Source organism: Hyla sarda, chromosome 9 (assembly GCF_029499605.1).
Source record: "Hyla sarda isolate aHylSar1 chromosome 9, aHylSar1.hap1, whole genome shotgun sequence".
In the NCBI taxonomy this organism is placed as follows: domain Eukaryota; kingdom Metazoa; phylum Chordata; class Amphibia; order Anura; family Hylidae; genus Hyla; species Hyla sarda.
In genome coordinates, this window is record NC_079197.1 from 44,622,238 (window position 1) to 44,694,326 (window position 72,089).

Below are 72,089 nucleotides of genomic sequence, written 5' to 3' on the forward strand. Positions count from 1 at the left end.
TTATGACTTATTAAGTTCTAATTATGTTCTACAACAGGCAGCGCCTATTTCTGGCATGGCACTTTGGCCGCTAGGTGTGAACCAGGTCGTAGCGTTTAGCTCGGACCTTCACCAGATGGCAGACCTGGAAAAGCGGACCCCTACTAAAAGTAGTTGAGTACCCCTACGCTAACTACACTACACCTGTGTTAAACTGCGCTAACACTACACTACACCTGTGTAAAAATGTGCTAACACTACACTACAAGTACAATGGTGTAAAACTACAACTCCCATCCTGTCTGGATAGCCTTTGGCTGCATGGGCATGCTGGGAGTTTTCTTTAAAACCCACTAAGTCCTTTAAGTTTAAAACCTAAGCTACGCTAACTATGTAACAATCTAAGCTAACTAAGATACACTGAAGTTAAACTACGCTAACTACGTTGCCTAGACTTTTTTCTCTCTACCTCCCCACCTGCTCCACTAAGCTAACTACGCTCTCACTGCCTACACTACCCCTTACGCCAACTGCCTACACTACCCATAACGCTGAGGAGCGGTAATAAGCTGCGCATGCGCTCCCCGTTATGCTTAGAATTCGGTAGTAAACTGCGCATGCGCTGGCAGTTTACCGTGGACTCGCTGCTTACGCTTCCCCTTACGCTAACTTCGGAGCCGTAGTAAACTGGGCATGCGCGCGCATGCGCTTCCGGTTTTCTACGGCATCCCCGGAAACTTTACATCACTGGAGTTATACGCTGCTGAGCGCCATGGAGGAGGTGCTGGCCCCGGTGTATATCTACGGCACCGAATACGTAGAACTTTGCGACAATGTGCACACCAAAGTGCCGCGCCGGGTGAGATCCCCCTGCATGGTGGTCAGGAGCGGGGAGGGATGGAGCCGCCATACACTGTAATAGAAGGAGAGGCAGAAGGGACGTGAACACATAGCAGGACCCGGATGTTATCATAGTGATGGACTGTGAGCACTGTAACCAACAGATCACTGTTCTCCAATCTCTGGCTCTCCTTCAAATCTAAAACTACATCTCCCATCATCCTCTCTGACACCCGAAGGCCATGCCATGATAGGAATTAAAACTTTGCATCCAAAACAGAGGCAAAGCTTTGGAATAGATGTCATCCCCAGTGGTGGAGTGGTGTTCCCGTCTTAGGCTGGGTTCACATCACGTTTTCAGCCATACATCATTTTTGCTCTGTATGCGGTTTTCCCCACCGTGGTCGACCACGGTTTTAGGTCCGGTGAGAAAACCGTATACGGGGCAAAAATGAGATGACCGGAGTTAGTGTTTCGCTCCAGTCAGCTTATTGAAATAAATCACATACGGCGGGGATACGGGAGCGCCCTGTTTTAGCTCCTCCCCCCAGCTGTATGTAGTCCTGTATGGCTGAAAACGTGATGTGAACCCAGCCCTAACTAAGGCTAAGTTCACATTGCTGTTGTGCCCCGTTTTTTTTTCTTTGTGCCAAAGTGCCCCAAAAAACAGGTCGGAGCACAAAGGACTCCAACAGGTCCCGATGGATCCTATTGACTTTATTGGGGTCTGTTGGGGGTCCAGTAATTTACCGAAGTTTAGCAGAGTGAAAAAAATTGTGCCTGGACTATTCTTCTCTCCACTAAACTCCTGTCATTCCACCAGACGTGCCATAACATAGTTAAACTTGCAGGGCACCTCACATTAACACCTTTGCGGCTCATAATGGATCTGATCCGTCATGGAGCCACTAAGGGTGTATGAAGCGGGGGATTCTACCACAATCCCATGCTGTACCTGGCGCCCCCGGTTGATTTCAATAACCAGGAGCCTCTAATATCCGGTCAGCCATGATCACCGCTCACTGCTATTAAACCTTTAGACACCGCTGTCAATGTTGACACTGAAAAAACAAGCCCTTATTTCGGTCTTTATATGGAAAAATGGGAGTTATGGCAAAAATGAAAATGAGTCCTGAAGTGGTTACATATTTTTGAACATACATTTATGTAGGAAATGTGCATCCTTCTGATATTCCTGCTCCTTTCCTTCCCTTGATGGCAGCTTCTTGTCTAGGTCTCCGACTAACGCTCTATTCTAGAAGCAATGTTTGGGCTGATGTGTGTCACCACAGATCAGATCAGGGATGTGGAATTCCTATCACCCGACGCCCGAGACATGTATTTCCTGGCGTTGGGCAGGTGAATTTTTCCGGCCCTTAGCCTGGCTTTGGGCAAGCAGGGCCGGACCTGACAAGCGCGGCAGAGTATGGAGTGGGTTCCCAAATCCTACATGCTCCATACTCTGCAGCCTCCAGCTGTTCTCAGTAGCTGGGGGCCGCCGCCAATAGCCAGCATGCGGCGGTCGTTACCCTTTAGATTGCCACTGTCAAAGCTGATGAGGGCATCTAAAGGGACATGTGAATGCTCCCAGGTGGGGTGGATCGCCCAGCCCCCCCCCCCCTCTCCCACAGCGTGACCTAACTGGAGGGCTTACCTCTGCTCCCTGGTATCCGTGGCTCTGTCATTGTTAGAGCCTTGCTGGACTAGGCTCTATCAATGGATCGCAGAGCACACAGATCAATGGAGTTCAATAGAACTCTGTTGATCTGTATGAGGAATCTGATGATTCCTACTAAAAGTCTAATAAAGTGTAAAAAAAAAAAAAGTTTTTATAAAAGTTTAAAAGACTCATTTATCCCTTCCATGTTAAAGGTTAACATCACTCCCTTTTCCTATATAAACACTTGTAAACATAATAAATATAAACATATTTGGTATCGCTGCGTGCATAATTGTTTGAACTATTAAAATATAACATTATGTATCCCGTAGGGTAAATGACGTAAATGTAAAAAAAACATACCAAACCACAGAATTGAAATTTTTATAATATCCCAGAAAAAAAGTTAAAAAGCGATCAAAAAGTCAGATCAATGCCAAAATGGTACCGATACTAAAAACAGATTATGGTGCAAAAAATTTGCCCTCATACAGCCTGGTATGTGAAAAAAAAAAAAGTTAAAGGGGTCAAAAAAATGGCAATAAAATAAATTCTAAAAAGTTCAGAATTTTTTTTAAATTAGTAAAACATGAAGGAAACTATACAAATCTGGTATTGCTGTAATCAGGCGGCCTCAAGTATCAAAATAACAGGTTAACTCAACCACAAGGTAAATGGCATAGAAAAGAAAACCACCAAATGTTTACTAGTTCAGTTTCACTTCACCAAATATATATATATTTTTGGTTCAGAGAATATGTTATTGAAAAATTAAAAGGTATCATTTTAGTAGGTAGTTATGGCTATTATAGGGCGAGGAGGAAAAAACTAGAGTGTAAAAGCGAAAATTGGCCCGGACAAGTGAATCGTCATGAGGGACAAGTACCGTATTTTTCGTCATATAAGACGCACCCAATTTTAAAGGAGGATAATCTAGAAAAAAAAGATTCTGAACCAAATACAATGTAAAGTATAGGACAGGGGTCTTCAACCTGCGGACCTTCAGATGTTGCAAATCTACAACTCCCAGCATGCCCGGACAGCCGTTGGCTTTCCGGGCATGCCAGGAGTTGTAGTTTTGCAATATCTGGAGGTCCGCAGGTTGAAGACCACTGGTATAGGAGGTAGTACTCGCGCTTCCTCACCGCTACGGACCCGTCACAGCTGCCATGGATGTCGCCCTCCATCGCTGTCGCCGCATCCCCGGGGTGTCCCCGTCGCTCCGGAACGTCTCTGCTGCCCGGTATCCTCGCTCTCCGTCGCCGCCATCACTTTGCTACACACGCCGCTCCTATTGGATGACGGGACGGCGTGCGCGAAGACGTGATGACGACAAAGGAGAGCGCCAGACATGCAGGGGATCCCGGCACGGAGCAGTCATTCGCTGATCGGACACTGAGGAGGCAGGTAAGGGCCCTCCCGGTGTCCTGTAAGCTGTTTGGGACGCCGCGATTTCACCACGGCGGTCCCGAACAGCCCGACTGAGCAGCCGGGTTAGTTTCACTTTCGCTTCAGACGCAGTGGTCAGCTTTGATCTCCACGTCTGAAGGGTTAATACAGGGCATCACCGCGATTGGTGATGTCCTGTATTAGCCACGGGTCCTGGCCGTTGATGGCCGCAGGGACCGCCGCGATATGACAGGGTTTTAATGTGTATCTGCCGTATAAGACGCACCAACCCCCCCCCCCCCCCCCCCCAGTTTTGGAGAAGAAAAAGTGCGTCTTATACTGCAAAAAATATGGTAGACTTTGATCCATTTTAGTCCCGTGGACAAGTAGTTTTTTATTAAATTTCCACACCCCTGTATCAGCCCAACCACTTCTAGAATACCGTTGTGTTGGTCGGAGAAGCTTAATAAATCACCCCCTTTGTATTTTTGGTTTTTGTATCATGCACTTTGAATGGATCCTGTGCTGACTCAAAAGCTTCAGAGAGATTTTGAGGTATGCCCCATTGTAGTTGGAAGAGTCTATCAGGCAGCACCGGCGCCCGTCATGTGACTCATCCATTAACATGTTATTGTCATAGTTCTGCTTATGTGACGGAACAGAACAATGGAAATAATAACAGAGCCTGAACTCGTATGGTGGAGGGTAATGTCTGACCAATTTGAGAAAGTACACAGGTTTTTAATACACGTGGATGTGCATGGCTGTGATGTCCATTATTAATTCTACTTTTACTTCTAGGCCAGCATGGTGCACTCCTTGATAGAAGCCTATGGACTACTCAGGGAAATGAGGTGAGATCCAAGTCATGGCAGTGAGAATGCTTTATGAACAGTAAAGACATTAATAATTTATCTGATTAACCAATGATGTGCTGTGAGAAAACGAAATAATATAATGGATATTATTTAGAAGCAGTCTCCTCATCTAGAACATTCAGTACAGTACAGTGCTTGGCTATAGAGATAAATATGGCAGCACATATATCCAGCTGGTGCTCCCTTTAACCCCTTCAGGACGGAGCCCATTTTGGCCTTAAGGACCGGAGCGTTTTTTGCACATCTGACCACTGTCACTTTAAACATTAATAACTCTGGAATGCTTTTAGTTATCATTCTGATTCCGAGATTGTTTATTCGTGACATATTCTACTTTAACATAGTGGTAAATTTTTGTCGATACTTGCATCCTTTCTTGGTGAAAAATCCGTAAATTTGATGAAAAATTTGAAAATTTAGCATTTTTCTAACTTTGAAGCTCTCTGCTTGTAAGGAAAATGGATATTACGAATACATTTTTTTTTGGTTCACATATACAATATGTCTACTTTATGTTTGCATCATAAAATTGACGTGTTTTTACTTTTGGAAGACACCAGAGGGCTTCAACGGTCAGCAGCAATTTTCCGATTTTTCACAAAATTTTCAAACTCAGTATTTTTCAGGGACCAGTTCAGGTTTGAAGTGGATTTGAAGGGTCTTCATATTAGAAATACCCCATAAATGACCCCATTATAAAAACTACACCCCCCAAAGTATTCAAAATGACATTCAGTCAGCGTTTTAACCCTTTAGGTGTTTCACACGAATAGCAGCAAGGTGAAGGAGAAAATTCACAATCTTCATTTTTTACACTCACATGTTCTTGTAGACCCAATTTTTTTATTTTTACAAGGGGTAAAAGGACAAAATTTTTACTTGTATTTGTAGCCCAATTTCTCTCGAGTAAGCACATACCTCATATGTCTATGTAAAGTGTTCGGCGGGCGCAGTAGAGGGCTCAGAAGGGAAGGAGCGACAAGGGGATTTTGGAGAGTACGTTTTTCTGAAATGGTTTTTGGGGGGCATGTTACCTTTAGGAAGCCCTTATGGTGCCAGAACAGCAAAAAAAAACCACATGGCATACCATTTTGGAAACTAGACCCCTCGGGGAATGTAACATGGGATAAAGTGAACCTTAATACCCCACAGGTGTTTCACGACTTTTGCAAATGTAAAAAAAAAAAAAATTTTTTACCTAAAATGCTTGTTTTCCCAAAAATTTTTTATTTTTAAAAAGGGTAATAGCAGAAAATACCCCTAAAAATTTGAAGCCCAATTTCTCCCGATTCAGAAAACACCCCATATGGGGGTGAAAAGTGCTCTGCTGGCGCACTACAGGTCTCGGAAGAGAAGGAGTCACATTTGGCTTTTTGAACGCAAATTTTTCTCTGGGGGCATGCCGCATTTAGGAAGCCCCTATGGTGCCAGGATAGCAAAAAAAAACCCACATGGCATACCATTTTGGAAACTAGACCCCTCGGGGAACGTAACAAGGGGTTAAGTGAACCTTTATACCCCACAGGTGTTTCACGACTTTTGCATATGTAAAAAAAAAATTTTTTTTTTACCTAAAATGCTTGTTTTCCCAAAAATTTTACATTTTTAAAAAGGGTAAAAGCAGAAAATACCCCCCAAAATTTGTAACACAATTTCTCCCGAGTACGGCGATACCCCATATGTGACCCTAAACTGTTGCCTTGAAATATGACAGGGCTCCAAAGTGAGAGCGCCATGCGCATTTGAGGCCTAAATTAGGGATTGCATAGGGGTGGACATAGGGGTATTCTACGCCAGTGATTCCCAAACAGGGTGTCTCCAGCTGTTGCAAAACTCCCAGCATGCCTGGACAGTCAACGGCTGTCCGACAATACTGGGAGTTGTTTTGCAACAGCTGGAGGCTCCGTTCTGGAAACAGTGGCGTACCAGACGTTTTTCATTTTTATTGGGGAGGGGAGGGGGGCTGTGTAGGGGTATGTGTATATGTAGTGTTTTTTTACTTTTTATTTTATTTTTTGTGGTAGTGTAGTGTAGTGTTTTTAGGGTACAGTCGCACGGGCGGGGGGTTCACAGTAGTTTCTCGCTGGCAATTTGAGCTGCAGCAGAAAGTTTGCGGCAGCTCAAATTTGCAGCCAGATACTTACTGTAATCCTCCGCCCATGTGAGTGTACCCTGTACGTTCACATTGGGGGGGATATCCAGCTGTTGCATAACTACAACTCCCAGCATGCCCGTTGGCTGTCGGTGACTGCTGAGAGTTGTAGTTTTGCAACAGCTGAAGGCACACTGGTTGTGAAACAGAGTTTTTTTTTACCTAACTCAGTGTTTCACAACCAGTGTGCCTCCAGCTGTTGCAAAACTACAACTCCCAGCATGTACGGTGCATGGTGTACGGTGACTGCTGAGAGTTGTAGTTTGCAACAGCTGGAGGCACACCGGTCGTGAAACACTGAGTTAGGTAAAAAAAACTGTTTCACAACCAGTGTGCCTTCAGCTGTTGCAAAACTACAACTCTCAGCAGTCACCGACAGCCAACGGGCATGCTGGGAGTTGTAGTTATGCAACCAGCAGATGCACCACTACAACTCCCAGCATGCACTTTAGCTGTTTGTGCAAGCTGGGAGTTGTAGTTAGACAACAGCTGAAGGTACACTTTTCCATAGAAAGAATGTGCCTCCAGCTGTTGCAAAACCATAAGTCCCAGCATGCCCATAAGGGAATGCTGGGAGTTGTGGTGGTCTGCCTCCTGCTGTTGCATAACTACAGCTCCCAGCATGCCCTTTTTGCATGCTGGGAGCTGTTGCTAAGCAACAGCAGGAGGCTGTCACTCACCTCCAACGATCCAGACGCTGCAGGTCAGTCCCGCCGCCGCAGCTGCTCCTGGGGCCCCGATCCCAACAGGGGCGCCGGGGATCGGGGTCCCCAGCACCCGGGGTGCACGTCCCGCACCCGCCCTCCAGAAGAGGGGCGGAGCGGGTGCGGGAGTGACACCCGTAGCAGGCGCCCTGATTGGTCGGCCGGTAATCCGGCCGACGAATCAGGGCGATCGTGAGGTGGCACCAGTGCCACCTCACCCCTGCAGGCTCTGGCTGTTCGGGGCCGTCAGAGACGGCCCCGAACAGCCAGTAATTCCGGGTCACCCGATTGACCCTGGGCGATATGCCGGGATGCCTGCTGAACGATTTCAGCAGGCATCCGGCTCCGGTCCCCAACCGGCTAGCGGTGGGGGCCGGAATTCCCACGGGCGTATGGATACGCCCTCGGTCCTTAAGGACTCGGGATTCAGGGCGTATCCATACGCCCTATGTCCTGAAGAGGTTAAATGGGGCAGATGGTGCCAGCAGTTGGACCCCTACCGATCCGAGTTCTTATTAAAAAAAAAAACACCTTTATATTATTTATTTTGGTGGAGCCAAATATATACGGGAGATTTATCAGAACATTTGCAGAGGGAAAAGTTGACCACCTGCCCAAAGCAACCAATCAGATCGCTTCTTTTATTTATTTTTTTTTTTTTTTAAAGGCCTCTGATGGATGAAAGCGATCTGATTGGTTGCTATGGGCAACTTGTGAACGTTTCTTCTGCACAGGTTTTGATAAATCTCCCCCATAGCACACTGCTTAAAAAAAATAAAGGGAACACCTAAACAACACAATGTAACTCCAAGTCAATGACACTTCAGTGAAATCACACTGTCCACTCAGGAAGCAACACTGATTGACAATCAATTTCACATGCTGTTGTGCAAATGGAACAGACAACAGGTGGAAATTATAGGCAATTAGCAAGACACCCCCTATAATGGAGTGGTTCTGCAGGTGGTGACCACAGACCACTTCTCAGTTCCTACGCTTCCTGGCTAATATTTTGGTCAATATAGTTCTGGGCAATATACCAGTTTATACCGAATACTGTTTTTTTTTTTTTTATTCTGTACGAAATACATTTTTCCTATGCCACAATACCGGTTGGGTCCCCCCCCCCCCCGACCCCCTCGAATGAATGAATTATCAGCCGCAGCGGCTGTCCCCACATCGGGGAACTGATCATATGTGACCCGCGGGCTCTGCTCCCCCCACGTCCTCCTGTGAGCCACTGGCGCATTAAATGAATGAGCACTGGAAATGATTAATAAATGACATCTGTACTAGTTAATTTTACATATTCCTGTGCCCAGGCTGCAAAAATAAAATAAACTTTGACTCACCTTCCTACTTTCCTCCATTGCTCTGGTATTGGCCTCATTGTTCTCCATTGTGATCCTCATGCTGCTTCCAGGGGACGGGAAAGTCACAAAGCCGTCAGCGTATCACCGGCCACAGCGATGTCCTGCCTCGGCCGGTGATAGGCTGAGCGCACTGTCATTTAAGGAGCCGGCCGGCTTCTTACATGAGTGCGCTCAGCCTATCACCGGTTGAGGCTGGACATCGCTGTGGCCGGTGATACGCTGACGGCTCTGTGAGTTTTTTTTTTGCAGCTCGGGCACAGGAATATGTAAAATTAATCAGTAAAGATGTCCTTTATTAATCATTTCCAGCGCCGCGGCACGCAACTCATTCATTTAAAGCACCGGCGGCTCACAGGAGGATGGGGGGAGCAGCGCCCGCAGGTCACATGATTAGTTCCCTGATGTGGGTGAAAGCGCAGTGCTGCGGCTGATAATTCATTGGGGGGGGGGTTAGAGAAGCAGAGCAGCGCCCGCAAGTCACATATGATTAGTTCCCCAGCGTGAGGGGGGGGGGGGTAATACTGTTAAATACCGTGGAACCGCCATAACTTACAAAAATACTGTGATATGCATTTTTGGTCATACCGCCCAGCACTACATTCAACTATGTAAAGATGAAAGTATTTCATACGATTAGTTCATTCATTCAGATCTAGGATGTGTTATCTTAGTGTTCCCTTTATTTTTTTGAGCAGTGTATATCAATGTGGTTGTGGGACTAAGCTGGAGCTTTTAGACATTTTCCCCTGGGGGCTCAATAGGCAGACCAAGGTGATTCCTGGGCTTCACCATCTGTAAGTGGATGTCTATGTTAAAGTTTAAAAATGATCTGATTTACCTTGTATTATACCTAATCAGCACCTCAGTTATAACTCTGGGGCACCTCACAGTTTGAGAAGCAGTGAAATAAAGTGTTCTTTTTGCTATACAAAACCATTTGTGTTATCACTCTATATCCTTTGGTGATTTTTTTATTTATTTTCTATCTTTTCTTAAGGGTTGTTAAGCCTAAAGTTGCTACCATGGAAGAGATGGCAGCATTCCATACTGATGCCTACTTACAGCACCTCCGTAAGGTGAGCGAAGAAGGGGACAATGATGATCCGGAAACTGTTGAGTATGGACTCGGTGAGTAGTAGAGAATATGTTTAATAGTGAGATGTTTTACGGGAACAACAAATCCTATTGTTATGTGTACATAAATAAATGAACACAGGAATCTGAGCACCGCGGTAGAAGAAAAAGGGGGTGCAATAACAGCTAAGGGAAACGGATATATACAATAGAGAAGAACAAAGCTAGCAGTCAGGAAATATTGCACACCAACTCAAATATATTATATACAAAATGCCTCACGCAAGTAGAACACATTTAAAAACACGTAAAATTACATATAAAGTTGATGGTCACAAAATAATAATTGGAGGTTCTGAAGCAAATTATGTTACTGTAGTAGAGACCAACTGGGCTGGATAGCTAAATAATGATGAAAGACCCCCATGCAAATATACAGGGGTACCGTATTTTTCACCATATAGGACGCTCCGGCATATAAGACGCACCCAATTTTAAAGGAGGAAAATCTAGAATACAATGTAAAGTATAGGACAGTGATCTTCAACCAGCAGACCTCCAGATGTTGCAAAACTACAACTACTAGCATGCCCGGACAGCCGTTGGCTGTCCGGGCATGCCAGGAATTGTAGTTTTGCAACATCTGGAGGTCCGCTGGTTGAAGACCACTGGTATAGGAGGTAATACTCACGTGTCCCCGCCGCTCCGGACCCGTCACCGCTGCCCTGGATGTCGCCCTCCATCACTGTTGCCGTGTTCCCGTGGTGTCTCCGTCGCTCCGGAACGTCTCTGCTACCCGGTATACTCGCTTTCCGTCGCCGCCATCACGTCGCTACGCACGCCGCTCGTATTGGATGACGGGACGGCCTGCGCGACGACGTGATGACGACGAAGGAGAGCGCCGGCCATGCAGGGGATCCCGGCACGGAGCAGACACCGAGGAGGCAGGTAAGGTCCCTCCCGGTGCAGCCGGGTTACTGTCACTTTCGCTTCAGACGCGGCGGTCAGCTTTGATCGCCGCATCTGAAGGGTTAATACAGGGCACCACCGCGATCGGTGATGTCCTGTATTAGCCGCAGGTCCCGGCCGTTGATAGCCGCAGGGACCGCCGCGATAGGACAGGGTTTTAATGTGTATTCGCCGTATAAGACGCACCAACTTTCCCCCCCCCCAGTTTTGGGGAAGAAAAAGTGCGTCTTATACGGCGAAAAATATGGTAAATGTAGAAATACACCCAAATTATAAAAATGACTGTCCAAAAATAATATAAATATAGAAAGATATATATGTATAATAATGGAATACCACAGATGTATAGAACTCTAATGACAAACAAAGCAATTAGAGATGAGCGAACTTACAGTAAATTCGATTCGTCACGAACTTCTCGGCTCGGCGGTTGCTGACTTTTACTGCATAAATTAGTTCAGCTTTCAGCCCAGTTGGTCTTTTTAAAAAAATTTTTTAGTTACATCTTTTGCTTCAGACACCGCCAGTTATTATTTTGTGACCCCCGCAGGGGTGAGTGTAGTAGGCTAAAGATTGTGAGCCACTCTGTTTATTTGTGTTTTTGAATGGATTAATAAAGGCATTTTGTAGATATCTTTTTCATATTTGGGTTGGTGTGCAATATTTCATGACTTCTAGCTTTTTCTTCTCTATTGTATGTACATAAATAATTGCCCTTATTTATTTCCCAGAAGTTTGTACACCCTCCCCTAATAAAAACGTAAATTGTCCCATTTTCCCTATTTCAGCCCCAAAAAGTGAAAAAAAAAAATGAATATACATATTTGGTATCGCCGCGTACGTAAATATCCGAACTATTAAAATATAATGTTAATGATACCGTACGATGAACGGCGTTAACGTAAACAAAGAAAAAAAGAGGTCCAAAATTGCTTTTTTTTTAAAATCATTTTATTCCCCAAAAAATTGATAAAAAATGTATTAAAAGTTTTATATAAGCAAATATGATATCAATAAAAACTACAGATCATGGCGCAAAAAATGAGCCCTCATACCGCCGCTTATACGGAAAAATGAAAAAGTTACAGGTTCTTAAAAATAGGGGGATTTTAAACGTACTAATTTGGTTAAAAAGCGTTTTTTGTTTTGTTTTTTTAAGCGCCGGGACTGCAGCACCCACCCCATTGCCCCCCCCCCCCCCCCCCCAGATTAATTTCCCCCATCACATTCGGGACATCCCTGTGTTCCGAAAGATCTTTTCTGGACAAGGATGTCCCGGTTACCTTTCTGCGGCCCCACGTTAACTTTAAAAACGCAGGGGCCGCCGGGAGGTAGCGCACGCAGGGATGTCACTGACGTCCCGTGCATCCGCTCATAGAAACAGCAGAGCGGAGCAGCGAGGACGCGCGCATGGTAAGTTACCAGTGGCACATCATCTTCGGTGCTCTGACCTACGGTCCCGGGACCTACTGCTAGGCCATAGCAGTTGATCATGACCCCGGAGGAGCGGTGGACGGAGCACTGAAGTGGGGGCAGTACACAGACATACAGCCTCCAGCCATACACTGTATATGGCTGAAGGGTGTATGTCTGTGGGGGCCACTGCCTACCTATGTGGGGGAACTAAAACCTAATGTGGGGGGAACTATGCTGACAACCTAATGTGGGGGAACTATGCTGACAACCTAATGTGGGGGAACTATGCTGACAACCTAATGTGGGGGAACTATACTGCCAACCTAATGTAGGGGAACTATACTGCCAACCTAATGTGGGGGAACTATACTGCCAACCTAATGTGCGGGGAACTATGCTGACAACCTAATGTGCGGGGAACTATGCTGCCAACCTAATGTGGGGGAACTATACTGCCAACCTAATGTGGGGGAACTATACTGCCAACCTGTTGTGGGGGAACATGCTGCCTACTAATGTGGGGGAACTATACTGCCAACCTAATGTGCGGGGAACTATACTGCCAACCTAATGTGGGGCAACTATGCTGACAACCTAGTGTGGGGGAACTGTACTGCCAATCTAATGTGGGGAACTATGCTGACAACCTAATTTGGGGGGAACTATGCTGACAACCTAACGATAACATGTAGAAAATAATATACATATATATATGTTGTTATATTGGAATACCCCTTTAATAATGTCTCTGGGGGTTATTGCCTGACATCTCTCAACCCAGATGACTCTCAGGCAACCGGTTAGATCAGTGGTGTCCAAACTGCGGCTTTCCAGATGTTGCAAAACTACAACTCTCAGCCGTTGGCTGTCTGGACTATCTGGAAGTTGAAGTTTTGCAACATCTGGAGGGCCGCAGTTTGGACACCACTGGGTTAGAACATCAGTAGACGAATAAGAAACAAGGGAAATACTTCTGCTGTTACAATGTATATTCACCTGACCGAGTATTATCCAACCTTAAGTATTCCCGCTTGTTTTTAATCTTTATGATGTATATGAACATTGGCACTCTTATCTGATGTTAAAGGAAATAAGATTGTATGCGAGTGTATGAACTTGAAAAAAACAGCCATATTAATTTTTGATTTTGTTAATGAATTCCTTTCAGGCTATGACTGTCCTATCACAGAAGGAATCTATGACTATGCTGCTGCTGTAGGAGGCGCAACGCTCACTGCAGCTGAACACCTTATGGAAGGCAAAGCCCGCATTGCCATTAACTGGCCAGGTGGTTGGCATCATGCTAAGAAGTAGGCATTGTGGGAGCCCTGGGTAAATTCAACTGGAATAAGTCTATAATAAATATAGAGCATAGTTGTTTTTTTTTAACGTATTATAAAAATGTTCTTTTGTGACGCTAAATCTAAGTTTTTACTGATTGTTTATTGTACTTTGTCACATTTTTCCTTTCCTGGAGATTGGGGGGGGGGGAGGGGACTTCTATGCTGCTAACTTTCAGATCTGCCATTTATCAACTGTATCATTTCAACTTTTCTATTTGTGCTTCCTTTTATTAGAGATGAAGCCTCTGGATTTTGTTACTTGAATGATGCTGTTTTAGGCATTTTGAAACTGCGACAAAAATATGACAGAGTGCTGTATGTTGATCTGGATTTACATCATGGCGATGGTAAGAAGTATTACAGTTCTCTAAGTGGCGACTAACTCTCTTCACATTCATACAGCATTTACCCTTTTGCTGCTGGGTCAATTTTTTTATTTCTCTGGATATAGAGAAATAAAACTTAAATTATGGAGCAAAAAATCATATTGAAACTTATAAAGGTGCAGCCAGTAGGCACCTAGAAATGTGTAACTTTATGTAAGAAAAAAAAAGTGTGAAAAAGTCTGATCCAAGCGAAGCCAAAGGGGGTACAACTTAGAAGTTTTGGAAGGTTAGGATACCATTTATGTCTATATATGCACATATCTTCACAAAATCATCAGAATGGAATTGTAGTGTTAGGGGCAGAGGGGAAATCCCTTAGTTAAAAAAAAAATAGACAACGGACCTGAACAGACCTAAATTGAAGGATGAGCATGACCTACACAGCAAAGGCAGCTGCAGGACAGGCACTGCACAAGAGGTGCTATAGAAAGAGAAGAGAGAAGCAGAAGAGGAGGTTTAAGGGTACATTCACACTACGGAATTCCACGGTGTGAACTTAACATTAGTGTGAATGGGTCTCCGCGAGACCCGTTCACACTGCGCAAAGAAAGAACATGTTCATTCTTTGCACGGATTCCGCGAGCACTGCATAGCCGTCAATGGTAATGGCTCAGTGCCCCGCGGCCCTAGCGCCAAAGTATTTTCGGTGGCGGCCGCCAGACGGAATCTCCGCTCGCTGAATTCAGCGAGCAGAGATTCCGCAGTGTGAACACACCCTTAAGATGATCAGGAGATCAGGTCGGAGATGTATGGAGAGGACAGGTTGTAGGTGTATTATCCAACTCACTCTTTAAATGACTTGACTATATCATTAAAGGAGTACTGTAGTGAGAAATAACTTATCCGAAGGATAGGGGATAAGTTATAGATCCCCCGCGATCTCCTGAACGGGGTCCCGCCAGTCTGCTGGAAGGAGGCGTGCCTACTCTTGCACGGAGCGGCGGCCAACACGCTCCTTCTATGTATCCCATAGAGATACATGGAGGGGGCGTGTCGGCCACAGCTTTCTGCGGGGGAGGGAATGGCTGCTTCCGGCAGACTGCCATGTCCCCGTTCAGTAGATCGTGGGGGGTCCGACTGCTGGGACCCCCACAATCTATAACTTATGTCCTATCCTTTGGAGAGTTATTTTTCACTGCACTACTCCTTTAGCCACCTATAGCCTAAACACCATTAGTACTGCTGACTTGTAAGGGGTGTCTTAGTTTTAAAAACATATTTTCATATATCCTATTGGGAAATTGTGAGTTAATGGAGAGGGAGGGGTCCTAGGTTCAGGAGACTCCTCTTGGCCACAGTGAAAAATATTTACAAAGAGCATCTCTTGCTCTGGTGGCCCTACCACTCATACACATCCCGCTGATTGACTAGACCAGTGTTTCCCAGCCAGGGTGCCTCCAGATGTTGCAAAACTACAACTCCCAGCATGCCTGGACAGCCGAAGGCTGTCCAGGCATTCTGGGAGTTGTAGTTTTGCAACACCTAGAGGCACCCTGGTTGGGAAACACTGGTCTAGACACTGTACTGCTTAATTCTCTCTGTGGGAGCACAGGGAGTAAACTTAGCAGGGGGGGAGCATTTTGTGATCTTATTATTGAGAGACCCTTCTAACAAGGGATTTTCCAAACCGGAGAACCCACAATGATTCCAATAGGCAGAAGTGGGATAGCTCAGGGTTTTCACTTTCCTTTTCTCAAACATTAATTAAAATACACCAAGCTACATATAACTGTATTTGATATTACAGAACCTATCCAGTTACCTGGCATATGTAGGACCAATGTAATAGTCTGATCAGCATGTTTTGTGTTTTTATTATTTTTTTTCCGTTTCAGGGGTTGAAGATGCTTTTAGTTTTACATCTAAGGTTATGACGGTTTCATTACATAAATTTTCTCCTGGCTTCTTTCCAGGTATGTATTTCATAATCAAAATGTAAAGTTATCATGTTCTGTACATATTGGGGGAGATTTATCAAAACCTGTCAAGAGGAAATGTTGCTGAGTTGCCCAAAGCAACCAATCAGATCACTTCTTTCATTTTTCAGAGGCCTTTTAAAAAAATGAAAGAAGCAATCGGATTGGTTGCTATGGGCAACTCAGCAACTTTTCCTCTAGACAGGTTTTGATAAATCTCCCCCTATTGTCTTTCTGCATAGAAGTCTATGCAGAGAAATGGTCGCATCTGTTTGCCTGCTAGGGATAAAAACGCAATGTCACCCGCTTCTCCGGCTTATATTGCACGATGGCAGCAGGTTTAGTAGTGAGACCTGGTGCGATCAACAACTTTTGACATGTCTAAGCAAAATGGGTATTGATATAATCGTATTGACCTACAGAATAAACAGAACAGGCAGAACAGTCAATTAGTGTTAAAACTGTAAAGTTAATATAGATATCAAAATATCACAAAGGAGTATAGAACAGCATACAGAGGTTTTGGGATATATAAGTATATCATGTTCTGTTCAATACTGTGTCTTGAAGGCAAGGAGTATGTCTGGGTATTATAATTTAAAATGAGGCTCAAATAGGGTAAAAAACAACATGGTGCCGATACTTGTGTAATGAATGGGCATATAGTTGGAGGCTAGCCAATCAGAGATGTTTCTTTGGGACAAGGGTGACATCAGAAAGGCTGGGGGATCGTAGGCAGTGAGCCGAGGTCATTTGACTGCAGGGGACCATTGAGGTGTTTGCTTTGATGTAGTGTGTCATGTGACCGAGAGATGGATCAATAGATGGAGGGGGCCAGGTACTGAAAAATAGAATGCTAGGCGGTAAGTATATACTGGTGTAAAACAGAGAAATGGAATAAAATTTATAAACAGGATACAGTTGAATGTACAGTAAATGTGTGCAAGAGTGGACAGATGACCGTATCCATGGGGGGTAAGGTCTGAACGGAGGCTGGACAGTGCGGAGTTACATTCATAAGGGTTGATTGAGGACAGAGAATACAAGGATGGTTATAACAATAATATTATAGTGAGTATAGTTATATCTTCAAATTAAAAGTAACTAGAGCTGTGACATGGACCAAAGTAGGCAGGGGTGAAGTGATATGTCACATGGACGGGGAACGGACCTATAGAAGTCTAGGAAAAGAATGGTTAGTAGATGCTGGTAGTGATCAGGAAAATGCAATTAGGGAAATTAATGATAGCAGGATTTTTAGTTAAAGCGTACCTGTCAGATCCAACAAAAAAACATTTTTTTAAATATATCACTCAGTACCGTATCCTGACCTTGTACATCTAATTTTTGTGTCTAGAACCTTTATTTTTTCATTACTCTTTTAATTTAGCTCACTAGTCTGAATTCCTCTCAAAGGGAGGGGGTGTGGCCTCACTGTGCAGGTCTCCGCCCCCTCCCTCAGTATACTGTCTACTCACATCTCCCCTAGCATTATCAAAACTACAACTCCCAGCTTGTCCTCACTGATAGTAGCGGGACACAAGCTGACAGTGGGAGGATTTTTCCTCCAGCTATGAGCCCTGCACTAACAGCTGTCAATCAAGGAAGTGTGTCCATGACATAGCTGATGACTAGAGATGAGTGAACTTACAGTAAATTCGATTCGTCACAAACTTCTCGGCTCGGCAGTTGATGACTTTTCCTGCATAATTTAGTTGAGCTTTCAGGTGCTCCCGTGGGCTGGAAAAGGTGGATACAGTCCTAGGAGACGCTTTCCTAGGACTGTATCCACCTTTCCAGCCCACCGGAGCACCTGAAAGCTGAACTAATTTATGCAGGATAAGTCATCAACTGCCGAGCCGAGAAGTTTGTGACGAATCGAATTTACTGTAAGTTCGCTTATCTCTAGTGATGACGCATGGACACAGCAGGACTAGTATGTGTCCAAGCAGGCAGGGGGGGGGGGGCAGTTGTTTGACTGGCTTTTTCAGTATGAAATACTGAACATTTTCTAATGAAAGCAATTGCTAAACCTATTGGTTATACATGCTTTACAACATATCAAAAGTTTTTGTATCTGACAGTGCTCATTTAATATTCGAGCAATTTGAGCACAAAGCAGGATACTCTGTGCAGACAGGGAGAACGTAAATATATTTGAGTGGAGGTGAAGGTTGAATTATATGAACAATCTTAGGAATAGGGGGGTAGAGATCTGAGGAAGGGAGATTGAGTTGCCAAAACACATCATTGCCCACTGTATGTAACTATTTATTATTTTATGTGTCAATAACCTTATTGATACTAAACAATATCTAGGAGTCCGGAGGATATATCCATACAAGCAGCGCCATTTTCAGTGCACTTTTCTTTCCTCCTTCCATGTTAACATACAGTTGGCCATACATTTTCATATTAAAAAGTTCTCTATAGTCTCAAGCTTTTGTTTGCCTGCATTTACATCAGTCCTTTTCAGTGTCCTCCATTAGCATGAAAGATTATCCAGCAGGGTCAAGAAAAAAAATCTAAAGTCGCCGTTAAATAATTTCTGATCACATAAAAGTTTCAGACTCAAGACCCTTCTGTGGAAAAATACAATGAAGTCGTCCAGATTTCTGTTTTATCTTCCCAAGCAGGATTTCATTCTTATTGATATTCAGTCCAGAGATCCTGAAATTCTGTGAGGTTCCAGCGGATAGCAGTCAGGGATTCATATGTCTGGGAACAGAGCAGGCTTTCAGTCCTCTTTCACAAAAAATCACTTTGTTTCTGCTTCAACACTGGGCGCTATTATATTATTGACTTTCTCTTTGCCTGGCAGTGAGTGCCTGGTGTGGTTTTGCCATGTATTGTCCTGTGTCTTGGTGCGTTTTCACCTATATTTTGTAGCCAGGGCTAGATATACTGTTCTTATTAAACTGAACACTGGCCCGAAATATGGATGCAACTTAAAGGATGACTCTCATTAAAATTTATTTTTGCTATTGCACTCCTTATGGTAAATAAAAAATATTTCTAATATACTTTGTTTAAAAAAAATGAAGTTTTCTATGTTTTATTTGTGCTTAAAAAAAGCTCAAGAACACATTTCCCCCCATCTTATACACAGATTTAGGACCGAGGTCCAAACACAGGAAGTGCAGCCTGGAGTGCTGAGGGGGGTGTGTCCAACCAACAGCCTATGGCAGTTAAGTGTGAGAGGAGCTATGATTGGATGAGGCTGGACACCCCCCCCCCCTCAGCACTCCAGGCTGCACTTCCTGTGTTTGGGCTTCGGTCCTAAGTCTGTGTATGAGATAGGGGAAAATGTGCTCTTGAGCTTTTTTAAGCACGAATAAAACATAGAAAACTTCTTTTTTTTTTAACCAAAGTATATTAGAAATATTTTTTAGTTACCATAAGGCGTGCAATAGCAAAACATTTTTTGATGAGAGTTACCATTTAGGATGCATACGATTCCACGATATACTTCTCACAGAATATTGAATGCAAGACTATAAAATCCATGTATTCTTTTATAGGGACAGGGGATGTCAGCGACATTGGCCTAGGGAAGGGACGCTACTATAGTGTAAATGTCCCCTTACAGGATGGAATCACGGATGAGAAATATTATCAAGTCTGTGAAGGGTAAGAAATGGCAGCAATAATCTCAGAGGAGGTATCTATATTACAGACAAGAGGAGGCAGGCATAGCCTGAGTGGTTTTTGGCTGTCTTTGAGGGGTTATCCAGGAATAGAAAACCAGCACCACACCTGTCTTTAGGTTATGTGCTGTATTACAACTTTGCTCTATTAATTTCAATGGAACTGAGCTGCGATATCAAACACAACCTAAGAACAAATGTGGGGCTGTTTTTAGAATTCTATTCCTGGAATATTCCTAGAATATCTATTCCTGGATAACCCCTTGATGATGCCTGCCTCATCTTTATGTATTAACAGTTTTTCCTACAAAGGACACACATGACCTCTTTGCAGGACCCCTGTTCTCATGATTGGTGGATGTTCCAGTGGTCGGAGACTCCTGTAGAGAGGTGAGGAGTTCCTTTGTGGGAAAACTATATATATATATATTTATATGTATGTATGTATGTTAATTGTTAAACAGTGATTGCACAATATATTGTGCATATCCAATCAGACCAATTACTTACATTGTTATGCTTTCAGAAGTTGCAAGAAAAGACAGAGGTTACTGGATTGTTTTCTGTACCTCAAAAATCATTGTTTCATGTGAATTAACTTGCACTTTTGGTGTAAGGGGATTTTCACATCACCATTAGCCTCTCTGTTGCTCAGATACATTGGCATCCTTTCAAAATGCGATGCTGACAATTCCTTGCACAGAAAAGCATGGGCAAACATTAAAGGGGTACTGCGCCCCTAGACATCTTATCCCCTATCCAGATCGCCGGGGTCCCGCTGCTGGGGAGCCCCGGGATCGCCGCTGCGGCACCCCGCTATCATTACTGCACAGAGCGTGTTCGCTCTGTGCGTAATGACGTGCGATACAGGGGACGGAGCAGCGTAATGTCATGGCTCCGCGCCTCGTGACATCATGGCCTGCCCCCTTAGTGCAAGTCTATGGCGGGGGTGTGACGACCGCCACACCCCCTCCCATAGACTTGTATTGAGGGGGCGTGCTGTGACGTCACGAGGGGCGGAGCAGTGACGTAACGATGTATTGCCCGTCATTACGTGCAGAGCGAACGGGGATAAGATGTCTAGGGGCGGAGTACCCCTTTAACCTGTGACTAAATTCAGGTTTTCTCAGTCGCTCTTCATTGGGGGACACCTATACTGATGGGTATATGCTCTTGTCACTAGGAGGGGCTGACACTAGGAAAAAAAAGTCGGCTCCTCCCTGGCAGGATATACCCGCCCACCTGCAGTGAGGTAATCAGTTTTAGCTAGTGCCAGCAGGAGGCATTATTTTCTAGTATTTTTTTAGTTAGATTCTTTCCCCCATATGCGGCTAAGGGGCAGGGGTCATAGAAGTATGCACCGTTAACCCCTACCCGCCAACGGCCAGCGCCTGGGGTTGCACCTAGGGTCCGGGTCCCCCTATCTCCCTGCTCGTCCTGTCTGTCGCAGCATGACGTGCTGCAGGTGACTAAAAAGCTGGCTGAAGACGTCTTTAGGTGAGTATGTAGCGCATGAGGTGAGTATACATACCCCCCGTCTAACGACCCCCCCCCCCCCGTCGAACAAGCAGTAATATTATGCCCCTATTTCTGTGGCTGTTTTTGGGGGTCTGTGCAGAGAGGGGTTAACCCTTGCTATTGTATTCATGCATCTACGGTGCCTGTGGTGGGGGGTTACCAAGGAGCTGCACTGACGGCAAGAGCTCCTTACTTTCACTTTCCTAGTCGCGGACGCGCCCTGCCGGCTGGAGCCGTCACTTCCTCACCTCTGCACCGGGTCTGCTGTGCGGACCCAGCTGGGGTGCGCTCCAGGTTAATCAGCCGGCGCAAGTTAGGGGGACGCGCACATACACACGCGAGCCGGGATGTCAGGCAGCTCCTCCTCTTCGGCTCGTGTGCTGCTGGGGGCGGGTTCAGTGAGGTATCCACCTGACACAGCGGCGGTTAACTCTGCCCCCCTGCTTTGGGGCTTTGCGGTGTGGGCGTCCTGTCCTTCTCCCTTGGGGGCCTCGTGGACAGTCCCAGCGCAGGGTGCCTTGCTTCCCTCGCCTCTTCCCTGTTGAGGAAGGAAGAGAAAGTAAAAAAAAAAATCACCTTTGTTTTTTTTGCTGAGGGTATTCAACAGTGCTTTTTACTGTCTAGGCTTGTGTGCTTACTGTCCACTATTGCAGCCTGGCTCTCTTTCTGTTTTTTTCGTTATCTACTGCTGCTCACGCAACCTTGGCTTTCTCCTCTGTTGGAAGAGTTTGTACAATCTCCCTGGAAGGGTGTGTTCTTCCTTCCCTTTTTGTCTGTGTCAGTTGTACTGCACTGACACCAATGTCTTCTGAAGTAATCCTTCCTGTGCCCAGACCCTGAGAGTCCCAGCTGGGTTCTTTTGTTTCCCCTCCCGCTTCCATTCTCGCAGGATGATTCTTTGAAGTGCTCTGGTCCGCTCGGACCTCTGGTGTCTGACTGGTCGGTCTTCTTGGCTTGGACTCTGTCCTAGGATGCTGTCATGTGCCTTCTTTTCAGGCGGCCCTTCCGGTTCCTTGGGCCTTGGTGATGGTTCAGGTCTGGGGCATGTGTAGTGATCCGGCCAAGACTCCTCCGCGATCCCATTAGTCGAGGCGGTCTTTCTGTTCTGCCCTCCTTCACTTTTTACATGGCAGTTTGTCACGCGGAGAGTTTTCACGGACGTCTGTTTTCCTTACTCTTCAGGGGTTCGTCTTCCACGTGAATCTACGTCTCCTGTTTGATTGTCGGTCTCTCCGGTTTCTGAGATGCCCCCTTTTCAGGGTGTTTGCCGCTCCTTTCTTCCTTCGGGGGTCCATATCCTCCCGAGTTGGAGGGCGTTTAGGTCATCCGCATTATGCCAGTACGGCTATTGTCGCCTTCGGGGTACTCGTATTGGGCCCCTGGGACGGGGGGGGGGGGGTTGGGTCTGCGGCTGTTCAGGTCTTTGTTCTCATGCACCAGACCTCTCCAGAGCAGAAGTCCATCTTTCTTTTTTTCCTGTGGTTTCCTGTCTCTCTATATGACCTGGTCTTGGGTCTCTACAAAGGACGGCCCCTTCCTTTGGCTTCCTAGTCCATCTCCTTGGACGGGAGATCTCTAGTGTGTTTCCGACCTGGGGACTCGTCCGCAGGCCTTGTGGACAAGGGAGTTCAGTCTCGGGACTGATTCCTTTTCTCTGGCAGTTGTTTTTCCCTCTCTAGGGGACTGCTTTGATATGTCCTATCAGTATAGGTGTCCCCAATGAAGAGCGACCGAGAAAAGGAGATTTTTTTGTACTCACCGTAAAATCTTTCTCGTAGCCATCATTGGGGGACACCGCACTCACCCATTTCTTCATCCTTTTTCCGGACTATGCCGTTGATAGGACTCAGGAGGACCCCGGACAGGCAGGGGGAGAGAAGCGGGTGGCGGCGGCGGCCTATGGCACCGCAAAAGCTGCTGCAGTTCATTGATTTAAAGCGCCCGCTTTAAATCAATGATCTGCAGCGGTGTCGCGGGGGGGATAAATAGCCGATAACTTATACTGATACTCCGGTATAAGTTATCGGCTATCGGCCCTAACCTCCACAGCTTATCGGTATCAGCCCTAAAAAAATCGATATCGGTTGATCCCTATCTCAGACCATAAGTGTGGTTTGCTACTCTTTAGGGTATGACCTGAACGTAGTCACTAGCTGACTATGTTTGGGCTATTAAAGTCAATGGGGCCTTTGCCATTCTGTACACGAATATGACTGCAAATGAGGCAAATCATCATGTGAACATGCCCTGAAAGTGTCATTTCATTGGGGGACACACACAGGACCATGGGTATATGCTGCTTGCCACTAGGAGGCTGACACTAGGCAAAAAACAAAAGAAGACTGGCTCCTCCCAGCAGGATATACCTGCCTCTTGACTCTGAGCAACTCAGTTTTAGCTTAGTGTCAGAGGAGGCAGACACAGGTCTGGTTTCTCTCCAGATCTGGTCTTATTTCTTTTTTATTTTTTCTTCATAGTTTCAGGTTCTAGTTAGACTTTCTCTCCCTTTTTTGTTTTATCTAGCATAGGGCGACAGGAGCATGCCGCTGCCTGATCCCTCACATGCAAGCTAGGGGCACAGTGCATTGCACCAGCGCCTGGTGGTGTACCTATGGTCCGGGTCCCCCAATCGTCCCTGTTCGCCATGTCGGCTTTGGCTGGTCGAAGGCTTCAGAGGTAAGTATGGAGGTCCTTTATTGGTAAGTAGGGATACAGCATACAGCAGTGGTCTCAAACCTGCGGACCTCCAGCTGTTGCAAAACTACAACTCCCAGCATGCCCGGACAGCGTTGGCTGTCCGGGCATGCTGGGAGTTGTGGTTTTGCAACAACTGGAGGTCCGCTGGTTGGAGACCACTGGCGTACAGTGAGTTCCAGCGCCCGGCGGTCCCCAACAAAGAGGAGGAGGGCAGTGCTTGACATCTGTGAGTAGTACCCCGCTGGGCTGATCATTAATGGGGGGGGGGGGGGGGCAGAACAGCGCTGGCGGGTAACATAGGGTTAGTTCCCCGATGTGGGGACAGCGCTGCGCTAGGCTGAAAATAGGGCCCAACCGGTCTTGCGGTATGGGGGAAAATCCATATCGTGCAGCCCCAAAAATTCGGTATTCGGTATGAACCGGTATACCACCCAGCCCTAGTTCCAGCCCTTTTGGCGGTGCACATCCCGGGGTCGACAATGGGAGGCAGACTTCCTAAGTCGCGCCACTACAGATCAAGGCGAATTGTCTCTCCACCCGGCGGTCTTCGATCAGATCTGTCGTCGGTGGGGGACGCTGGACGTGGATCTGTTCGCATTGCGCCAGAACAGGAAAGTCCTTCACTTCCTGTCCAGGTCTCGGGATCCCCTGGTGGTGGACACCCTGATGGTCCCCTGGACCCCCTTTGCTCTCCCCTTCCCGCCTCTTCCACTCCTTCTCTGGGTCATCCGGAAGCTCAAGGCGGAGGGAGTCTCGGCGATTCTGGTGGCTTCGAACTGGCCCCGTCGCGTGTGGTACGCAGACGTGGTCAGTCTCGTGGCAGACATTCCCTTCCATCTTTCGGACTGTCCCGACCTTCTCTCCCAAGGGCCCTTCTGCCACCCCAATTCACTTCCGCTGCGTTTGACGGTTGAAACCACAGTTTATCCAGACTATGCTCCGTGCCCGTAAACCCTTGTCCTCCAAGATTTACCACCGCACCTGGCGGGCATATTTCTGCTGGTGTGAGGCTCGTGCCCTTTCTCCCACCTCCTTTTCTCTGACGTATCTCCTGTCCTTTTTGCAATTAGGGCTGGAGACGCGCGTGCCCTCAGTTCCATCAGAGGGCAGGTTTCGCACCTGTCTGTCCTTTTCCAGCTCCCTCTGGCGTCCGACCTTCATGTTCGCACCTTTCTGCAGGGTGTGGCTCACGAGGCCCCTCCTTTTCGGTCCCCCACGCGCCTTGGGACCTTAACCTTGTTTTGGATCTCTTCAGGGTGCTCCGTTTGAGCCCCTGGCTCAGGTTTCCAATTCGTTTCCTCTCTTGGAAGGTGGCCTTTCTGGTCGCTGTCACGTCCATTTGCCGTGTCTTGGAATTTTGGCTGCCGTTCCCCCTTTCTGGTGGTTCACCAGGACAAGGTGGTTCTTCGGCCGGTGCCTTCTTTCCAGCCTAAGGTCGTGTCTCCCTTCCATTTGAACTAAGAGATTGTGTTGCCTTCCTTCTGTCCATCCCCTTCTCACCCGCGAGAGCACCGGCTTCATAAGCTGGATTTGGTCCGGGCAGTGCGGACCTATTTGTCGGTCACTTCCTCTTTTCGGCGGAGTGACTCCCTGTTTGTGCTTCCCGAGGGGCGGCGCAGGGGGCTCCTGGCCTCAAAGTTCACAATTTCCCCTGTAGGTTTGCAAGGCGGTGATTTGGTCGTCACTGCATACTTTTACCAAGTTTTACCGGGTGCATACTTTTGTGTCCTCCGACGCAGGCCTGGGCCGCAAGGTTTTGCAGGCGGTGGTTCAGGAGCCTGCCTAATCCTTCTTCTGTAGGGGTTGGTTTGCCCTCCCCAGGGACTGCTTTAGGACGTCCCATGGTCCTGTGTCCCCCAATGAAGCGCTCGAGAAAAAGTGGATTTTTGGACTTACCGTAAAATCTCTTTATCGGAGCTTCTATTGGTGGACACAGCACCCACCCATTGTTATGTTGCGGCCAGCCAGTTCCGCCCTTCCGGGGCGGGGGTGTTCTCCTTTTGTGGTTGGTTTTCCCCTTTTTCTCCGGGTGTTGTGTTCAGACTGTTTTTTCTGGGTTGGCTCTCCTTCTGCTTTGGGACTAAAACGGAGTTGCTCAGAGTCAGGAGGCGGGTATATCCTGCCAGGAGGAGCCAGTCTTCTTTTGTTTTTTGCCTAGTGTCAGCCTCCTAGTGGCAAGCAGCATATACCCATGGTCCTGTGTCCCCCAATAGAAGCTCCGAGAAAGAGATTTTACCGTAAGTCCAAAAATCTACTTTTTGGACAATTTCCTACTGGGGTAGAAAAGATACAACAATTTGTTTAATCGCCTTAGAACTAAAAGAAAAAAAAGTGAGGCCTTTATAAGAGACCTTGACCTAGTGTTGGTCCCATTTGCTGACTGTTTATATTGACTGTCACTTTATAGCAGTGTTTCCCAACCAGGGTGCCTCCAGGTGTTGCAAAACTCCAACTCCCAGCATGCCCGGACAGCCAAAGGCTGTCCGGGCATGCTGGGAGTTGGAGTTTTGCAACACCTGGAGGCACCCTTGTTGGGAAACACTGCTTTAAAGTGTCCGAGTTTCTTATATGTCATGTCCTCTCTCTTATAGAGTACTGAAGGAAGTGTTCACAACATTTAACCCAGAAGCAGTTGTCCTGCAGTTGGGGGCCGATACAATTGCTGGAGACCCTATGTGTTCATTTAACATGACACCTGAGGGCATTGGAAAGTGCATGAAATATGTTTTACAATGGCAACTGCCCACTCTGATCCTAGGAGGAGGTAAGTACATTATATTCTTTATTATGTACATTATTACCAGCATCTCCCTACCATGTTTTTCTATAGTCAAGAATTTTATCATACTTTTTTATTTTTTATTTTGTGTGAGCCATCTGAAACTAAATAAATTCTTCCATGGTGGGATCTCTTATACTTTAGCAGATCATTTTACTGGAGGTCTGGGAGATAAAACACCTTGGCAGTGTTGTTCCCAAGCAGGTCCCATACTCTCTTATTACAGAATACGGCTCCCTTAAAATACAGTCAGGACATGTAAAAAAGTGGCATACTAAGATATAGGACCGTCTCAAATGGGGCCTTTAGACATGTCCAAACATTCTTTTAGGATAATACATTATTATTTATAATTTTTTATTTTAATATTCTAGTAGAAACTGACTACGTTTGGTCCATTTCCCAAATGTATCTTGTTTTTGTGTGGGACCCAAAAAAGCACAGTCTGCTTCGCTTTTGAGCTCCACACAAAAAACATTGGGGGAGATTTATCAAAATCTGTGGAGAGGCGAAGTTGCCCATAGCAACCAATCAGATTGCTTCTTTCATTCTTAACAAGGCCTGTGAAAAAAATGAAAGAAGTGATCTGATTGGTTGCCATGGGCAAATCAGCAACTTTTCCTCTCCACAGGTTTTGATAAATAATCTCTCCCATTATACATTGGGAAAATGTCCTAAGTGTAGTCACAAGCAAACTACATTTGGTCCATTTAACTTAATGGGAGCACCACAAGTACGCTCTCTCTCTCTCTCTCTCTCTATATATATATATATATATATATATATATATATATATATACATACACATACATACATATACACAGTGACCCCCCGACCTACGATGGCCCGACATACGATCATTTCAACATACGATGGCCTCTCATCATATGAAGGCAGCATCAACATATGATGCTTTTGTATGTCGGGGCCATCGCATAAACGGCTATCCGGCAGCGCAGACTGTTTCAGCTGCCCCCCGGATATCCGTTTACGGTGCCCCGTGTGGTCCGCTGATGATCACTTACCTGTCCTCGGGGCTCCAGCGCGTCCTCTTCGGGATCCTCTGCATCGTCGGCGCTCTCCTTCGTTGTCATCAGGTCGCTGCGCACGCCGTCCCGTCGTCCAATAGGAGCGGCGTGCGTAGCGACGTGATGGCGGCGACGGAGAGCGAGGATGCCGGGGAAGCAGAGGCCTTGCCAGAGCGTCGGGGACACCTCGGGGACGCAGTGACAGCAATGGAAGGCGACATCCAGGGCAGTGGTGACGAGCAGTGACTGTCCGGAGCGGCGAGGACACGTGAGTATAACCTCCAATACCAGTGGTCTTCAACCTACGGACCTCCAGATGTTGCAAAACTACAACTCCCAGCATGCCCGGACAGCCGTTGGCTGTCCGGGCATGTTGGGTGTTGTAGTTTTGCAACATCTGGAGGTCCGCAGGTTGTAAACCACTGTCCTATACTTTGCATTGCACGGATCCCTCAACATACGATGGTTTCAACAAACGATGGTCCATTTGGAACGGATTACCATCGTATGTATATATATATATAAATAAACTTTTTGGTGATATTTTACCCTGAATGTCATGTGAATGGGGACATATTTGGCTGTTAGCTCCCTTTTTTCCATTATTTCGTTTATAAATGACCGTTGCTTCCATCTTTTATGCACCAACTACACCAGTTTTGTTGTATATTATAGGGGGATACCATCTTCCTAACACCGCTCGCTGCTGGACATACTTGACTGCTGTAATCCTAGGCAGGACCTTATCTTCAGAAATCCCAGACCATGAGGTACACAATATTCCTAGGCCACTTTTTAAGCTTTTTGGGAGGGGAGAGACCTGAATGATACACACTTAATCTTGAATCACTCTGGCTCTTCTAAGCTTGTGAATGCTTGTTTTGTTAGAAGACACTATAAAACAAAGACTCCTCTGTACACGACTTACATACAGACTCCTTGTTCTCCTGGCTTCGTCGTCTACCTCTTCATCATATCTGCTGGCTGCCCTCCTTGCATTTTACATTTTTTTTTTTTTTTTTTTTTACAAAGTCTCTCTTAAGCTAATATAACTGGATTCTTTCATAATTGCAAACTAGTATTAGTTTCACCTGCTCTCTCTTAGAAGAGGCTCGTACGAATATCTAGTTTACAACAAATTGATAGTATAATGAACAGAAAAGAACTGGGTGGATATAACCAGAGAAGAAGTAGAGATACCGGGTTTATTTTTCATGGTGTGTGTGTGATGTACATGTTCTTTTACCTTGTTTTCCTTTCAGTGTATTTGACGTGGTTCTGACTAAATAATCAAAATATCGCAGGCCTTCCATGAATTGTGTTTACAAAGGTGTCTACAGTACATACAAATGGCTCTATGTGCAAAGTCGCTAAAAAGGTCTCAGCACAGCTGTACAACTTTGTTAAGGACAAATTTCCAAGATGCCATAGAATTCACTCATACTCAGTACAATAGATACTTCTGATATAATCTGGGGAGGATAGCCAATGAGAAGAGAAGCAGGAAGAGGGACATAAGGCGGGTGAAATCAGTATTGAACATGTCCCCATTTTTCTCACTAAATACTAATTCCAGGTCTTTTTGAAGCTCTCCACATGGTCCTTGGCTCTTCTCATTATTTTCCTTCTCTCTCCTTGACTGGTCACATGGTCCTTGACACTTCTCCTTATTCTTTTCACTCCTCTGTCAGAAATCCTGTGAGGAGCACCTGGTCTGGGCAAATTAATGGCGAAATGATTGACTTTCCATATCCACATTCAAGCTTAGCACCTGTAACCAACACCATTGTTATGTTTTGCAACAATTAGGTTGTGAAGGTCTTCAGACAGCTCTTTGCTTTTACCCATCATGAGATGTGTCTTGTGTGACACCTTGGCAATGAGACCTTTTTGTAGACCATCAGTTTGGACTGAACCAGCTGATATTACTTTTAACAGACAAGGGGCTGGATGGCTTTTTAATTACGGATACCGTACATTTCGGATGTTATCTTGGCTTCCCATGCCTTTTTCTGCACCTCCCTTTTTCATATGTTCAATACTTTTTCCTTGTGTCATTTCACATTGTTGCTCATAACTTAAGTTCAGAACTTATTTGTTTTGGTTTCTTTGGCACCTTTGGAAATATATTTAGTGTGAAAAATCGTGAAGTGTTTAATACTTATTTCACACTGTAAGTACTGTTAGGGGTTTCATTTATTTATGAAGTTACATGTCTTACAAGATCAACCTTATTTTACGAAAAATCACTAAGAAAGATTAGAGGAATGGCATTACAGAGCTAGAACTGCTCTATACAGGTGCGATGGGAGTGGATATAATCAGCATCCCACACTATTGTATCTTACTTGGCGGAGCTCGGGTCTGGTGCAGATATAACACAAGTCTGTAAAGCAAGAAAAAATGTATCTGCACTGAGCGTCTGTAGCGATTGGTGGTCTAAGGACCCATACCTCCCACCTATCAAAACTTCTGAATTGTTGCTTTGACGTTTCAGAAGTTTTTTTAAACTGGTTATCGACCAAGGACGTGTATACACGTCCTTGTGCCGTTAACGGGGTATGGCGCGGGCCCCCGACTCGACCCCGCGTCATACCATCCGGGTCACTGCTGAGGTAGCTGGAGGGCTTACCTCTCCTTCCGTGCTGGCTGCTGCACTGAGAATGATAAAGCCTTGCAGGACCAGGCTTTATCAATCGAGCGCAGAGCACACAGATCAATGTGGTTCAAATTATTCCTCCTAAAAGTCCCCTAAGGGGACTAAAAGTGTTTAAAAAAAAAAAAAAAAGTTTAAATCACCCCCCCCCCCTTTTCCCAAATTTCATATAAAAATATATAAACATAATAAAAATATGTGGTATCGCCGCGTGCGTAAATGTCCGAACTACAAAAATACAGTATACGGTTAACTAAACCGCATGGTCAATATCGTCAAATTGCATATTTTTGGTCACTTTGTATACCCTAAAAAAATTAATAAAAAGTGATCAAAAAGTCAGATCAAAACAATCATGGTACCGATAAAAACTTCAGATCACTAGCGCAAAAATGATATATACGGAAAAATAAAAACATTATAGGGGTCAGAAGAGGACAATTTTAAACATACAAATTTTGGTGCATGTAGTTATAATTTTTTTTTAATTAGTAAAATAAAGAAAACCCATATAAACTGGGTAGCACTGTAACCGTTTGGACCTACAGAATAAATATTTGTCATTTTTTTCCAATTTTGCCCCACAAATATTTTTTTTCTGGGTTTGCCGTAAATTTTGTGGTGAAATGATTGATGTCATTACAAATTGCATTACAATTGGTGGTGCAAACAATAAGCCATAATATGGGTCTGTTGGAGAAAAATTGAAAACGTTATGATTTTTAGAAGGTGATGAGGAAAAAATTTAAGTGCAAAAACGGAAAAACCCGTGGTCCTTTAGGGATTAAATGGATTGGTACCATTCAAAAAAAGAAGTTTTTGGTAAAAGTAGTCTTTTTGGTTGCTGTTAGTTACTTAAAGGAGAACTCTGGCAAAAGTAAACTTATCCCCTATCCACAGGATAGGGGATAAGTAGCTGATAGTGGGAGATCTGACTGCTGAGTCCCCCCCCCCCCCCTTATCCCCTATACTATACTTACTATACTTATCCCCTATCCTATACTTACTATACTTATCCCCTATCCTATACTTACTAAACCTATCCCCTATCAGGGGTGTGGAAATTAAAAAAAAAAACTACTTGTCCAAGGGACTAAAGCGGAACACAATCTATTTGTCCCTCAAGAAAATCTACTTGCCCTGGTAGATGAAATAATTTCAACCAAAATAGTCTGATCCCCCCCACTAGACCACAAGGGATGGATATAAGATCCCTTTAGACACTGCTGACAGCGGTGATCTAATGGGTTAATAGGTGATCACAGTATGCCAGGATATTAGCCGCGGGAGAGCTGTAGATCCTCTTACACCCCAGACAAGCCCAGAAAAGTCTAGATGTAACTTTTTCATCACCTTTAAAAAAATGTCTCATATGAAGTGACCAAAAATGAGCAATTCTGGACTATTATTTACATTTACACCGTTCACCGTACGGTTTAATTAACATTATATTTTAATAGTCTGGACATTTCCACATGCAGCGATACCACTTTTGTTTATTTTTGTACATTATTTTTATTTAAAGAAAATTGGAAACTTTTATTAGGAAAGGGGCTTATTCACATGTATACGCACTTTTTAATCATTATTTTTCAGTCTCAATAGGGACTTATGTGTTTCTGGGGGGGGGGGGGGGGTTCTGCTTCTCCAGTTTATATGGTGCATTTTGTGTCAGAAAATGCTGGAAGTTGCATTTAGTTACTAGATAACTACAACTCCCAGCATGCCCTGATACAGCCTATGGTTGTGTGGGTGTTGCAGCATGTTGCACTGTATAGTACAGTTAAGGTTATTGTGGGACATGCTGGGAGTTGTAGTTTTGGTTTGTGTCAGCTGCAGAGCCATAGGATGTGTCAAGGAATACTGGGAATTGCAGTTAGTAACTACAACACCCAGCATGCCCTGATGCAGCCTATGGCTCTGCAGCTGACCCGAACCAAAACTACAACTCCCAGCATGTTGCACTTTATAGTTCTACAGTTTAGGTTATGGTCCAACATGCTGGGAGTTGTAGTTTTGGTTCGGGTGTGTTTGTGTGCATCCGTGGGGCTCTTGGTTGGCGGGTGAGTATGAAGGGGAGGATTCTGGGGGTGCAATTTAGTGCGGGTGCCACTAAAAATAAATAAAATTAGATGGCACAACTGCCCTAATGCCCGACGTGACAGTCCGCTCCTATACAAAACATTTATACATACACATATCATACATGCACCAGCCACTGCCCCCATATCATACATACACACACCCCCGCCACTGCCCCCCCCACATCATACATTACATACACACATACACTCACACCATACATATACACCATACATATGCACACATCATACATACACCCACTGCTGCCCCCCACATCATACATCACATACACACATCACACTTAGACATTATACACACATCATACATTACATACACATCACACTTAGACATTATACACACATCATACATTACATACACATCACACATAGACATCATACACACATCACACAGACATCATACACACATCATACATTACATACACATCACACATAGACATCATACACACATACACTCACACCATACATATACACCATACATATGCACACATCATACATACACCCACCGCTGTCCACCCCACATCATACATCACATACACACACATCACACTTAGACATTATACACACATCATACATTACATACACATCACACATAGACATCATACACACATCATACATTACATACACATCACACATAGACATCATACACACATACACTCACACCATACATATACACCATACATATCCACACATCATACATACACCTGCCGCTGCCCACCCCACATCATACATCACATACACACACATCACACTTAGACATTATACACACATCATACATTACATACACATCTCACACAGACATTATACACACATCATACATTACATACACATCACACATAGACATCATACACACATACACTCACACCATACATATCCACCAGTGTTTCCCAACCAGGGTGCCTCCAGCTGTTGCAAAACTACAACTCCCAGCATGCCCAGGGCATGCTGAGAGTTGTAGTTTTGCAACAGCTGGAGGCACCCTGGTTGGGAAACACTGATATACACCATACATATGCACACATCATACATACACCTGCCGCTGCCCTCCCCCATCATACATTACATACACATCACATATACACTCACACCATTCATATACAACCACCCTTCCTGCCGCCGCCTGTATTCTCGGTCTCCTCACCTGATCCGTCCATGAGTGGACATCAGAGCTGTAGTCCCGGCCGGTGCGAGGTGAGATTTCCGTCCTCTCCTCTCTCCCCTCCCCCGCTCTGTGTTTTCCCCGTGCAAACAAGCAACCGCCCCGTGGTGGATTAGGTCCTGTGGAGACAGATCAGGGGGAGGTGTAGAGCTGTGTGTGGGGGATGGAGCTGTGCACGGAGCTGTCTACATCCTTTCTCTCACCCTGCTGTGTCTTCTGAGCTGCGTCCTTCATCCTCCGGGAGGGGAGATAAGGGGACTCTGCGGTCAGCTGGAGGCCGCCGCCCCCTCCATACACTCTGAGCCCGGTGTGAGGTGTAGACTTCCATCGGCTCCTGCGCCTCACACCGACATTAAAGAAAAATAAGGGGGACGTCTGTCTGTCCCTGCTAGCCCGATACAGGGCTAAATCTATAAACAATTCACCTGCCCGACACCCAAAACTACTTGTCCCGGGCGTCGGGCTATAGGATTTCCACATCCCTGCCTATACTATACTTACTATACTTATCCCCTATACTTATCCCCTATCCTATACTTACTATACTTATTCCCTATCCTATACTTACTATACTTATCCCCTATCCTATACTTACTATACTTATCCCCTACCCCATACTTACTATACTTATCCCCTTATCCTTTACTTAATATACTTATCCCCTATACTATACTTACTATACTTATCCCCTATACTATACTTACTATACTTATCCCCTATCCTATACTTACTATACTTATCCCCTATCCTATACTTACTATACTTATCCCCTATCCTATACTTACTATACTTATGCCATATCGAAGTTCTCTTTTAATAAATTGTACCAATATTCTCTGAAAAAGCTAAATAAGAGTCTGCAGTATACCCCAGTAGATTTTTCATTTAGTTCTTCACAGAGTATGGCCCAGATTATGTGCTGGAGATCACACCTAGCTGTCGGCCTGACCGAAATGATACTCAACAAGTACAAGAGATTTTGGCATCAATCAAAGGTAAGGGTGATGAAAACTGATCTATAATCTTATTGAGAAACTTCTGTATTTCATTTGCTATGGTTCTTATAAAGCTTCCCTTTTAGATGTAAATATATATTTGTACCCGTGTGACAATCACCTGACCAGTTAAAATAAACATAAAAAGTTCTGAGTTTCTTTTATACTTTATGTATTAATTCCTTGTGGCTTTTAAGGTCTCTGCTTGTCCTGGATCTTTTACTAATACAATAAATACAATACAAAAGCAGTATTTGTTAGGAACAACATAAATATTGTGCAACTTTTCTAAACGTCACTTTTGTTTTTCCTCTCTTCAGCTAACCTGAGGCGTATGGTTTAACTTGTCCCTGACAGACGCATTTCCTGCTTTCTGTGGTCCAGTTCCTTGTACAGGATGCAGAAATAACTTGTGCATCACAACCAAAACATTACAGGATTGTGCTATTGTCCTCTATGCTGGTTGATGCATATGATATATATAGTTTTTTACTTGTTTTAAGGATTTTTTGTATTGTGAATATTAAACATTTTGTACAAAATATTTTCTTGTATCTTCATTACTTTCCTTTACATAATATGATTTTAAAGGGGTGTTCCAGAGAGGCAAAAAAATTATAAAGTGGAGTTGTGGTGCTTTAAAAGGAATCTGTCAGTTGTATTTGCTGCTATAAGACACGTGTCAAGGAGGCAGAGGCGAGATGTCCAAGTGAAGTGCTCAGCCATGTGTTTCTCCCAGCTGTATGACATCAACATAAAAAAAAAAAAGTTTAAGTGGACATATGAGCAAGTTTTAGTGTTATAAAGGAATGGCTGTATAGGGCTTTTGACCCTAAATCTGTACATACCACTCATTAGGTATTTAACACCTTAAAGATATGCAAATTAGCCCACTGGGTGTTCCCCTCGGCTGCTAGAGCCCAGCACAGTCAGACCCTTCACCAGTTAGTCATTCCCTCTCTGTGTGCTGGTCACCTCCTCTACTCCCTGATGGACAGCTACTAGGCTGCACCGTAATCCCCTCCTTTGCCCTATAATCTAGCAGCCGAGGAGAACACCCAGAAGTCTTTAAAGACCATTTTTGAATATCTTTTCAATCTCTGAAGAGGGTGACAACTCCTCAATGTGGGCAAAAATTTTTATGGCTGAGCCAGTACTATTATGTATTAGTCCCTACACAGAATTTGGTACATTCAATGAATAAAGATAACAATGTCCCGACAATGGGGAGCATCAGGACGTTGGGTCTGGTTGGTCCAGTTGGCCGTGCCTTGGAGCCTACAAATCATCTGCCCAGCAAGGCCTGCATGGGCTGTGTACAAGATTACAAAGAAAACAGAGCACTTGCACCAAACTAGATTCCTGGACACTCATACCTCACAATACATATAAATTCAGACCCACACAAGATAACTTGCAAGTCATTTGTATTCAGTTTCTCATTACAAAATGGCACAGCAGTAAACTTCAAGACATAATATAAAACATATCACCCCAGTGCACTTAAACAAACAGAAAGGTCTATAGAATATTTGATACAGTCCTAACTTCAGTATCTGAGGAACGGGATTTAGGGGTCATTATTTCAGGAGACTAATAGGTAGGCAGACAAATGTCATAGAGCAGCAGGAAATGCTAGCAGAATGCTTGGGTGTATAGGGAGAGGTATTAGCAGTAGAGGGAAATGTTCATGGGTGTATAGGGAGAGGTATTAGCAGTAGATGGAGGTGCTCATGGGTGTATAGGGAGAGGTATTAGCAGTAGAGAGGGAAATGTTCATGGGTGTATAGGGAGAGGTATTAGCAGTAGATGGAAGTGCTCATAGGTGTATAGGGAGATGTATTAGCAGTAGAGAGGGAAATGTTCATGGGTGTAAAGGGAGAGGTATTAGCAGTAGAGAGGGAGCTGCTCATGCCGCTGTACAGAGCCCTTGTGAGACCTCACTTGGAGTATTATGCACAGTACTGGAGACCGTATCTTCAGAAAGATATAGATACATTGGAGAGAGTTCAGAGAAGAGCTACTAAACTAGTACATGGATTGCAGGAAAAAATTACCAGGAAAGGTTAAAGAACCTTAACATGTATAACTTGGAAGAAAGAAGAGACAGAGGGGATATGATAGAAATTATTATAGACCTAAAGGGAATCAACATGGTAAAGGAGAAGAGGATATTTAAAAACTACCACAAGAGGACATAGTTTTATATTAGAGGGGAAAGGTTTCTGCAGTAATATGAGGAAGTATTACTTTACTGAGAGAGTAGTGGATGCATGGAATAGCCCTCCTGCAGAAGTGGTAGCCGCAGGATGGAGACCTTGCTGTTCATTTGACTGGGGTGATATGTTTTCTCTTATGTCTTGAAGTTTACTATGACTACTGTGTCATTCTGTAATGGAAAAACATAATATAAAGAAGAGTGATTTTATATGCATTATTGACTATATGGAGTGTGGAGCCTCATAGTACATGGCATTATCATCCATGTGCTATCCCATTGGGCTGCATAATCACAATTGACTATATTTTGACACACATACAGCATCTATATATACAGAGAGGACAGATCCACATGAGAAAAGTCTGAACCTAGGTGTAGGCGAACTACTTGTCAGGGATTTGAACATGAAGGAAAGAATGAAGATTGCAGACTGAAACATAGTGCATTTTATTTAACGTTTAAGGTAACCATAGGTAAAGGTAAAATATTTTTTCCATGTCAAAGTCTTTAAAGGGGTTGTCCCACCGTTAGATGTTATCTACTATCTTCAGGAGTGGTGTCATGCCTGGCTGCTGCTCCATTCATTTTCTATTACAGCTAACAGAGATGAGCGGATCAAATTCGTTCCAAATTTCATAAATTTCGAACTTTGACTTCATTCGAAATAACAAATTTCTTCATTAGCGACACCCCTGCAATCGTCCTGTATAATGTATAGATGCGGGCGGCTTTTTCGCATCTAGATAGGACAATCGCATCGGGTGTCATGAGTGACATCCACTGTGATCTGTCATCAACTGCAGGTACTACTGCTCCCAACATTGAGCGCACTCTGCTCCATGCTGGGAGCTGTTGTACCTGCATTAATAGACAGATCGCAGTGGGTGTCACTTCTGACACAAGCTGTGATCGTCCTGTATAATGTATAGATGCGGCCGACCGCTCTTCTCTGGTCCCACTGTAGTATATGCCGTATATATACCATTATTCATATTTCCCGCAGAGAGCTGTGATTGGCTGGAACCATCTGGCCAATCACAGCTCTCTGCGGGAAATATGAATAAGGAGTATAGTGCAGAGATGCGAGCGCAGGAGAAAGCCGCTCCATCTCTGCAATAGAAAGGACAATCGCATCGGTGTAAGGAGTGACACCTGCTGTGATCTGTCTATTAGCACAGGTACTACAGCTCCCATCATGGAACTGTCTGTTCCATGCTGGGAGTAGTAGTACTACCGAAAAAATAGAGGGGGAAAAAGTGAATCACATACACACTTTATTAAACACAATATTAAAATACATTACTAATAAAAAAAAATGTTTTTATTAATTATAAAAAATATATTTTTACATTTAAATGGCCCCTTTCTACGTTTTTATTGTTGGCTACATTTGTAGGTCCCTGCCTGCCCACATAAATTGATCCCTGTTTAAAATTTACATTAACATCTCCGAAGTGGGAGAGTGCCATGCGCATTTGAGGACTAAATTAGGGATTTTCATAGGGGTGTACCTGGATGCAAGGGTTAAACTTGCCTCCGCCACCAAAAATACTGTACGTCAGTTTTCCCCAAACAGGGTGCCACCAGCTGTTGCAAAACTCCCAACATGCTTGGACAGTCAATGGCTGTCTGGCAATACTGGGAGTTGTTATTTTGCAACAGCTGGATGCTCTGTTTAGGAAAAACTGACGTACAAGATGTTTTTTATTTTTATTGGGGGGGGGGGGCGACAGTGTAAGGGTGTAGTGTTTTACTCTTTAGGGTTAGTGTAGTGTAGTGTTTTTAAGGTACATTCACACGGGTGGGGGTCTACAGTGAGTTTCCCGCAGCAGCGGAAAATTTGCAGCATCTCAAACTTGAAGCGGGAAACTTGCTGTAAGCCCCCGCCCATGTGAATGTACCCTGTACATTCACATGGGGGGGCAAAACTACAACTTCCAGCATGCACTGACAGACCATGCATGCTGGGAGTTGTAGTTATGCAACAGCTAGAGGCACACTGGTTGGGATTGGGAAACACTGAGTTAGGTAACAGACTACTGCAGTGTTTCCGCATCACTGTCTGTTTCCTAACTCAGTGTTTCTCAACCAATGTGCCTCCAGCTGTTGCAAAACTACAACTCCCAGCATGCATGGTCTGTCAGTGCATGCTGGGATTTATAGTTTTGCAACAGCAGGAGGCACACAGGTTGGGAAACACTGAGTTTGGAAACAGACAATGTTTCCCAACCAGTGTGCCTCCAGTTGTTGCAATACTACAACTCCCAGCATGCCCAGACAGCCGAAGGCCATGTTGGGAGTTGTAGTTATGCAACAACTGGAGAACAGTTTGGAGACCACTGTGTAGTGGTCTCCAAACTGTAGCCCTCCAGATGTTGCAAAACTTCAACTTCCAACATGGCCAGACTGCCCAGGCATGCTTGGAGTTGTAGTTTGGCAACATCTGAAGGGCCAGATGTTGCCGAACTACAACTCCCAGCATGCCTGGACAGTCTTGGCATGCTTTGAATTGACATATGGAGCGCCACAGTTTGGACACCACTGTATAGTGGTCTCCAAACAGTGCTCTTCCAGATGTTGCAAAACTACAACTCCCAGCATGCTGAGACTGTCCAGGCATGCTGGGAGTTGTAGTTCTGCAACAAATGAAGGGCCAGATGTTACAGAACTACAACTCCCGGCATACTGAGAGTTGTAGTTTTGCAACATCTGGAAGGACAGTGGTCTCCAAACTGTGGCCCTCCAGATGTTGCAAAAGGCTGTCTGGGCATGCTGGGAGTTGTAGTTTTAAAACTCCTAGATACAGCAGTGAAGATCACTTTACAGCGATCTTCACAAGTGCATCTGACACCACCCCCGTTGCAATTTGCCTTCCGCCGGTCCTTGTCCCCGCACCGAAGGTAACTGCCGCCGGTCCTGTTCCCTGCGCCGAAGGTAACTGCCGCCGTTCACTGCCGCACCATCGCCGCCATCTTTCCCCCGGTCTGCCCCGACATCCAGTCCTGATTGGCCAATCGCAGGGGATAGGAGGAGGTGGCACCCTTCAGCTCCGATCATCCCTATTTTCCGGGCTATGGGGTCATCAGAGACCCAATCAGCCCATAATCGCAGCCGATCGCTGACATGGGGGGCTCTCAGGATCCCCCCAGGCATTTGCACGGGATGCCTGTTGAATGATTTCAGCAGGTATCCCGGTCCGATCCCCGTCCGGCTAGCGGCGAGGAACGAAATTCCCACGGGCGTACAGGTACAACCTTGGTCCTTAAGTACCAGGGTGCAAGGGTGTACCCATACGCCCGTGGTCCCCAACAGGTTAAACATCCTTTTTCTGTATTGTATAATTTAAAAAACCGATGAATAATAACGGATGAAATAACGGATGCTAACGGCTGAATAAAGTCCGTCAAAATAACGGGCATATTCATCCGTTAAGACCTGTTATAACATCTGTCATGTACCGTTATTTTATGGCCGTTTTAATACCTCTGCCTACAGACTCCTGCATCCTGGACTACTACTACTCCCATCATGGAACAGACTTGTTTCCATGATGGGAGTAGTAGTTCCCAGCTGTGGGAGTCTGCCGGTGGCTGGGGAGGCTACATTAGTGTTTGTACTACTACCCCCATCATGGAACATACTCTGTTCCATGAAGGGGGTTGTAGTACATGGGCTGAATGACACTTATTCATATTTCCGGCCGAGAGCTGTGATTGGCCAGATGTTCCAGTCACTCTCAGCTCTCTGCGGGAAATATGAATAATAGGTATATATACGGCATATACTCCACTACAGTGGGACCAGAGAAGAGCGGCTGCCCGCATCCATACATTATACAGGACGATCACATCAGGTGTCAGAAGCGACACCCGCTGCGATCTGTCTATTAATGCAGGTACTACAGCTCCCAGCATGGAGCAGAGTGTGCTCCATGTTGGGAGCAGTAGTACCTCCGGTTAAGAACAGATCACAGCAAGTGTCACTCCTGACACCCGTCGTCCTATCTAGATGCGATCGTCCTATCTAGATGCGAAAAAGCCACCTGCATCTATACATTATACAGGATGATCGCAGCGGGTGTCAGGAGTGACACCCGGGCGATCTGTCTATTAGCACAGGTACTACTACTCCCATCATGGAACAGTCTGTTCCATGCTGGGAGTAGTAATACTACCTAAAAAAAATAAAAAATAAAGTGAAACACACACACTTTATTAAACACATCATTAAAATACATTACTAATAAAAATGTGAGAATTTACTCGAATGAAATAGATTTTTTTATTTTTTATTCGGTGAATCCGCCTAATCGAATTTTTCAAAAATTCGCTCATCTCTAACAGCTAAGTTTGTCAAGCACTGTAATCTGCTATCTCCGGCAGCTGCCATAGAGAAACAATGGAGCAGATGTGCTTATGTGTGACCGCCGCTCTGTTCTTGTAGTAGACTCTGCCTATAGGGATCTGTGGATAGGGATAAGCTTCTAATGGTTGGACAACACCTTAAAGCAAAACTGACAACTGGTTCACGTTCACTATATCCAATACACAGCGTTAAACTGTGGATGAATCTAAATTAAAATAAAGTATAACTTAGGCGGTCTAGTTCCGGAGATAGAACCATTATTTACTTTCATTGCTAATATGTCGAATGCGCAATGGAGGCGGGACCTGGCATAACTTAGCGTCACTGCCTTCATTGCTTAAAGCTGGTGATTAACATATAAGCGATGCCGGCTAATAATGGGTCTATTTCCGAACTGGACTTCGGATCCAGGTGAGTTATACTTTGTTTTAATTTGGTTCACCTGTACTATAACCCTGTATATTGGGTTTAGTGCAGGTGAACTGGTTGTTAGTTTCCCTTTAAATAAGTGTCAGTACCAGAAAGCTGAGCTGAATATGTTTTTATAGCTCTCTTTTTGAGCTTCAGCCTTTCCTTTATGGAAATTAATGGGCCCACTAATAGGATTCAGTAGGTTTCACATTCTAAGATCTAATTTTCCTTTATACGTTTTTTTTTTTTTTTTTTTCCTAAAAATTACAATGGTTTTCCAACAGGGGAGGAAATGATAAAACCTTTCCTATGGGAAGTCTATCCTTTCCTCCCTTTGCTTCAATCCAGTACTATTTTTGGAAGTACAAAACTATGAAACAAAACAGGGACCCTAGATATGGCTGTGTAAAGGAGCCTTAATAAATCTCTTAGTCCAGCGTTCCCTCCGTCTGTTCCCTTATCCTGAATATATGAGCTGTTCTCAGAGCCAGGATAATATTGCTGTTGGCAGTAAAACAAGTGAAAAGCTACTTCATTTCTGGCTGACCTAGAGAGATAACCTACAAAATCTCTCTCTTTTTTTTTAATTAACCTCAGACAATTTCCTCTTTGTTGTGGGACCCTGGAGAATTGGGACAAGGGGGGCGGCTACACCCCAGCTGCATTTTTCTCTACCAGCCGCAGTAAACAATTAGTCTTTTCATGTCCCTCCCCAACCACAAACATCTCGCACTGGGCTCCCTCCTGTCAGTGTCACCAGAAGGAAGCCAGGGCAGCCCTGCTACAGGTGTCCATCCCTGTCCTCCCTATTCGCCTCTACAGGATAAACCGACATCTTGTGATAACAGCCTACAAGGGAACAAATTTTGTGAAGATCCATGTGACCGCTTCTTTGGCAGACGCTCAATATAACAATGAAAGGAAATGCTTTCCTAATCACATAATAAATATCTTCTCGCCATAGACTCCATTTTTTTTTTCATTTTTGGGATCAAGCCTCCATCTGCTCCAGTACAGTGAGGTAAGTTATGTGAACTCATGCTTTGTGCTAAATAGCTACCGTACATTTCTTCTGTTCTTTGGAGATAAAGAGCTATATATATATATATATATATATATACACACAGGGAAAACTTTTAGAGAAGACCACCCAAATTTGGATTGAAATGTGGTCTTCTGTGGTGGTGGTGGTGATCTTCTTACAGAAAGTGTGCACGATGCATAATGCGTGGTGGGATGAAACTTAGTCTGCATAAGGGAGTGGTGTTTTTTTTGTTTGTTTTTTTAGAAATTTTTCACTAAATATGCTTGTGATTGCGATACAAGTCTCTATGTGACATTTATACTTTCTTATATCATCATGTACAGTATACGGTATGTACTTCCTGTGTATATTCCTTATCCACATGCCATACAGTCATGGTCGTAAATGTTGGCACCCCTGACATTTTTCAAGAAAATGAAGTATTTCTCACAGAAAAGGATTGCAGTAACACATGTTTTGCTATACACATGTTTAGTACCTTTGTGTGTATTGGAACTAAACCAAAAAAGGGAGGAAAAAAAAGCAAATTGGACATAATGTGACACCAAACTCCAAAAATGGTCTGGACAGAATTATTGGCACCCTTTCAAAATTGTGGAAAAAAAACATTGTTTCAAGCATGTGATGCTCCTTTAAACTCACCTGGGGCAAGTAACAGGTGTGGGCAATATAAAAATCACACCTGAAAGCAGATGAAAAGGAGAGAAGTTCACTTAGTCTTTGCATTGTGTGTCTGTGTGTGCCACACTAAGCATGGACAATAGAAAGAGGAGAAGAGAACTGTCTGAGGACTTGAGAACCAAAATTGTGGAAAAATATCAACAATCTCAAGGTTACAAGTCCATCTCCAGAGATCTAGATTTGCATTTGTCTACAGTGCACAACATTATCAAGAAGTTTGAAACCCATGGCACTGTAGCTAATCTCCCTGGGCATGGACGGAAGAGAAAAATTGATAAAAGGTGTTAACGCAGGATAGTCCGGATAGTGGATAAGCAGCCCCAAACAAGTTCCAAAGATATTCAAGCTGTCCTGCAGGCTCAGGGAGCATCATTGTCAGTGCGAACTATCCGTCGACATTTAAATAAAATGAAATGCTATGGCAGGAGACCCAGGAGGACCCCGCTGCTGACACAGAGACATAAAAAAAAGCAAGACTACTTTTTGCTAAAATGAACTTGAGTGAGCCAAAATTCTTCTGGGAAAACATCTTGTGGACAGATGAGACCAGGATAGAGCTTTTTGGTAAAGCACATCATTCTATTATTTACCAAAAATGGAATGAGGCCTACAAAGACAAGAACACAGTACCTACAGTGAAATATGGTGGAGGTTCAATGATGTTTTTTTTTTTTTTTTGCTGCCTCTGGCACTGGATGACTGGAATGTGTGCAAGGCATCATGAAATCTGAGGATTACCAGCGGATTTTGGGTCGCAGTGTACAGCCCAGTGTCAGAGAGCTGGGTTTGCGTCCGAGATCTTGGGTCTTCCAGACGGACAATGACCCCAAACATAGGTCAAAAAGCACCCAGAAGTGGATGACAACAAAGCGCTGGAGAGTTCTGAAGTGGCCAGCAATGAGTCCAGATATAAATCCCATTGAACACCTGTGAAGAGATCTTAAAATTGCTGTTGGGAAAAGGCGCCTTCCAATAAGAGAGACCTGGAGCAGTTTGCTAAGGAAGAGTGGTCCAACATTCCGGCTGAGAGGTGTAAGAAGCTTATTGATGGTTATAAGAAGTGAATGATTTCAGTTATTTTTTCCAAAGGGTGTGCAACCAACTATTAAGATAAGGGTGCCAATAATTTTATTCAGCCCATTTTTGGAGTATGGTGTGAAATTATGTCTAATTTGCTTTTTTTCCTCCCTTTTTTGGTTTAGTTCCAATACACACAAAGGGAATAAACATGTGTATAGCAAAACATGTGTTACTACAGTCCTTTTCTGTGAGAAATACTTAATTGTCTTGAAAAATTTCAGGGGTGCCAACATTTATGGCCATAACTGTATATGTACACAAACAGGAATCCTTGTTGCTGTGTTCACTTACATTTGCATTTAAGATCAAAGTGCAGGCCTTACACACAGAACCATATTACTGCTCCTTACCAGTTCTAAGTGGTACATAGCCATTGTATTATCCTGTGGTACCATCTGACCAATTTTCTAGGAAAATGGAAAAATTGCATCTATGTAAAAGCCTCTTACATTTGGAAATCAAACAGTCACAATTTACAAATGTTTTCCACCAGTGTTAAGTAATTCTTGGCTAGTAATATCTCGAACGTATTCCCCAATAGAGACAATCAGGGCGTTTGTTATGTATGCTTACACATCTGATCATTGATGTTTTAAAGCTTAAAGGGGTACTCCGCTGCTCAGCTTTGGAACAAACTGTTCCGAACGCTGGAGCCAGCGCCGGGAGCTTGTGACGTCATAGCCCCGCCCCCTTATTACATCATGCCCCACCTCCTCAATGCAAGTCTATGGGAGGGGGCGTGACAGCCGTCACGCCCCCTTCCATAGACTTGCATTGAGGGGGCAGGGGTATGACGTCACAAGCTCCCAACGCTGTTCCAAGCGCCGAGCAACGGAGTACACCTTTAAACACACTGCAAACCTGAAATACATTGTAAAAAATATATGAATTGAAAACCAGGTCAGTATTTGGACCTCATTTTGGTTAGTATTTTTAGCCAAAATATTACAAGGTGAAAATCTTTAAGATATAGTTCTTCTCTGTGTGGATTCCACTTCTTGTTTTGGCTAAAAGACTAAGCAAAACGAGGACCAAATACGGACCAAAATACTACATGTGAAACCAGCCTAAGAAGCACTTTATATGGCCATATACATTAGAAGTAGACTGATGGCTGAACAACCTTAAAGGTTAAATCTTCTGATAACTGATTATTATGCAGACGCAACCATACACATTTTAGCCCACATTTGCTGATACTGTTGTTGGTACTGGCCATTTGTGATCAGTGACACCAAAGGATGAAAGAACCTTCTGGGAACGTTCTGAGAACAATCTCAGAACACTTTTTCTGAAAGATAATGGCCTAGATTTATCAATCTGTCAGAGACTTAAATTGGGTCTGATTGTTGTCTCAGACAGATAGCAACCAATCACAGCTCACCTCATTTTTCAAATTGCTCTGGTAAAATGAAAGCTGAGCTGTGACTGGTTGCTATCTGTCTGGTACAAAAATTAGCCCCAATTTTTTTTTCTTAGGCAGATTAATAAATCTGGGCCAGTGTGCGGCCTGAAGACCCTTCCTGAATGACTGATCTTTTGTCGGACTGTGGGATGAAAATTCCAAGGACATTCTGCCAACTGTTGGCTAAAATGATCATTCATTGTTACGTTTCATCCAACAAACGATCATTGTGGTTGAAATAGTGGTTAATCCCATGTGTAAAGGTGCCTATTTTCTAATCACATCTACTGGAAGCTTATTCCAAGCATCTACTATTCTTTCAGTAAAATAGTTTAGAAGAATGATGACAGAAGAAGACCATGTAGTTTATTTATTCTGCCCTTTATTAGGCCTCATTGACACCTATGTTTGTGCCTCAGAGGCACAGATATGTCGGAAAAATTAAAAAATGACATGCTGACGTGTCCATGCTTGGACAACGAGCCCTGTTTTATTTCAATATTCAGTGTGAGACAAAACTTGGATACATTCCGGGTCATACGGGTCTATGGTGACCCGGAATATAAGGGGATCGCGGTTGTCCATGACACCCACAATCCCCCTGAAGAGATAGGAGTGAGGTGGCAGGGGTGCCACCCCTCCTATCCCTGCTATTGGTTGTTAAGGAGCGAAGACCAATAGCAGATCGGGGGCGGGAGGGGAATAGGCAAGGTAGTAGGACTATGATCAAGAGCCAAGGAAAAGTATACAGGTACGCCTTCGGTCTCTGGTACTTTAGGACCCAGGGTGTACCTGTACACCCTGGGGACCGGACCGGGGTGACTGCTGATGTCGATCAGTAGGCACCCCGTGCAAATGCCCAGGGGGGTCATCAGACCCCCCCATGCCGGCGGTCGGTGCAAATCGCAACTGAATTCACAGCTGCGATTTGCATTCCGGGTCATACAGGTCTATGGTGACCCGGTGACCCGGAATATAAGGAGGATCACGGTTGTCCATGACACCCAAGATCCCCCTGAAGGGATAGGAGTGAGGTGGCAGGGGTGCCACCCCTCCTATCCCTGCTATTGGTCGTCAAGGAGCGACGACCAATAGCAGATCGTGGGTGGGGGGGGTTTACTTTCGTTTTCCCCGTTCTACCCACCCACAATAGGCCGGGCAGGATGGGGAAACCGTCAAGGATCGCCGTCCGAAGTCCACTTACCCATCGGTGACGGCTGCGGGCTGCGATCGGGACGGGGATCGGCCGAAGAAGAGCACGGCAATGCGACTACCTCGATCCTACGGAAGCCGGTGAATTGCCTAGCAACATCTGGAGGGCTACAGTCTGAGACCACTATATAGTGGTCTCCATACTGAAGCCCCCCAGATGTTGCAAAACTACAACTCCTAGCATGCCCAGACAGCTATTTGCTGTGTGGGCATGCTGGGATTTGCAGTTCTGCAACAGCTGGAGGGCTACGGTTTGGAGATCACTGTGCAGTGATCCAACTGTGGCCCTCTAGATCTTGCAAAACTACAACTCCTAGCATGCCCACACAGCAAATAACTGTCTGGGCATGCTGTGAGTTGTAGTTTTGCAACATCTGGAGGGCTATAGTATAGAGACCACTGTATAGTGCTCTCAGACTGCAGCCCTCCAGATGTTGCAAAAATGCAAATCCCAGCATGCCTAAACAGCTGTCTCGGCATGCTGGGAGTTGTAGTTGAGTACCTCCAGCTGTTGCATAACTACATCTCCGAGCATGCCCTTCGGCGATCAGTACATGCTGGGAGTTGAAGTTTTGCAACAGCTGGAGGCACACTGGTTGGAAAATACTGAGTTAGATAACTGTAGGTTTTCCGACCAGTGTGCCTCCAGCTGTTGCAAAAGTACAACTCACAGCATGCACGGTCTGTCAGTTATGATGGGAGTTGTAGTTTTGAAACAGCTGGAGGTTTCCCCCCCCCATGTGAATGTACAGGGTACATTCACACTGGTGGGTTTACAGTAAGTTTTCTGCTTCAAGATTGGGCTGCGGCAAATTTTTCGCCGTAGCGTAAACTCCTAGCGGGAAACTCACCGTAAAGGCCGCCAGTGTGAATGAACCCTAAAAACACTACACTACACTAACACATAATAAAGGGTAAAACACTACATATACACCCCCTTACACTGTCCCCCCCAATAAAAATGAAAGACGTATCGTACGGCAGTTTTTCCAAAACAGAGTCTCCAGCTGTTGCAAAACAACAACTCCCAGCATTTCAGGACAGCCACTGACTGTCCAGGCATGCTGGGAGTTTAGCAACAGCTGGAGGCACCCTGTTTGGGAATCACTGGCATAGAATACCCCCTATGTCCACCCCTATTAGTGCCACATATGGGGTATTTCCGTACTCGGGAGAAATTGCACTTCAAATTTTGGGGGGCTTTTTTCCTTTTACCCCTTATGAAAAGGAAAAGTTGGGGGCTACACCAGCCTGTTAGTGTTAAAAAAAAAAAAAAATGTCACTAACATGCTGGTGTTGCCCCATACTTTTTATTTTCCCAAGCGGTAAAAGGAAAAAAGACCCCCAAAATTTGTAACACAATTTCTCCTGAATATGGAAATACCCCATATGTGGGCGTAAAATGTTCTGCGGACACACAACAAGGTTCAGGAGTGAGAGCGCACTATGTAAATTTGAGGCCTAAATTGGTGATTTGCACAGGGGTGGCTGATATTACAGCGGTTCTGACATAAACGCAAAAAAATAAATACCCACATGTGACCCCATTTTGGAAACTACACCCCTCATGGAACGTACCAAGGGGTATAGTGAGCCTTAACACCCCACAGGTGTTAGACGAATTTTCATTAAATTTGGATGGGAAAATGAGTAAGAAAATACCCCATATGTGAATGTAAAGTGCTCTGCGGGCAAACTACAATGCTCAGAAGAGAGTGAGCGCCATTGGGATTTTGAAGAGGTAATTTCTCCGGAATTGAAGGCCACGTGTGTTTAGAAAGCCCCCATAGGGCCAGAACAATGGACCCCTCCACCATGTGACCCCATTTTGCAAACTAAACCCCTCACAGAATGTAATAAGGGGTACAATGAGCATTTATGCCCCCCCCCCCCCGACTTGGCCCATGACTTCCATTCCAAACAAATTCTCTTTCAAAAAGCTCAATGACGCTCCTCCTCTTCTGAGCATTGTAGTGCGCCAGCAGAGCACTTGACGTCCACACATGGGGTATTTCCATACTCAGAAGAAATGGGGTTACATATTTTGGGGGTAATTTTCTCCTATTACCCCTGGTAAAAATGTAAAATTTGGGGAAAACACTGCATTTTAGTGAAAAAAAAAATTTTTTTTCATTTACACATCCAACTTTCACAAAAAGTCGTCAAACACCTGTGGGGTGTTAAGGCTCACTGTACCCCTTGTTACATTCCTTGAGAGGTGTAGTTTCCAAAATAGTATGCCATGTGTTTTGTTTTTTTTTTGCTGTTCTGGCACCATAGGGGCTTCCTAAATGTGACATGCCCCCCAAAAACCATTTCAGCTAAATTTGCTTTCCAAAAGCTAAATGTGACTCCTCTTCTGAGCATTGTAGTTTGCCCACAGAGCATTTTACATCCTAACATGGGGTAATTATATACTCAGAATAGATGGGGTTACAAATTTTTTTTTTTTTTTGGGGGGGGGGGGCATTTTCTCCTATTACCCTTTGTAAAAATGATAAATTTGAGGGGAAAACTGCACTTTAGTGAAAAAACTTTTTTTTTCATTTACACATCCGACTTTAACGAAAAGTCGTCAAACACCTGTGGGGCATTGAGGCTCACTGGACCCCTTGTTACGTGCCTTGAGGGGTGTAGTTTCCAAAATGGTATGCCATGTGGGGTTTTTCTGCTGTTCTGGCTCCATAGGGGCTTCCTAAATGTGACATGCCCCCCAAAAATCATTTCGACAAAATTCACTCTCCAAAATCCCATTGTCGCTCCTTCCCTTCTGAGCCCTCTACTGCGCCCGCCGAACACTTGACATCCACATATGAGGTATTTCCTTACTCGAGAGAAATTGGTTTACAAATTTTGGGGGGCTTTTTCTTCTATTACCCCTTTGGGGGGCTTTTTCTTCTATTCAAAAACTGGGTCTACAAGAACATGCGAGTGTAAAAAAGGAAGATTTTAAATTTTCTCCTTCACTTTGCTGCTATTCCTGTGAAACACCTAAAGGGTTAACAAACTTTCTGAATGTCATTTTGAATACTTTGAGGGGTGCAGTTTTTATAATGGGGTCATGTATGGGGTATTTTTAAATAAGAAAGCCCTTCAAATCCACTTCAAAACTGAACTGGTCCCTGAAAAACTCCGATTTTGAAAATTTTGTGAAAAATTGGAAAATTGCTGCTGAACTTTGAAGCCCTCTGATGTCGTCCAAAAGGAAAAACATGTTAACTTTATGATGAAAATATAAAGTAGACATATTGTATTTGTGAATCAAAATATAATTTATTTGGAATGTCTGTTTTCCTTACAAGCAGAGAGCTTCAAAGTTAGAAAAATGCTAAATTTTCTATTTTTTCATAAAATTTTGGAATTTTTCACCAAGAAATTATTCAAGTATCGGCGAAAATTTACCACTAACATAAAGTAGAATATGTCAGGAAAAAATTATCTCGGAATCAGAATGGAAGGTAAAAGCATTCCAGAGTTATTAATGCTTAAAGTGACAGTGGTCAGATGTTCAAAAAATGGCTGGGTCCTTAAGGTATAAATGGCCTGGGTCCTTAAGGGGTTAAGCAGGAAGATCTGCGGTAGTTTCAGAATTGGAGCAGTCAGTTAAGCAATTCAAAATTTTTATATTTTTTATTTCCCTTTAACAATATAGTGCAAAATGTCTGAAAAAAAGAGGTCTACTTTTAAAGTTGCATGCCTCCAAATTACTTGCCAATAAGAGTCTCCATTTTCCTACAGGTTTTAAAGTAGCAAGACAAGCCAGGTACAACATGGTTCATTAACTATACAAGTGTTACTGGGTTACTGGCGTACTATTCCACAATCAATTGCGCCTGCTGGTTGGAACTCACTTTCCCTATTCATATGTATGAGACTTACATTAAGCATTAACAAAAAATTAATAGAGAAAGTGAGTTCCAGTGCACACAGGGGATTCAGCGAGTCAGATAGGCAGTCATGTGGTGTTGGAGCGGGACTGGAACAGGACCACATATTGAAAAGAAAGCAAGAAAGCCACCAGTAACGGAAGGACCAGTACAGGTATTTAAATGATGCACAGTATTAGCGGACACTGACAAAAACTCCACAAATGGCGTAGCTCGCTGGATACTTTGTTTAGGTAACCCCTGGGCTTTACATAAACAGTATTGCTCTTGGCTAGAACATTTGCGTAACTCCCATCTAATTCCCAAAAAGCAAGCTGGGACAACCCATTTAATGCAACCAAACATTACAGGCTCACTTAGACACAAGCTGCACCTTCAGACCCATTCTAAAAAGGTAACATACTAAAAAGTAAAATATGTAATTTACCTGAATATTCACAAGGGGATGTATCATTTTAATGACACCTTTCAAATTGGTGACAGATACAACTCCAGTATCTGAAAAAGGGGTTTACTAAATCAGACAATCCCTTTAAAAAGTGTAGATAACTACATTGACTAGTAACAGGCTTATTGGGCGAGACTTATCAAAACCTGTCCAGAGGAAAAGACGCCCAGTTGTCCATAGCAACCAATCAACTTGCTTCTTTCATTTTTAACAAGGCCTCTGCAAAATGAAAGAAGCAATCTGATTGGCTGCTATGGGCAACTTTTCCTTTGAACAGGTTTTGATACATCTCCCCCATCGTATGCAGTGGACCCTCTTTTTCCCAGATGCTGATGCTGTCTGGCATTTTATTTGGTTCAGGTATTTTTAGAATAGGTGCTCGCCAGTATGGCGTGGTTACCTGAAACACGTGGGACTGATTTATTCTTATTGGCATAAAAAAGACAGCATAAACCTAGAGGTGACAGGACAAAGATGTGTCGAATCTATCACAATGACCTGTGCAATATGATCAATTTGGTATACACATTTCTGTTTCATACACCACCAATTAGGCAGATTCGTTTTTTTGTCACTTAAAATAAGTAAGGGACTTCAGTTCTTGTGATTGATGGGAGTCCCAGTGGTCAGACTCCCATGATCAGCCAGATATCTTTTAGTTTCGGAATACCCTCTTTAAAGGGGTACTCCGGTGAAAACCTTTTTTCTTTTAAATCAACTGGCTCCGGAAAGTTAAACAGATTTGTAAATTACTTCTATTAAAAAATCTTAATCCTTCCTGTACTTATTAGCTGCTGAATACTACAGAGGAAATTATTTTCTTTTTGGAATGCTCTATGATGACATCACGAGCATGGTGCTCTTTGCTGACGTTATTATAATAATAATAATAAGAAGTCTTTATTTATTGTTGTCTTTAGTGGGATTTGAACCCAAGGCCCCAGCACTGCAAGGCAGCAGTGCTAACCACTAAGCCACCATGCTGCACTTAGCATACAACTGCTATGCATGGTTGCTAAAATGTACAGAGATGTCAGCAGAGAGCACTGTGCTCGTGATGTCATCAGTGTTCCAAAAAGAAAGGAATTTCCTCTGTAGCATTCAGCAGCTAATAAGTACTGGAAGGATTAAGATTTTTTAATAGAAGTAATATACAAATATGTTTAACTTTCTGGCACCAGTTGATTTAAACGAAAAAAACTTTTTCACCGGAGTACCCCTTTAATTTTCACCCCTTCTGTGTGATTGTGATATTTACAAGGCCTGATCAATCGTGCGGCCAGGCTGCACAGGCTGGATAGTTCCTATGATCCTTCACTATTGTCGGCTGTATATACTGTTTATACAGGGGGTTGTGCGGCTGATGCAAAAGATTTTATTGGCTGCACAAAAGATCCAATCAGCCGGTGAATTTGCGTTCTCTTGCTCGCGGGTTGATCACTTGCTTATTTATTTACATGTGAAAACAGACTATAGGATGTGTAACTGCATTATGGGAGCCCTCTGTTCACTTTGGTGTTCTTTCTACAGTTAATAAATATTTTTATTTTTTTACAGGATCTTCTGCTAAAAAGCCTGGAGCAAGAATGAAAGACAGAGAAACAGTAGCAATAAGTCACTACCTCAAACCAGCCATCGGTGGTAGCAAGACAGAAGTTATAGGGACACCTTCCATGCCAAATGCAGGAATCCTAACCTCATCAGGTGTGACAGCACCCAAACAAAATGCCTTTGGATTAACCACATCTCAGCACTTTCGAGCCAGTGTCCAACTTCAGAGGCTTAATAGCCAATACCAAGGATCTGCTGACACACAGCACTGGGCTTTGAACAGTCAGGTATCCCTCACAAGCGGAGCTGGAATATTTGACTTGGATCGTGTAGACGAAGAGGTCCTCAAGTCTTTGGTTTTGGAGATGGGTCTAGACACAGCCAATGAACTTCCAGAACTCTGGCTCGGGCAAAATGAGTTTGAATTTGCTCCAGAACAGTTACTGACACCAGAGAAATAAAATGTGTCTAATTTACATTGGAATATTGTTATCAAATACACAAATACAACATATTCAATAGGCCATAGCACGTATATTTAAAGCGATAACTCAAAAAATCAGTCCATTTAGAGGGAAGTTACTCCTACCTCTGTGATTTCCCTCCCTCTTTACATTATGATTTGGAGAGAGCATTCCTTATAAACACATTTTATATTCACAGATACTTGGTGTATGACTGTATGACAGCGTAACACCCAGCACAGACTGGTGACGCTGCATACAGGGACATAGCTATAGGGGTTAGAAGGCACACCCAGGCCTTGGTGTCTGAGGGGGCTAAAGGGCCCTATTACTGATTTTGCATTGGGGCCCAGCTGACGGCATATGTACATTTTCAGATTATTCAAAAATTATTAATTTATGTTAAATGTAAATCATTTCCTGTATAATGTAATTTCATTATTAAATACTTGGAAACTTGGGTGAATGTAAGCACTTTATATATTGTATTGGTTGTAAAAACGTGCTCGCTATATATACGGTGATGGTTACAGTACAATAACAATCTATTATCATGCTGTGCATGAGGTCCGCAGGTTGTCACTGGTATATCTGCAAAATAATCAATGACTGAACTGGGCGTATGAATGTAAGCTTCCAAATAAATACAGTGGTCACCTCAACATACGATGGTAATCCGTTCCAAATGGACCATCGTTTGTTGAAACCATCGCATGTTGAGGGATCCGTGCCATGTAAAGTATAGGACAGTGGTCTACAACCTGCAGACCTCCAGATGTTGCAAAACTACAACACCCAGCATGCCCGGACAGCCAACGGCTGTCCGGGCATGCTGGGTGTTGTAGTTAACCAACATCTGGAGGTCCGCAGGTTGTAGACCACTGTTAGAAGAAGTTGTACTCACCTGTCCCCGCCGCTCCGGACCGTCACCGCACGTCACCGCTGCCCGGGATGTTGCTGTCCATCACTGTCGCCGCGTCCCCAGGGTGTCCCCGATGCTCCGGCAAGGCCTCTGCTTGCCCAGCATCCTCGCTCTCCGTCGCCGCCATCACGTCGTTACACACCCCACTCCTATTGGATGACGACAGTGTGCGTAGTGACGTGATGACGTCGATGGAGAGCGCTGACGATGCAGAGGATCCCGAAGAGGACGCGCCGGAGCCCCGAGGACAGGTAAGTGATCGTCAGCGGACCACACGGGGCACTGTAAACGGCTATCCGGGGGCAGCTGAAGCAGTCTGAGCTGCCGGATAGCCGCTTATTCGATGGCCCCGACATACAAAACCATCGTATGTTGATGCTGCCTTCAACATGCGATGGCCTATGAGAGGCTATCGCATGTTGAAATTATCGTATGTCGGGGCCATCGTAGGTCGAGGGGTCACTGTAGTTATTTAACTGACGAATACAGACGAGTGTGTTCTGTGCGTCTAAGGTATCATCAACTGATAGAGTGGGATTGATATGAACATATAGAAAACTCTAGGCAAAGATTATGTTCTGTCAAGTGCAGGTTCTGAGGGATTGGTATATGATAAAGAGATTTAACCCTTATTGTATACGTGTTAATATGACTATATCATGCTAATAACGCAGCTGACCAAAAACTGTGTCAAGCCATAAAAAAAAAAACTGTGCTAAAGTGAAGGGCAATACATTTGGGACATGGAGGGAAAAAAAATTGAGCTTGTTCCCTGGATGAAAGAACTGCAACCGGGCTACATATTTTCATTGATTTATTGTTATACGGGACTGGTTGTACATGTTTCTGGCCCCATCAATCCCTATATAAGGGACAAATGTACCAGGTGACATCGGCACACTATAACAGATTCCTGTCCGGCAAGGTAGGAACCGAAATGTGCGCAAAATAATCAATCATGGCAATGTCAAACACAACACCTGGACAGTAAAAGACACTATTAGGTATTATCATCAGGTATAGCAAAATGCACAAAAAATGGCACAAAGCCATGAAAAAGCCCATACTGTATTGATCAGGTTTCAGATATCCTCCAAACATAAAGAACTATACCCATATAACCAGTTCTAACATTGAAGATAACAGCTTTATATGGCATGACATAGTCATAAAAACTGGTCCAAAAATGTATGAATCAAATTATTTTAGCAACATTTTACTAAATGTTTAGCGCTTTTGGTAAGCCCCATTTCTACAGTTATACCACGGAAAGTATTCATCTAGGGGTATAGTAAGAATTTCTAATGTGTACGTTGTTTTACACATTATAATTTAGTGTGACCAATTTGAAAGGAACTTCCGTTTATGTATTCATCTAGGGGTAAAGTGAGAATTTCTAATGTGTATGTTGCGTGGAAAAAATAGCATCAAACGTTGGTTGGCGGCCTGGACTTCAACAAGTAGAGACAGAAACACTGTAGTTAAAGTCCAAGTCCAGGCTGCGCTTGAGTTTATTTAAATGTCAACAGAAACATAACAGCCTTAAAAGGGGTACTCCCCCCTAGACATCTTATCCCCTATCCAAAGGATAGGGGATAAGATGTCAGATTGCCGGGGTCCCCCTCAATGCAAGGCTATGGGAGGGGGCGGGACGGCCATCACGCCCCCTCCCATAGACTTGCATTGAGGGGGCGGAGCATGCATCACACGGGGCGGAGTCGTGACGTCACGATATTCTGTCCCCGTGGTCAGGAGGCATTAGCCTGAGATCCTCCAGTGCTTCCGGAAGCAGTTACAGGTGGGTGCTGCTTGCTATATTGTGGGGGTCCCCAGCGGCGGAACCCCGGCGATCTGACATCTTATCCCCTATCCTTTGGATAGGGGATGAGATGTCTAGGGGCGGAGTACCCCTTTTACCCCTAAACGACCACAGACATATATTTACATCTGTGGACGGCTCTCTATATGTGAAGCGCGCTCAGAAGCTGAGCCCGCTTCATATCTGCAGTGTCCCGGTTGCTATGAGCAACCAGGTCCCGTGGCTAATAGTGGACATCGCCGATCAGGCTCGCAGCGTCTAAAACTGGAGAATACACTGCCGGTTAGCTCAGCAGAGCTGTTCAGGACCGCCCCCGAACAGCTGAGAGGACAGCAGGAGATGTCTTACCTTCCCAGCTGTCCGATCAGCGTTTGATTGCTACAAGCCTGAAATTCAGGCGTGAGCAATCAAGCACAGAAAACACCGATCAATGCATTCCTTTGGCAATATGTTGAACAGTGCCTGCATTCAGTGTATGCAGTGATATAGCCCCTAGTGGGGGCTATAACAATGCATAAAACAAGTTAAAAAAAAAAGTTAATAAATGTGAATTAACCCCTTCCCTAATGAAAATCAGAATCACCCCCTAAATAAAAATAAAAACAAACATATGTGGTATCGCTGAGTGCCTAATTGTCCGAACCATAAAAAAATATTGTTAATTAAACCGCATGGTCAATGGCGTACATGCAAAAAAATTCCAAAGTCCAAAATAGCGTCTTTTTAATCACTTTTTATACCATAACATTTTTTATAAAAACCGATCAAAAGGTCTGATCAAAACAAAAATGGTACCAATAAAAACGCCAGATCACGGCGCAAAAAAATGAGCCCTCACACTGCCCCTTTCGTGGAAAAATAAAAAAAAAGTTATAGGGTCAGAAGATGACAATTTTAAACGTATTTGTCACACACTGCGCTCACGCCGCAAGCATCGGCCGTGATCGCATGGTCCCCGAATCCCCGACTGCTGGCGGGGATGGGAATCGCATCGCGGGACATGCCCGCATGCGAGTCCCAGCCAATCACTCACCATGCTCCGCTGCCGCCTCCTCCTCTGTGTCTCAGCTCTGGCACGTCGTATGGGGGGTAGTGACCTGGGTTTCGCCTGCCGCAGCAAATGCATCCTGCCTTGCAGCAGGCTCTGGTGAAGACAAGTGGCACCTTAGACTCTGCTCCCCGATACGGCCCGTGTCATCAGCCACTCAGGTCAGTGGATCCACATCCAGCATCATTACAGTATTAATTTTTGTGCATGTAGTTATGATTTTTTCCAGAAGTATGACAAAATCAAACCTATATAAGTAGGGTATCATTGTTATTGTATGGACCTTCAGAATAAAGAGAAGGTGTAATTTTTACCGAAAAATGTACTGTGTAGAAACAGAAGCTCCCAAAAGTTACAAAATGGTTTTTTTTCTTCAATTTTGTCGTACATTGATTTTTTCCCATTTCACCGTATATTTTTGGCCAAAATGACTGATGTAATTACAAAGTAGAATTGGTGGCGTAAAAAAAAAAGCCATCATATGGATTTTTAGGTGCAAAATTTAAAGGGTTATGATTTTTAAAATGTAAGGAGGAAAAAATGAAAGTCCAAAAACTGAAAAACGCTTGGTCCTTAAGGGGTTAATGTCAGGCCAAACGTACAAAATAAAAACCAGCTCGGCTGAGCTCTACCTAAACAAGGAACGACCCTCACTACACCAGAGACACACTGAGTGCCCCCATACTTGAAGCGAACATAAGTAACACAGGCTACTCACAGCATGCAGTAATTATTCCGCCACTATGTGCCGTCACTATATAACGCCCGTTATGAATTACGGGCATATACGGGTGCAAACGGGCAGTTACGAAACCCCATAGGCTGCAATGCAATTTAGTCACGGCCGTCAGTGGTTTTGTAACGGCCGGGTTTCGCCGATATAGTGAGGGAACTTCTGACAGAAGTTCCTAAACGGAGATATTTCATAGTGTGAAAGAGGCCTAAACATCAGGATACCTCACTATCCTACTGTGGGCCTAATGTTTGGCCCCAAGCAAACTCACAAAAGTGTCCATAGAATAAACTTCAGATCTGGTAGGTACCAAGTGCAGCTGATTGATGGTTTCCTCTGTCTCTCTAGCAATCAGCAGCCCCCAACCTCACCTGAGGACACCTTGAAATAGGGAAACCCATAGTGGACTAGGGATGTTGTGGACTGGAGCACTCCCCCATCCAACCTGTCCTCCAGTCCAGGAGATCCAGCCCATGAAATTTAAACAAAAGAGCCGTAGCAGACTATGCTCTGCTAAAGCAGCATATCCTTCTGGATTTCCTTTATAGTACCTGACTGAGAAAACCAGGCGAAATATACACCCCATCCACCACTTTCCCACAGGGTATAGTGAGAATTTCTAATGTGTACATTGTTTTACACATTTTATAATTTAGTGTGACCAATTGGAAAGGCATATCCTTCAATGTATTCATCTAGGGGTAAAGTGAGAATTTCTAAGGTGTACGTTGTTCTACACATATTGTAATTTAGTGTGACTAATTGGAAGGGAACATCCCTCTATGTCAGTGGTTCTTAACCTTGTTGGAGGTACTGAACCCCGCCAGTTTCATATGCTCATTCACCGAACCCCTCATAATTGGAAGAATAAAATTAGATTTTTTTCAAATTCAAAACATAGAAGGCATGTTCCCCACATTAGGTGCAATATAGTCCCCAACATTAGGCTGGCAGTATAGTTCCCCACATTAGGTGCAGTATAGTTCCCTACATTAGGTGCAGTATAGTTCCCCACATTAGGTGCAGTATAGTTCCCCACATTAGGTGCAGTATAGGTCCCCCAGATTAGGTGCAATATAGTCCGCACTATTAGGTTGGCAGTATGTTCCCCCACATTAGGTGCAATATAGTCCCCCCACATTAGGCTGGCAGTATGTTCCCCCACATTAGGTGCAGTATAGTCCCCCCACATTAGGTGCAATATAGTCCCCCACATTAGGCTGGCAGTATGTTCCCTCACATTAGGCTGGCAGTATGTTCCCCCACATTAGGTGCAATATAGTCCCCCACATTAAGCTGGCAGTATGTTCCCCCACATTAGGTATAATATAGTCCCCCACATTAGGCCGGCAGTATGTTCCCCCACATTAGGTGCAATATAGTCCCCCACATTAGGCCGGCAGTATAGTCCCCTCACATTAGGTGCAATATAGTCCTCCACATTAGGCCGGCAGTATGTTGCCCCACATCAGGTGCAATAAAGTCCCCCACATTAAGCTGGCAGTATGTTCCCCCACATTAGGGGCAATATTAGGCCGGCAGTATGTTCCCCCACATTAGGTGCAATATAGTTTCCCACATTAAGCTGGCAGTATTTTCCCCCACATTAGGTGCAATATAGTCCCCCCACATTAGGTGCTATATAGTCCCTCACATTAGGCCGGCAGTATGTTCCCCCACATTACGTTGGCAGTATAGTTCCCCCCACATTAGGTGCAGTATGTTCCCCCACAGACATACAGCATCCAGCCATACAGTATGGCTGGAGGCTGTATGCCTGTGTACTGCCCCACTTCAGTGCTCCGATCACCGCTCCTCTGGTCCGGCCATAGCAGGACAGGAGGATCACTGGTCGGAACACCGAAGCTGACGTGCCGCTGGTAAACCCTTACCAACTGCCAGCGCGCATCCTTCTTGCTTCTCCTCCGCGCTCCGTTGCCATAGGCGCATGCATGGGACATCAGTGACGTCCCTGCGTGCACTAGCTCCCAGCGGTCCCCGCGTTTTTAAAGTAAATGCGGGGCCGCAGGGACTTAACAGAGGAGTCCCTGTGTTCCGAAAGTATGTTTCAGAACACAGGATTGTGCCGAGGAAAAAACACCCAGCGGGCCTCCCCCGCCGAACCTCTGAGACTGGCTCACCGAACCCCTGGGGTTCGATCTAACCCAGGTTCAGAACCACTGCTCTATGTATTCATCTTGGGGTATACTGAGATTTTGAAATTTAGTTTGGGGATTTAGTAAAATGTTCAGTAAGTTAAAACACAGAAAATGAGTTTAAAATGGACAATGGGGCATAAAAGACTAAAAAGAAGGGAACAATTAAAAATCTAAGGATGTGTGGTAAATTTGGAAGCATTTTTTCATGCAAAGGCCTGGTTTGGAGGGGCACGTGTTGCACTGATACCTAGAGTCTTTTCTTATCCCTCTACCGGCACATACCTGACACCGCTTCTGTGCTTTTTTTTTCCTTCTCTGTTGAGGGGACCTCCGAAGGGAAATGTTGCCCAGGAACAATACGGCTGATGTTCATATCAGAAACAGAGGCCTCCCCTCCAGAACTTCCAAAGAGAAGGGCCTTTATCACTTTTTCCTAAAAGCTCAGGAAAGAGCAACTGTTCCCTGCCTCCCGTGCCACTACAAAACCATTATATATTGCAAAGTGGATGAGGTGGACTCCCAGCTTCTTATACCATGTCCTTGTCTTTATCATGGCATTGTAGGGTTTGATGGCTTGGTCTGAGAGGTTCACACCACCCATGTAGCGGTTGTAGTCCAGTATGGATATTGGTTTCTGGACCTCTGTGCTTGACCCCCACACAGGGACAGTTCTGCTTTCATCCATTCGAATGGTGGACAGAATTAGAACCTCTCATTTGTCCCGGTACTTAAGAAAGAGAAGGTTCTCTCTGCAGACTGGGGAGCGCTTCCACACATTTAGGGGGATATAATATCTCTGATGGGGGGATATCTATGTACTTTGGGGCTACTTTAGGGGTACTTCTGTGGCTGGCAATCCCGAAGTGAAAGCATCGGGAGTCGGCTTGTGGAGGACACAGGTGAGAGGCTCGGTGCTGCGGACGGCTGATCGGGGGGTGATCAGGGTTTTTTACTTTCTTTTACTCTCTCGTTTACACTGGCTGGCTCTCTCTCATGGCTCACTACCTTATCTGAGAAGCTCAGGCAAAGAAATGAGCTTTCCAGATATGGTAAACACTGCAAATCCAGCGGGAAGCATGTCCTTGGTCAGTCACTTCTGACTGGCTTATCACAGTGATCGCTGGCTCAGGACCATTCTGATTGGTCCTAAGCCGGCTTCTATCACCATGCCATGGCACATGGTGAAAGAAAATGTATAGGACATATACAGTCATGGCCGTAAATGTTGGCACCCCTGAAATTTTTCTAGAAAATGAAGTATTTCTCATTTGCAGTAACACATGTTTTGCTATAGTTCCACAAGCTACAGTGGACTTAACAGCAAGGAATACTATTATAAAGGGGAATACTATTAGGAGGGGAATACTATTATAAAAATAATCGATGTACAGGTGGTATCCCTAGTCGAGAAGTGGGTAAATCAAATTACAGACAATTTTAGCTGTAATACCCAGGGATGGGGGCAATCAGGGGGGTTAAGGGATGAATCTTTTCCCTCGTAAACTTTAAAGGGGTATTCCGGGCAAAAACATTTTATCCCCTATCCAAAGGATAGGGGATAAGATGTCTGATCGCGGGGGTCCTGCCGTGATCTCCCTGCAGCACCCGTATTCTATGTGGGAGCTGCGTCTTGGAAACCTCCAGGTTTCCGGGACTGGGGACGTGACGTCACGCCACGCCACTTCCATTCATGTCTATGGGAGGGGGTGTAGACATGAATGGAGGGGGCATGGCGTGACGTCACGTCCCCTGACTGTCACTAACAGCACAGGTCTGATGACTGACTGTGCCTTACAGTACGGATCTGACTGACTGTGAACTAATAAGTAAGATTTTATTTATTTTTATTGACAACTACCTGGATCTGATAACTTACTGCGTCAGTAAAAGCACGGACCTGATGTCTGACTGTCACTGACAGTACGGATCTTACTAACTGACTGTCACAGTACTGATTTGACTTACTCACTCACTGAAATTACAGATCTGACTTATTGACTGTGTCTTACAGTACGAATCTGACTGACTTTGAACTAACAACTAAGATTTTTTGGGGCTTTTTTATATTTTTTAACAACTATAGCGTGTATCTGATGACTGACGGCGTGTATTTGATGACTGACAGCGTGGATCTGCTGACTGACAGTACGGATCTGCTGACAGACAGTACGGATCTGCTGACAGACAGTACGGATCTGCTGACGGAGAGTATGGATCTGCTGACGGAGAGTACGGATCTGCTGACGGAGAGTACGGATCTGATGATGGACAGTACGGATCTGATGATGGACAGTACGGATCTGATGATGGACAGTACGGATTTGATGACGGACAGCAGGGATCTAATGGCAGGGACCAGTCTAGTGTTTTAGATGTTTTACACAGTTAATGATTTTTAGCTGAACTGACTGCAGGCTCACTAACAGGATCAGGTAATGATGAGTGGTAGGCAGCAGATCGCTCTGGGGGACTTGTATAGATATACCATTTTTTTCACTTTTTATCACTTTGGGGGACTTGAGTGAGGGCACAGACTGTGATCCCTCACTGACATGCACTGTAGCCGACAGGAGCAGAATGCTGATGACAGGCTCAGTGTTGCCGGCAGGATCAACACAAGATGCAGGCAGATCAGTCAGGGGAGTGCTTCCACACACTTAGGGGGATATAATATCTCTGATGGGGGGCTATCTATGTACTTTGGGGCTACTTTAGGGGACTTCTGTGGCTGGAACATGGCAATCCCGAAGTGAAAGCATCGGGAGTCAACTTGTGGAGGACACAGGTGAGAGGCTCGGTGCTGCGGACGGCTGATCGGGGGGTGATCAGGGTTTTTTATTTTCTTTTACTCTCTTTTACACTGGCTGGCTCTCTCACACAGCTCACTACCGTATCTGTGAAGCTCAGGCAAAGAAATGAGCTTTGCAGATATGGCAAACACTGCCAATCCAGTGGGAAGCATGTCATTGGTCAGTCACTTCTGACTGGCTTATCACAGTGATAGCCGGCTCAGGACCATTCTGATTGGTCCTAAGCCGGCTAGTGTTAAGTGTTAGCTGTCCAGAACAGCTGCAGTGACGCTTCTATCACCATGCCACGACACATGGTGATAGAAAATGTATAGGACATATACAGTCATGGCCGTAAATGTTGGCACCCCTGAAATTTTTCAAGAAAATGAAGTATTTCTCATTTGCAGTAACACATGTTTTGCTATACACGTTTATTCCCTTTGTGTGTATTGGAACTAAACCAAAAAGGAGGAAAAAAAGCAAATTGGACATAATGTCACACCGAACTCCAATAAATGGGCTGGACAAATTATTGGCACCCTTTCAAAATTGCGGAAAAATAAGATTGTTTCAAGCATGTGATGCTCCTTTAAACTCACCTGGGACAAGTAACAGGTGTGGGCAATATAAAAATCACACCTGATAGCAGATAAAAAAAAGGAGAGAAGTTCACTTAGTCTTTGCATTGTATGTCTGTGTGTGCCACACTAAGCATGGACAACAGAAAGAGAAGAGAACTGTCTGAGGACTTAAGAACCAAAATTGTGGGAAAATATCAACAATCTCAAGGTTATAAGTCCATCTCCAGAGATCTAGATTTGCCTTTGTCCACAGTGCGCAACATTATCAAGAAGTTTGAAACTCATGGCACTGTAGCTAATCTCCCTGGGCGTGGACGGAAGAGAAAAATTGATGAATGGTGTCAACGCAGGATAGTCTGGATGGTGGATAAGCAGCCCAAAACAAGTTCCAAAGATATTCAAGCTGTCCTGCAGGCTCAAGGAGCATCAGTGTCAACGTGAACTATCCGTCAACATTTAAATGAAATGAAACGCTATGGCAGGAGACCCAGGAGGACCCCACTGCTGACACAGAGACATAAAAAAGCAAGAATACATTTTGCCAAAATGAACTTGAGTAAGCCAAAATCCTTCTGGAAAAATGTCTTGTGTACAGATGAGACCAAGATGGAGCTTTTTGGTAAAGCACATCATTCTACTGTTTACCGAAAACAGAATGAAGCCTACAAAGAAAAGAGCACAGTACCTACAGTGAAAAATAGTGAAGGTTCAATTATGTTTTTGGGTTGCTTTGCTGCCTCTGGCACTGGGTGCCTTGAATGTGTGCAAGGCATCATGAAATCTGAGGATTACCAATGGATTTTGGGTCGCACTGTACAGCCCAGTGTCAGAAAGCTGGGTTTGCATCTGAGAGCTTGGGTCTTCCAGCAGCACAATGGCCCCAAACATACGTCAAAAAGCACCCAGAAATGGATGGCAATAAAGCGCTGGAAAGTTCTGAAGTGGCCAGCAATAAGTCCAGATCTAAATCCCATTGGAGAGACCTGTGGAGAGATCTTAATATTACGCTATGCGCTCTGGCCACACACGCTGGCCGTGAGCGCATGGTCCCCTTACCTTCTGCTGCCGATGGGGCAGGGACTCACACTGAGGGACCTGCGCTGCCTGCCCTGACCTACAGCTATCCTGACTACAAGTTGTCTCATCCCTTCTGTGCTTCGCATCTCCTCAGCCACCTGTGTGGTCGAGCCGTTGCCGGGGGTTACAACCTGGGTGTCGCCTGCAGCACCAAGCCCCTCCTGCTTTGCGGCAGGCTCTGGTGAAGACCAGCGGCACCTTAGACTCCGTTCCCAGGCACGGTTCGAGTCATCTGCCACACAGGTCCAGCGGATCCACATACACCGGAGTTCCTGTCTTCAGAGTGTTACAGTAAGATCCGGCCATGGATCCCGCTGAGGAATCCCTTCCTGAAGTTGCGGATCTTTCTTCCGTTGAGATATGTCACTCACAGCAGTTGTCCCAACAGGCGCAGCAATTTTATCAACTTGCAGCCATGATACAACAGCTTTTGGTCTTGCAACAGCAGCAGGTACCACAATCTGGCCCACTCCCTCCTCCAGCTCCTGCAGTCTCTCCTGGCTCCCAGCTGCACCTGCCTTTGCCTTCCAAGTATGATGGGGATTACAAGTCATGCAGAGGCTTTGTTACACAGTGCTCCAAGCATTTGGAGCTCATGTCTGAACTGTTTCCGACTGAACGTAGTAAGGTGGCCTTTGTCATTAGTCTACTTTCTGGAAAAGCCCTGGCTTGGGCTACACCCCTTTGGGACCGTGGTGATCCAGTATCCTTCAATTTGTCGGCATTCTTGGCCGAATTTCGCAGTGTCTTTGAGGAACCCTCAAGTGCCTCTTCAGCTGAGACAGCGTTGCTGAATCTATGTCAAGGAGATTCACCCGTTGGTGACTACGCGGTTCAGTTCCGCATTCTAGCCTTGATGTGCGCATTGATGTGCGTTTTGCCGAAAGACAGGAGGAATTGCGCTTTGAGAGGGAATCTGCCCGCCTTTCACCTGTGTCCCAACGTTCTCCTCCTCTGTCTCTTGCGCCTCTTGCCAAAGAGGTTATACAAGGAGATCGTCCTCAAGCACTTTCTCAAGGACTGTACTGTTCGTCCTCACCTAGGGTATGTGGGAGAGGCATCCTTGGGTGTGAATACTACCTCTCCACGCTTAACTATTCCTGTACAAGTCTTCGCTTCAGCCAAGTCTTCCTTCAGCACTACTGCATTTTTGGACTCCGGATCTGCAGGTGACTTTATTGATGCGGCTTTAGTCCACAAGTATCATCTTCCTCTTACTCGGCTTGCCAAGCCCTTGTTCATCTCCTCTGTAAATGGACAAAATCTGGACTGTAAGGTTCACTTCCGTACTGAATCTCTTGTCATGCAAGTGGGAGTATCTCATAAAGAGAAGATTGAATTCTATGTTCTGCCACACTGTACTTCTGAGATTCTTCTTGGTCTTCCTTGGCTGCAACGCCATTCCCCGCAACTGGATTGGAGAACTGGAGAAATAATTTGCTGGGGACAATCCTTTCAAAATTTTTGCCTACAATCTGCTCTGCGTAAAGTTGTTTCTTGTCCTCCACCTTTACCTGGCCTGCCGCCACCTTACCAAGATTTCTCGGATGTCTTCTGCAAGAAACAGGCTGAGTCTCTGCCTCCACATCGTCCTTACGACTGCCCTATTGATCTTCTGCCTGGTACCACTCCTCCTCGTGGGAGGATATATCCTCTTTCAGTTCCTGAGACCAAAGCCATGGCTGAGTATATCCAGGAGAATCTCCAAAAGGGATTTATCCGTAAGTCCTCTTCTCCTGCAGGAGCAGGTTTCTTCTTTGTAGGGAAGAAGGATGGCTCACTCCGTTCATGCATTGACTACAGGGGACTTAACAAAATCACGGTCAAGAACCGTTGCCCTTTACCTCTTATCTCAGAACTTTTTGACCGTTTACGTGTTGCCAAAGTCTTCTCCAAGCGTATAATCTCATTCGTATCCGCAAGGGAGATGAATGGAAAACGGCCTTCAATACTCGTGATGGACATTTTGAGTATCTTGTTATGCCATTTGGTCTCTGCAATGCTCCAGCTGTTTTCCAGGAATTCGTTAATGATATCTTCCGTGATCTTCTTTACACCTGTGTTGTAGTATACCTTGATGACATCCTGATCTTCTCTTCCAACTTAGTGGAGCATCGTGCTCATGTTAGTCTGGTTCTTCAGAGACAACGGAAGAATCATCTCTACGCCAAATTGGAGAAATGCCTGTTCGAAAAGTCTAGTCTTCCGTTTCTTGGCTACATTGTCTCTCATCAGGGCCTGCAGATGGATCCAGATAAGTTATCTGCAGTTTTGGATTGGCCTTGTCCCTCGGGCCTACGTGCAATTCAACTTTTTCTTGGATTCGCTAACTATTATCGTCAGTTTATCCCACATTTTTCATCCTTGGTTGCTCCTATTGTAGCTCTCACTAAAAAAGCATCCAATCCTAAGTCTTGGCCTCGAGAGGCTGAAGAGGCCTTCTCCCGTTTAAAGTCTGCGTTTGCCTCTGCTCCCGTGCTTACAAGACCTGATCCAGAGAGGCCCTTTGCGTTGCAGGTTGATGCCTCATCTATTGGAGCGGGAGCCGTCCTCACACAGAAAAACGCCAAGGGCAAGAGTGTAACTTGTGGGTTTTTCTCCAAGACTTTCTCCCCTGCTGAGAGGAATTACTCCACTAGAGATCGTGAACTCCTCGCTATTAAGCTAGCTTTGGAGGAATGGCGACATTTACTGGAAGGTTCTTCTCATCCGGTCAGCATCTACTCCGATCATAAGAATCTTCTATACCTTCAATCTCCTCAGCGTTTGAACCCCGCCAGGCAAGATGGTCACTGTTCTTTTCCCGTTTAAACTTCTTCATTCACTTCCGTCCTGCAGACAAGAACATCAGGGCTGATGCACTCTCCAGGTCCTCTGATGTCATTGGTTTGGACTCCACGCCTAGGTACATTATTCCTCCTGACCGTTTGATTCCTGCCGCTCCTGCCGAGATTCAGCAAATTCCTCCGGGAAAATCCTTTGTGCCCACCAGATTGAGACGCAAGGTCTTGAAATGGGGTCATTCATCCTTGACAGCAGGACATCCTGGAATATGCAAGACCCTACTTCTTATTTCCCGGCACTACTGGTGGCCCCATCTTGAATGTGATGTTTCTGATTTTGTTCGGTCCTGTGTAACTTGTGCCCGTGACAAAACTCCTCGGCAAAGACCTGCAGGACTCTTACAGCCTTTACCCATTCCAGAGACTCCCTGGTCCCATATCGCCATGGATTTCATCATCGATCTGCCACCTTCTCATAATAACACTGTCATCTGGGTCGTGGTAGATCGGTTTTCCAAGATGGCTCACTTCATTCCTCTACCAGGTCTTCCTTCTGCTCCACAGCTGGCGAAGTACTTCTTGTTGCATGTCTTTCGTTTACATGGTCTTCCACAACATATCGTTTCGGATCGAGGTGTGCAGTTTGTCTCTAAGTTCTGGCGAGCCCTTTGTAACTGTCTGGACATCAATCTGGACTTCTCCTCGGCCTACCACCCTCAGTCCAATGGTCAGGTGGAAAGGGTCAATCAAATCCTTGAGACTTATCTTCGGCATTTTGTTTCAGCTCGCCAAGATGATTGGGTCGACCTTCTCCCCTGGGCTGAATTCTCATATAATCTTAAGGATTCCGAATCCACGAGGTCGTCTCCCTTTTTTGTTGTCTACGGACTCCATCTCCGTCCTCCTCTTCCTCTCCCAGTCTCCTTCGGTGTGCCTGCTGTTGAAGAACTGGTCCGTGACTTCTCCACCATCTGGCAACAGACCTGACAGTCATTGTCCCAGGCTTCTTCACGCATGAAGGCGCAAGCGGATAAAGGTAGAAGACATCCTCCGTCCTTCTCTCCTGGTGACATGGTGTGGCTTTCATCCAAATACATCCGCTTCAAGATCCCCTGTTACAAGCTCGGTCCCCGCTACCTTGGTCCCTTCCAGATTCTACAAAAGATCAATCCTGTTTCCTACAAACTCTGTCTACCTGCTACGTTACATATTCCCAATTCCTTCCACGTCTCTCTCCTCAAGCCTCTTGTTGTAAACCGGTTTTCTCAGAAGAATCCTCCCCCAACACCTGTTTCCGGCTCATCAGATGTCTACAAAGTTAAGCAGATCCTTTTTTAAGGTCGACTGGGAGGGTTACGGTCCTGAGGAGAGATCTTGGGAACCTGAGGAAAATATCCTGGACCGTGACCTTCTCAGGAGTTTCCTCTCTCGTAAAAGGAGGGGGAGACCAAAGGGGGGGTACTGTTAAGCTATGCGCTCCGGCCTCACACGCTGGCCGTGAGCGCATGGTCCCCTTACCTTCTGCTGCCGACGGGGCTGGGACTCGCACTGCGGGACGCACCCGCATGCGAGCCCCAGTCCGTCACTCTCCGGGTGTTTCCCCTGCCTCTGCTTCCACCTCTCTGCTCCGGCGCACATGTCCCCATCCCTTAGGGCGTGCGCGCGCCGGAGTTTAAGATTTAAAGGGCCAGTACGCTCATTAGTGTAACCACCTGTGTCTTGTTGATAAATTCCTCCACCCTCCTCAGTTCTCTGCCGGATATTTGTTGCCTTGTGCCCTAGAGAAAGCATTCCTTTGTATTGCCCTGCCGTGTACCAGATCACCTGCTCTTGTGACCTTGACCTTGCTTCTCTGCCGCGTGCCTACTGAACTTCTGCTACGTCCCGACTACGCTACTGTGCTGCCTGCCCTGACCTACAGCTACGAGTTGTCTCATCCCTTCTGTGCTTCGCATCTCCTCAGCCGCCTGTGTGGTCGAGCCGTTGCATGGGGTTACGACCTGGGTGTCGCCTGCAGCAGCAAGCCCATCCTGCTTTGCGGCTGGCTCTGGTGAAGACCAGCGGCACCTTAGACTACGTTCCCTGGCACAGTCCGAGTCATCTGCCACACAGGTCCAGCGGATCCACATACACCGGAGTTCCTGTCTTCAGAAACGTGAGTGTTACACTTAAAATTGCTGTTGGGAAAAGGCGCCCTTCCAATATGAGAGACCAGGAGCAGTTTGCAAAGGAAGAGTGGTCCAACATTCCGGCTGAGAGGTGTAAGAAGCTTATTGATGGTTATAGGAAGCGACTGATTTCAGGTATTTTTTCCAAAGGGTATGCAACCAAATATTAAGTTAAGGGTGCCAATAATTTTGTCCATCCCATTTTTGGAGTTTGGTGTAACATTATGTACAATTTGCTTTTTTTTCTCCCTTTTTTGGTTTAGTTCCAATACACACACAAAGGGAACAAACATGTGTATAGCAAAACATGTGTTACTGCCATCCTTTTCTGTGAGAAACACTTAGTTTTTTTTGAAAAATTTCAGGGATGGCAACAATGGCCATGACTGTATGTACATCCATTTGCGCTAAGTCACGGCAAAAATGGACGTACATATACGTCCAATTGCGGGAAGGAGTTAAAGAATACTGTCAACAAATAAAACTTTTAATATAGTGTTCCTTGTGTAATTAGCAGACACTTTCCCATTCAATTGCTTTTAAAATTATCAATATGTATAAAATGTAATAGACAAAACGGCCACTAGGTGGCTCTGTTCTGTTCCCTGCCACAATTAATACAGTGAGTTCAGTCTCCTCCTGGTCTGGCAGTAGACCAAACTCAGGAAGTGTTTCTCTGCACTGAGCTTGATTGACAGCTGCACAGAGCCTCACTGAAAGCTGCAAAGAGCCTCACTGAAAGATACACAGAGCTTGAGGTCTTCTATTCATCACAGTCTTGCAAATATGTGAGAGCGGAAGTGGTCCCCCAGCAGGCTTCAGTGATGTCATGCCCACTTTCTACTGCTGGGAGATTGCTCTATGTGAGCAAGAGTAATTGTATGATACACAGCTTCTTAAAGCTCTGAAATTTTTTTACAGGTTGGAGGGGTGTTAAAAGTAGTTAGGGAACATAGCCTGAGTTAGTTTAGAAAAGTCTATTTGTCACCTTATCATTATACACATTATACACTTTTTTATGATCACTATGAAAAAACCATGTCAGAGTTAATTTTCTAACAAACTCTTTAAGATCCAAAAATAAAGAATATGGATTAGGTAATGTACTGGGAGAAAACGAAAGTCCCTTAGACAACAAGGATCTTTCTTGTTTATTCAAAATATGGGATGACAAATTAAAAATCTTTATGTTCGGGAATTTTTTTTTTCTGCTCCCTCTCTTATTTCTCTTGCGAAATCCCCTGGATCCTAGCTTTAATTTTCCTTTTTGATTGGATAACACAGCTGTCGCATATGTCATGTTCATTTGTGTTAGTGAAACTGTGGTGCGATTCCTCTCCACTGGCTAATGGTGGATGTAATACAACTACATCCCTGTTCACATGACGGTATTCTAAAAACTATCTCTAGTATTTTGAAGAGAATATACAAATGTAATATTACTTGAACCCTCAGAAGCAATAAAAATATTAAAATTGACAATTTCTGTGTTGGTAATCTCCTCCAAACATAATGGGGGGGGTTCATCACATTTTTTAAGCAGTGTCCCAGGTAATCCTATAACAGAATCTTGGCTGCTATGTATAGTAAATGAGGTTAAATCCAAGTCCATTCCCCAGGAACAAATCACATTATTCTCAATAGGATGTAACTCAACATTTTTTTCTATCAACGACCGTTATGCATTCCAAGGTGCTTCTTTTGTTATTAAAATATTTAAAAAATTTTCATTGTTATTACTATAGGTGGCAGAATTACAAAAATTACCCACATTTCTAGATTTATTCCAATTTGAGTTGGTAATTTTTCTAACACCCGCTACCTTGGTGGGAATCTGTGTAATTACATGTTGATTAGTAGAAGAAGTTTTATTTTTATGTCTGTAAACACCTTTATAATTATTATTAGTTGGATTCATATACTTATTTAATTGAAATGTTGGTGCATTTAAAACCACTCCCTCACCCGTTTGGGGACCGTTAGCCCCACTGTTTAATTGGTGGTTTTATTTCAGCCATCTACGGATTTGATCAGACTTATAATCCTCACTGTCATGATTGAATTTGGTAACTTTCTTATTAATAAGGTCATTTTCAATTTTATTTAACCTAAGGCTGCTTTCACGCTATGAATTTCTCCGTTTAGGAACTTCCTTCAGAAGTTCCGTCACTACAGCTGCAAAACCCGGCCGTTACAAAACCCCTGACGGCCGTTAATAAATTGCATTGCAGCCTATGGGGTTTTGTAACTGCCCGTTTGCACCCGTATATGCCTGTAATTCATTAGGGGCATTATACAGTGACGGGACATCGTGGCGGAAAAATTACTGCACGCAGTAATTTTTCCGCCAAGATGTCCCGTCACTGTATAACGCCCATAATGAATTACGGGCATATACGGGTGCAAACGGGCAGTTATAAAACCCCATAGGCTGCAATGCAATTTAGTCATGGCCGTCAGGGGTTTTGTAACGGCCGGGTTTCGCAGCTGTAGTGACGGAACTTCTGACGGAAGTTCCTAAACGGAAAAATTCATAGTGTGAAAGCAGCCTAACCTGTTCAGAAAGGGTTTAGATTTTTC

The 72,089-nt window shown here is 44.6% G+C and overlaps 2 protein-coding genes and 1 long non-coding RNA gene across 4 annotated transcripts; 2 read left to right on the plus strand and 1 right to left on the minus strand.

The window, feature by feature from the left end:
• The first annotated feature begins 213 nt into the window (after positions 1–213).
• HDAC8 (histone deacetylase 8) lies at positions 214–35,199 on the plus strand. 2 transcript variants are annotated; one of them, XM_056540235.1, is made up of 11 exons: positions 214–838; positions 4,670–4,722; positions 9,973–10,103; positions 13,603–13,744; positions 14,012–14,124; positions 15,999–16,076; positions 19,601–19,709; positions 26,533–26,705; positions 28,424–28,518; positions 34,562–34,657; positions 34,978–35,199. In XM_056540235.1, exons 1-11 carry the CDS (start codon positions 683–685, stop codon positions 34,984–34,986), a joined length of 1,155 nt encoding a protein of 384 aa, XP_056396210.1. In that variant the 5' UTR covers positions 214–682; the 3' UTR covers positions 34,987–35,199. The 2 variants fall into 2 exon arrangements, with proteins under 2 accessions (XP_056396210.1, XP_056396209.1); XM_056540234.1 differs by having other exon boundaries at positions 234–838; positions 34,552–34,657.
• Positions 35,200–35,266: 67 nt separating this feature from the next.
• LOC130290821 (uncharacterized) lies at positions 35,267–51,552 on the minus strand. The gene is made up of 3 exons (XR_008847708.1): positions 51,392–51,552; positions 44,811–44,867; positions 35,267–35,396 (listed from the first exon to the last, which is right to left on the minus strand). It is a non-coding gene; the product is annotated as an uncharacterized LOC130290821 (long non-coding RNA).
• Positions 42,268–53,887, plus strand: CITED1 (Cbp/p300 interacting transactivator with Glu/Asp rich carboxy-terminal domain 1). The gene is made up of 2 exons (XM_056538920.1): positions 42,268–42,675; positions 52,970–53,887. Exon 2 carries the CDS (start codon positions 52,999–53,001, stop codon positions 53,422–53,424), a length of 426 nt encoding a protein of 141 aa, XP_056394895.1. The 5' UTR covers positions 42,268–42,675; positions 52,970–52,998; the 3' UTR covers positions 53,425–53,887.
• Positions 53,888–72,089: the final 18,202 nt, after the last annotated feature.

What these genes read in the sequence shown, in the direction of transcription:
- HDAC8 (XM_056540234.1), top strand. Translation starts at nt 683, where the DNA reads ATGCGCTTCCGGTTTTCTACGGCATCCCCGGAAACTTTACATCACTGG. An exon ending in ACACCAAAGTGCCGCGCCGG is followed by an intron (nt 839 to 4,669) that starts GTGAGATCCCCC and finishes TTTTACTTCTAG; the next exon opens with GCCAGCATGGTGCACTCCTT. An exon ending in AACTGTTGAGTATGGACTCG is followed by an intron (nt 10,104 to 13,602) that starts GTGAGTAGTAGA and finishes AATTCCTTTCAG; the next exon opens with GCTATGACTGTCCTATCACA.
- CITED1 (XM_056538920.1), top strand. Translation starts at nt 52,999, where the DNA reads ATGAAAGACAGAGAAACAGTAGCAATAAGTCACTACCTCAAACCAGCC.